The 60,948-nt window shown below is 37.4% G+C and overlaps 1 protein-coding gene across 2 annotated transcripts; it reads left to right on the top strand.

The window, feature by feature from the left end:
- The first annotated feature begins 34,699 nt into the window (after positions 1–34,699).
- Positions 34,700–40,155, top strand: TMEM17 (transmembrane protein 17). 2 transcript variants are annotated; one of them, XM_026712868.2, is made up of 4 exons: positions 34,700–35,355; positions 35,981–36,084; positions 36,387–36,500; positions 38,828–40,155. In XM_026712868.2, exons 1-4 carry the CDS (start codon positions 35,247–35,249, stop codon positions 39,179–39,181), a joined length of 681 nt encoding a protein of 226 aa, XP_026568653.1. In that variant the 5' UTR covers positions 34,700–35,246; the 3' UTR covers positions 39,182–40,155. The 2 variants fall into 2 exon arrangements, with proteins under 2 accessions (XP_026568653.1, XP_087775456.1); XM_087919330.1 differs by lacking the exon at positions 36,387–36,500 and having other exon boundaries at positions 34,957–35,355.
- Positions 40,156–60,948: the final 20,793 nt, after the last annotated feature.

Here is a 60,948-nt window from a genome sequence, read left to right on the forward strand (position 1 = left end):
TTTTGTCTCCAGGCTGAAATTCTGTCCCTCCCCATGACATATCATATTTTAAGTGTGGCTAGATAATACATTGTATTTGGATGGCTGTTTTGAATTCCCACAACTTATGCTATGTTTTACTGTATTCACAACAGAGTACCTATTACCTATTAATTTTCTAATAGCATTTATATGTCTTAAAATCTCTACTTCTTTAATAAACATTCTATTAAGGGACATAGATTCTTCTAGGGATTGATTACCTAGATAGTTCTGATCTATCTGGAGATCTATGCTAAATACCAACTGCTATATTACCAGCTCTCCTGCCATGAGGAATGGAGCTACTTTCAGCGCTACTTTGACCGCTTATCAATTTGACCCCCAAGCAATATCATCCTTGAATTTTCTTATATTTAGCGCCTAACTGAAAAATAGCAAAGCAACTGAAGCGGGCAATTTAATCCCCCAAAGCAACTAAAATAAAATAAAGTATAATGGCCCTTGATATGTCACCCTTATTCATCTCCACTGATAACTCTTTACAGACCCCTAAATAGTGGAGATGTTGTATAATGGTACTTATATCTAGTTATAGATATGTAGCTATAGATAAAAGAAAAATATAATCCAAGTAACTATCACGCAATCAGCATCCTAAATATGCTGAATACTTTTTTTTAAAGGACTAAATAACTTGATTTAAAAAGGAATAAGGAAGGAACAGGCTGATTTTATATAAGGTTACTCAACTGCTGTCCGGCCAGTTGCCCTACACTGTGTGACCAGTGAAATATTCCACCTCACTTCAAGATTATCTTGTCCCACTTTCATTGATATTTTGATTCAATTCCCCATGAGTTATGAAGGAAATTAGTAGCTTGCACAACATTGTTATGCAATTGATAATGATGCTCCATGAGAATTATTCATGCATGTGAAATGCAAGGTTAATAACAACTTGACATTCTCACTCCAAAGGGGTTAAGAGGGCTACAGTCTGGCTTCTCTAATGTTTGTTTCAACAGCATTACTCTGGCAGTTGCAAAGTGTGAATTCCACTCTTCAATTCTGGCCCATAACACAGTTTCCATTCTCTTATATGTTAATGTCCACCATAATATTATGGGTAATCCAAATAGGACTTTGATGAAGAACTCAAGTGCTAGCAAGATGCAATAATGATAGAAAAATGAAAATAAATTATTCAACATTGAATAATATATAACTGGAAAATTCATGGCAAGCAAATAGAGCAGATCAAAATCTTTTAAATATCTCTATCTATCTATCTATCTATCTATCTATCTATCTATCTATCTATCTATCTATCTATCTATCTATCTATTTCTATCTATCTACCTACCTACCTTTATATGTTTTTTACCTCCCAGAAACACCAAGCCTGAAAAGTCACAACATGAGCAAAAGGGGAAAAAAGTCACCAATTCAGTAATCAGATTGGCAGCTTAAGAGCAATAACTATTTCCCTGCAGCAATCCAATTATTTAAAGTTGAAGTATTAACTCTTCTTCTATATTGAGCACACTTTTGTACTTATAAGGATCTAATTCTTTTGGAAGCAATCCACTCTAAATTTATGAGAATCATGCTCCATGTTTCCCAATCAGTAGCAAATGTATTTATTTGACTAGAACTTAATTACTTGTTTGTTGAAGCATGTGTGACTTTCCATGCATGAATCAATGGATGAAGTAATTGTTTGAGGAAGTCCTTGGTGCAGCTCATCTTGCTTGATAGATACCCTTTTTTTCTGAAAGAAGTGCATGACCTCTTACTGTTCATTGACCATGAACTTTCAACTCACACTTTACTTATACTGGGCACATATAAAGTTGTGGCAGAGATTAAGCAGACAGGACTTGATTTGACATCTATGGAGATTCTCAGTCATTCAGGTCATGGTTGTCCCAAAGGTACTGAAGAAACTTCTTGGATGAGAAGCAAAATATCTTCAAAGAAAAACAAGAAAGTCCAGTTGCTTCTTGAAAAAGCACCTTTGGGATGACTTGATTTGATCAACAAAAGGAAGGTGTGTGTGTGTGTGTGTGTGTGTGTGTGTGTGTAATATTTCCTTTTCTTGAGTATATATAAATTATTTAGAAAAGTATAAAAGGTAGAAAAGTATAAAAGGGTTACTTTTATTTATATATCTCACAGCTTCAGAATTCTAAGTAATCCTTTTATACTTTTCTAAACAATTTATTAATAATTTTGATAAGAAAAGAGTGAGCAAATAAGCTAAGGACAAAAGAAAAAAGAAATAGAAAAATCTAATTGGTATAGAAATGTAAAATAGACAAAGGAATTACCAAGATTGTACACTTAGTGCTCAATATATTGTTGATTAGAAATTATCCATAATCATGATCATAATCACAATCATAATAATAATACACATTAAATTGCATTTAAGTACATTAAATTATTTTAACAATATAAGAAGTTATCTGAGTTAAGTGCCAAAATCTCCATTATATCTTGTCTATTATTAGTATGTCACAAAGTGAGTCAGATGCTCAGACTGGATTTGGTATTTTTATCTACCTATCAAATCCTTCCCAAAGACCTGCATTAGGCAAATCCCGATGTCTGATGGTGGTAAAGATGTTGTTGCAGGATGTATGCTGTTCCAAATCAAGCTGCCTTTTGCAATTGATTGATGATGAATTTGTCAGTGGCAATGGTGTTCAAGTGATGCTCCAGTTGTTTTGAGATCCATATTTTTTGTTTTTTGTTTTGTGGTTTTAAAGGTGTCCTCCCCTCTTTCTCTTGTAGAAGCCTCATCTTTGGAGGAAGGGAAATCACCTTCCTCCCAGTCAAATAGGATATAGGATTTAATGGTGGAGGTTGCAAAGAGGAAAGGGGAAGAAGGAGACATACATACTATGTCCTTGTTCCGGAATAAATCCTTCAGTTTCAACTATCTAGATGGAGATGGCTGCTGCTTTAGAATGTTCAGAATGCTTGGAATGTTCTCTTAAGGACATCTTAGGCTTGTTGTTCTCTTTCATCTTTTTCTTTGAGTTCTTTTTTGTTCCTATCTTGGAGCCATTGCTGCCTTGCATTATCGGCAGTTGTCCGGTGCTGTTAAGACTCCAGGTTCTAAAATATTGACTAACTTTAATTCTAAAGATCCAAAGTTACCAAAACCTAATTCAGGAGATTACATTGAGATTACTAAATAATTTTAAATCAAAATGTTAAATGGGCTGTTTTAGCTCTAAATAAAAGAAAGGCTTATATTCTGTCCTTTGATTCAATTGTCTACAAATTCTTCCATAAAAAGTTTCTTTTATTGGATTATATTAGGTATCCTCAAGGTAACTCACAGTTATGTCGAGATGCATCTAATGTCCAATTCTTTGCATAGTTGAAATCATAGTGTAAATCTTTCCCCTATTTCACCCCATAGTAGTAGAGCCAAAGGAGGGACGCTAACACGATGCTAGGGTCTGAGCAAGAGTGAAGAAACCTCCCCCAGCCCACCAAGGGTCAATTCAGTGACCAATCAGGATTACAGATGTGACCACATGACATGGACCACATTTCCCAGGATGCCTTAACTCCATTTACTATGATGCATTCCCTTAAGGGGACAGATCCCAATTCCTAACTAACTATGCCAATTCCCATTAACTATAACTGGCTGGGCAGCACAGCTTATATAAAAAATTAATAGTTCACTGAGATGCTGTCTTTTGGAGGCCATGTTGCTCTGCCCCCTGTCTCTTTCAACTTTCCTGCTGTTAACCATTGCCAGATCTTATTATTATCTTTTCCCCTATTTTTTTTTTAATGTAGTGGCCATGTAATGCTTTCTCTTCCCATGCCTCTTTCCTTTTCTTCATTTGCTTTTAAAGATCAGTTTGGTCATTTCAGTACTAAATAGGCCTTCTTGGTATACTAGCTTCAGTGCATCTTCTTCATTGTCCTTCAGATATTCTTCCAATGCCTTTTTTTTTTCCTTTAACCATCTGATGCATTTGCAAATTCCATGCCCACATATTTCTCTTGGTAAGTAGACTCTGTTAACATATGATTCATTGTCATTATTTTTCTGGTCTTCCTATTCAGGGTTTCTAGTTCTTCTTTAGTCAAGTCCACTATTCCAGTTGTGTATCTAATGACTGGAATTGCCCAGGTGGAATTGCCTTGATGGTATTTCTTCCACTTTGTTTGGATTGTAGGATCTTCTTCATTCTCGTAATGTATTTATTTCCAACCTTTTTCTTGGACTTCAGTATGTTTGATGTTGTCCAGCTTGAAGGATGCTGGAGGACAATTTGTAATAATTGGTGTCATCCAGATTCTTGATGTTATTTCCATGGGGCATCTTGGTTCCTTCAGTTTCCACTATTTTTCCCCATTTCGTGGTGAATGTGGCACATTTGTTCAGTCCAGATACTATTGAAATATCTTGGTTGTATATATGGACGTGTTAATCAGCAACTCTATTTCAGATAGTGATTTTCCCTTCAGCTTCAAATTGTCCACGTAAAGGAGATAGGATAGCCTGGCAGATGTTTTTGATGTTTGATAGCCACAGCCTGAGTTATCCAGTATTGTTGACAGAAGAATCAGTGCATTGACAACAGTAGTAATGATAGTGATTCTCCTTGGAAAATTTATCTCTTTATATTAACTAACTTCTCCTAATCTATCAACACTGACCAGCAAATGTGTTTTCTATTGTGCCATCAAACTTTGCACGAAGTTTCTGGTGTTACTACTGACTCCTGTTATTTCTAGGCATGTAGCAGGGAGTCAAATGCCTTCTTGTAATCAATCCATAGTACATTGTTATTTTTATGGTTCATTGAACAGTCAGCCTAATGTTCAGACTATATTTGGTATTTTTCTCCATCAATCAAGTTCTTCTCAAGGACCTAGAATAGACAAATATGGATGTTTGGTGGTGTTATAGATGCCATTGCAGAATGTAAGCTGTTCCAAATAAATTATTATGATTAATAGTAGTAGTAGAAGATCTACAACTTTTTGTTTTGTTTTGTTTCTGGTTTCAATTCTTTAGTTCGTTCTTTTTTTCCTTGAAGAACATACTTGAAATGTCTACATCTGCCTTGCTGCATGGTGCATAATATATATGGAAGCCATTCTTCCTTAAATTGGTTTAGACTTATGTTGTGAAAATATGCTGTTAACTTTGACATTGCTGCATACTCTCCAAATTTAAGTTCCTGCTCTGATATCTCTAATAACTTAATGTATTGCTTTTCTAGTGCTGTGCTTCATTTATCCTTGTTGCCATAAACGCATGTCTGAATAAATTGTAATATTTTTTGGTTCACATTTCTTGGAATTATGCCAAAAAAGTGGTTACATTTCAAATTTCATTTCTAAAATTCTTTGACTAGTGCGATGCATTTCTTTCCCTTACTTTTGAGAGTAAATTGTATAAATTTGTTCCATCAGTCTTTCCATTCTTGTGTTCTAATTAGAAAACAGATCCCTCAATTCTCCATCTTCACTCCTTATCACCACATCTGAATACTGCAAAGCCTTGTTGATTTTGTGAATCAACCATACATACATACTTTTGGTTCTATGCCAGTGTTAGCAGCCAATACTTGAGGTGATGAGGAGACAGAAGACATTTGCATTACATTTTCATCTGACCTGATGGCATTCAAGTGGTGATCCAGATGTTTTGGGATTGTGCCCAATGCATCTATTGCTATTGATACTATCTTTGTTATCTTTAGGCATATTCATTCTGTGTCTATTTGCAGGTCTCTGAATTTGTGTTTTGTTTTCTTCTCCAGTTCCTTCTCTTATATTCTGTTTTCCCCAGCTACTGCCACCTCTATTATCCAGACTTTTTTATCTTTCTTATTGACAATTGTTATGTCCACCATGTTATGTGGTAGGTGTCTGTTTGAATTCTAAAGTCAGAGCACTTTAGCTTCTTCATTTTTTATTACTTTCTATGTTTATGGTCCCACAGATTCTTGCTTGCAGCCCTTCCAATGCACTATTGTTGTTACTTTGTCATGCTGATGTTCAGAAGTCAGTCTGTGCAATCTTCTTAGAGCAGCTAATCAGGTGGATCACTCTCTTCAGTTTCTTTACAGAGGCGGCTCTTGCTATCTGTTGCTGTCATCTCAATTCTGGTTTTTTATGAATGTGTTCTTAAGGCTTGATCTTGTGCAGCCAGAATTAACCCCTCTGTCTCTTTCTTCAACTTTCTGCTTTACCGGTTACTTTTTTAATGTACTGGCCATCTAATACTTTATCACCCCATGCCTCTTTTCTGTTATTCATCATTATTATGGTTTTTCTCTGTTCTATTTTCAAAGCACTCCTAGGAGGCTCCTATTTAAAGAAAACCAACTCCATCTAACTCCTGAAATTTATGGGAGCTAAGATAGTCCTGACAATCTTATTTCCCCACTTTCACTGTGACTACATCTGGCCCCTTTTTGCTATTTTTTCTTGCTATTTTTATAACTATTACAATTGTCACTTTTTATTCAAAGATCATCAGCAAAACTGACTTATTTTAATTTAAGTCTGTGAAGCAGACTTAAGTGATGCATTTATATTATCGTAGTATTCATTAGGCTGTGCATCACTGGCTAATTTTCTCATCAGATCATTTGGCCTACAATTGGAAAGAGATGAGATAAATCATCCAACCAGCACCACAATCTTGATTATACAATAAAAATTATAACAATGATTATATTCCAGGATTTACGGCTTTTAAAGGTTAAGTTCTCTTAAGATAAAAATTTCTGGCAACTCAAAATATGTTGCAATATACTTATAAATCCTGTCCATAAATCACTTGATTAACCCATTTAAAATTAAGCCAGCAGGTAGATGAGAATTAATCAGATGACAGTATGAGTAGTTTGGCTTCCAATATTTTAACATGGTTGTGAGAGAAAAAAATTGAATACATCCATTATATTGAATCCAATATGATTTTACAGCTATGCAGACAGACATTATTTACCCTTAAGGAACAAAAATAAAATAAATTGCAATTCTGACATATTTATTAAATAACTAATATAGTTATAATTGCACAGTTCAGCAGAATTGTTCTAAAATTGATGATCTAAGTACCTGATAAGAACAATTCATGAGCATCATGAAAAAATAATTTTTAAAGCAGTCTAATTTAGTGGGCAGAAATAGAACTGAGTATTCATCTTTCATCATTGTTGCCCAAATCAGAATGACAGATAGTCTTCGACTAATCGATAGTCTTCGAAATTGTCCATTATGGTCGTAAGTTGTGGCAGTCATTGAGTAAGGAATTGCCTTGCTTCATGATCACCAGGGATTGAATTGTTTCATGATCACAATCCCTGCTCTCCTATGGTCATTAAGTGGGTCATTAATGCCCCTGTGTGGGGCATTAAATGAAGCACAGGCTGCCTAGAGGTGTAGGCACTGGGAGGCCTAGTGTGGACTTAGGCCCACACTACAGCACCTCTCCAGTTCTCATGTGGTCTCTCAGGGCCTCCCACACCCCACGAGGCATCCTGTGCTCTACTTCCCATGCCGCTGGGTCCCCACAGGTCTTGTGCCAGTTTCCCATCCTGCTAAGTGTCCATGGGCCTCGGGACTGCTTCCCACCCCACTGAGCTCCACACCTTCCTCCCCACTCTCAAAAATGGTTCAGTCCACTTATCAGGCACCATTTGGGGAATGGTCACAATGACGTTGATTGCTCCCAAATGGTGCCTGTTCTAAGATGGCATCACCTGGCTTCTCTACTGCTTAGGGAGGCAGAAAAGCAAATCAGCCAGCTCTTCTTCCTAAGCATGATCTCCATGTGGTGCCATCCTGGAAGCAGGCACCATTTTGGAGCAGTCACAACTCATTGCAGCCGCTCCCCAAATGGCACCCATTTCCAGGATGGTGTTTGCAACCCCCATGCAGGAAGGCCACATGGAAGATCAGCTGCTTCCCAAAGGAAATCTATGAAAAGCAAAATGAACAAGTTGTGATGGGGGGGGTGGGCAGGAAGATGTAGGACCCAGCAGGCTGGGCAGCAAGCTCAAGGCCTGCAGAGACCTTGCTGGCTGGGTTGTGGGGAAGATAGAGGAACACTGCCAAGAACCAAATTTTGTTCATGCAACTACAGGAGTGCTTCAGGGATCATAAGTCCATTCAGTGCTATTGTAATTTCAGACAATTGCTGAACAAACAGTCATAAATCGAGGACTACCTGTATTCAAAGTTTCTGGGCTCATCACACTCTTCTTCCTCTGACTGTTACATACTGTGAGAAGTACAGATTCTGCAAGAACAATAAGTTAGCCAAATTCAATATTTTTAAAATTGCATATAAACATTGTCTAGCATAAAATACCATGTTCTCAACTTAAATAGACCAAGTAGTCCTGTTCAGAAGTCTTGAATTTTAACTGCCATAATCTTAAGGAGCAAATCTGATGGTTGGATTATTGGATTATGTGGGTTAAAATCATAATTATACCTTCTGGTAGTCTGCAGGTTACATGTCTACTGCTGTTTTTACTTGATTTCATTTTATATAATTCTAATATTTTAACAGCAATACACTCAGATTTTGGTTCTGACTGAGTGGTAAGAAAAATGTATTTTCCCACTTATTAACCAAATGGTTCTTACATAAAACACATTGTTTTAAAAATCTGGTTCACTGATGAGTTGAAAACATTTCCTGTTTTCTTAGAAAATAGTTACAGTGTTGAAAAAAAAATTGAGAGCTGCTCTATAGCAGGGAATTTTATGGTGAATAGAACGCTCACTTGTGTTTTTAAGGTCAGTTCTGCTTGGTTTTGAGGACCTAGCAATTTTAATTCCTAACCCAGATACAAAAATTAAAGTCAGCTAGAATTCATATTGTCTAACGCACATTGCTCTTTCTCCACGCAGTGTATATAAAGATCATGTATCATTAGTTATGTATCGAACCAATATATACTAATGGAGTATAATAGTATACATACACAGCTGGGGATTGCTTTAAACCAAAAGCATATGTAAAGCATTCCTTTGCCGATTATGTTTGTTTCAAATAGTAATATGTTCCTGTCTTTTTAAAGTTCATCAGAAAGTTTAATTATCTACCATGGGCGGCCCCCATGCTGAGTTTCTTATTTCAGTCTCTTTGTTTTCAGAATCTAATAAAAATGAACTTTAATTTCAGGGGGGAAATCTGAAATGAAAGTATACCTCTTCATGGATAATAATTTAGGAATATTAAAATTCAGGAAAAGAAGGAGGCTATGTCCATTTTGTATATTCAGTGCCTCTGCACTCATGACTGCAAGCATATGGAATATTCTTGGAAAGTTTCTATTTTTATTTAAACACACAAAATACTAGCCTCTTTTTCTTGAGGCTGTGAACCTTTCTATATGGAACAGAAGCTTTCAAAAGTATAGGTAGAGCTGAATAGCACATTTAAGGGACAGGGACTTAAGTTCATTATCCTTTCCCACATATACAAAACAATGCCCCCCTATTTAACCTGAAAAGTTTGTGTACATAATAGTAATGAGCTTTTCAGTTACTTTTGGGAAGGAATTTATTTCTATACTGAATAGACAGTATCTCTAGGCAAATATATAAATTCTAATGATTTGGAAGAGCCTTCTGCTTGAAAGACCTACAGCAGCTTCACTGTATTGTGTTAGTCAATGAACACAATTAATATACTCAGTGGTTGATTGTATTCTGTGTCCCAGTTTGAATGAAGTTGTTGTTCATGTGCTGGCTCATATACAGATGTTTCTGGTATAAAGACTTGAGCCACAGTTCTGAAAGGCTTATTTATCAACAGATCAGTACTGGAATGAGATCAGTTTTGACAGAGTTTCAAGATATTTCTTATCTGCCTGTCCATGTACTAATTCTAGTGGAAGGCAGAGTTTAATGTACGTTTTATTAATAGGTTATAGTCAATACTATTTCAGTATTCTCAAATTTCTATTCTCAAATTTCTATTCTCAAATTATTATTTCACATTCTCAAATTTAGCCTGAGGTCCCTAGCTCTCTGCAGTAAGTTTGAGACATAGCAGGAGGAGAAAGAATTGGTACCATAAGTTACAACCTAACACCCCTCCTTGAAGAAGAAATATTTTGTTCCTTAGAATAGAAAATTCAAAGCAATTGTATTGGAAGTTGTAGTTCATATATTAATGAAACTGTGGCCTATTTGGAGCAACAGTGAAAGCCAAGTTCTCCATTCTGATATAGTTGGAGCTGTGGCTGAAAAAACATGAGACAGGATTTTACTCTATGCTGTCTTATGGAATTATCTCTTCAAAGAACCACAGACACAGCTCTAATCAGCTGCTGCTTCAACACCATACTTTCCTATACATTAAATTGCCTTCCTAGGGACAAGTATTTTGACATGCTGCTAAATATATTTGGTCCTGTTGAAAATAAACATCTAAGGACTGGTAGTAGCAAGGAGCTGCCCTATCATTAGCTAACGCAAGTTGGCTGTCTTACATAGAGATCACTATGGCCAAGAGTTGGCACAAAGAATTGTGTATGTAAGGCAAAACTTTCCCTGGGTTTCTAGGATTTGTTCTCCTCAAATGAAGTGGAGTGTCTTCCCTATCGTCAGTATCAGGAACAACATTCCTTTACAGTAGTCCTCAAGTTACAACAGTTCATTTAGTGACTGTTAGAAGTTATAACGGCACTGAAAAAGTGACTTATGACCATGTTTCAAACTTACAAACTTACTGATGGTCATGTCATCAAAATTTGGGCACCTGGTAATTGACTCATATTTATGACCGTTGCAGTGTCCCAGGATCATGTGAACACCTTTTGCAACCTTCTGATAAGCGAAGTCAATGGGGAAGCCAGATTCACTTAACAACCGGGTTAGTAATTTATCAATTGCAGTGATTCATTTAGCAACTGTGGCAAGAAAGGTCATAAAATGGGGCAAAGTTTACTTATCAACTGTCTCACTTAGCAACATTTTCTCCATGCAGTGGTCATAGGTTGAGGATTATCTGTATTGTTTTATTTTTATTTTATTTATTTATTTATTTATTTTTCAATTGCTTACAAGATAATAGGTATAAGTAAAAACATAGTTATGAATACATGGATACATATACAAAAAATAAAAGAAACAATAGGACAGGGATGTTAGACACGTTGGTGCGCTTATGCATGCCCCCTACAGACCTCTTAGGAAAGGGGTGAGGTCAATAGTAGACAGTCTAAGGTTAAAGTTTTTGGGGTTTGGGGAAGAAATCACAGAGTCAGATAGAGTATTCCAGACATTGACTACTCTGTTGCTGAAGTCGTATTTTCTGCAGTCAAGTTTGGTGTGGTTAACCTTGAGTTTGTATCTATTGTGTGCTCTTGTATTGTTATGGTTGAAGCTGAAGTATTCATTGACAGGAAGGACATTGCAGTGTATGATTTTATATATTAAACTTAGATTGGACCAAAGAAGGCGGCGTAGTTCTAGGTTTTCTAGGTGTAGAATTTCGCGTCTGGTGGCATAAGGTATTCTGCAACGAGTAGAGGGGTGGAGAACTCTTCTTGTGAAATATTTCTGGACTTTCTCAACTGTGTTAATATCAGATACGTAATGTGGGTTCCAGACTGATGGTCTGGTATTCAAGTATTGGTCTAGCAAATGTTTATCTTCATTTATCTTCTGCAAAGGTAATTTGGGAGGTAAGATAGTTGCCCTCAAAGCTAACAAAATAAAAATAACTTGGAACAAGTTTTGCTGACAATGTTGTCTACGTACAAAAGGTTGCCTTTAAAATTATTGGGAAAATATTTTATTGCTCTGTGAGTATGAAAAGCAGTTCTAAATTTGATATATAAATAAATAAATTTATTTCACCAGGTGTTTTTTTTCTGAGCATTCTGTTCATTCTGATTAGAATGGGATAAATTGTCACAATTAATTTTTCTCTTTGCAACATGGCATACAATAATATTTTTCTATCCCAATGTGTATTACACTGAACCAAGTCAGGGGTATATGGCGATTAATCCAACTGGGGTCAAATGACCCATCTAGGTAAGCCTAAAAGTTTAATTAGAGAGCTGCAAAGAAAACAGGGTCTCATTGGGATTAAAGAATGGATCAATCATAACAGCCATAATGTTGTCTGGAGTATTAGAGGATCTTTACCTTTCACCAAGAAAATTTCCACCTCACAGGACCCAGAGCTGTACCGCCCTGTTTGTAGGGATAACACACACACACACACACACACACACACACACACACACGTTTCTTGGGCTGCAAAGGAGACAGCAGGAGATGTGTCCTTTCAGACTTGGGATATTTTGTTAATGGAGCCTTACAATAAAGTAGAATTAGCTCATCTGGTCATGTTTACTGTCTGGTCTACTTGGGAAGGCTGACAATATCCAGAGAAAAATAAACACAGAGCACATTTGGCCAGTAATTATAAAAACTGTCAAAATCTTTTGATATTTTAGATATTTTATTGGATGATATTTTATTTGGTTAATAACAAAAAACATGTGAGGAACACTTCTGCTTGAGAAGAAAAAAATAAACCCAATGACACTCTCCTCTAAAATTCTTGATCTCTAATTCCATAAGGTTTATGACTAATTTCTTGGGAAATTTAGTTTATGTGAAGTATATAAAAACTCCAGGCTTATTAAAGGCATAAATTTTGTAAGGGTCTTCCTACAATACATAAGAATCACTGAAACATAGTAATCTGCTTTCTGGAAATGTGTAGCTCAATCTTATGTATTAAATTTATATGTATTATGTAATTCATATGTATTATGTAATTTTCTGTCTTTTACTGTCAGTAAATCCCATAGATCAGGAGTCCTCAACCCCCAGGCTGCGACCGACTTCTGGGCTGTGGCCTATTCGAAATTGGGCCATGTGACTGGCTGGCTGTGAACACAGCTCAACTTGTATAAGTAGTGGGCTAGGGGGGAACTCGCATCCATGTGCATGCAGCCTAGTTCCCCTCCCCCCCACAGCCGGCCTGCCGAGCCACAAATGTTGGAGACCTCTACTGTAGATCAGTGGCCCCCAACTTTTTTTGTGCCACAGCCTGGTACCGGCATCACAAAATGATCCACGGCCCAGTTCCAGCATCAGCACGCATGACAAGGCAAGGCGAGCTGAGCGACCAGCCAGCCAGCCGTCCCCCACTTCTCCCTGCCACCTTCAACTCCTCCTTTGTACCTTTGTCGATGGGCTTCGCTTCGGGACAGCTTCAGGACGGTCGCTCGGCTCGCCTTGCCTTGGGTGCTGAAAGAATCCTCGTGCCTTAGTTTCGTTCGAAGCCCTCCCCCTTCGATGAAACTAAGGCACGAGGATTCCTTCAGGACCCAAACACCACTTTCCAACCGGAAAAGCTCACCCAGAAGCACTTTCTCATCAAACAAGATGGCGGTGCCCAGCAAACCGGTGGCCCGGTAGGAAATGTTCCACGGACCGGTACCAGTCCACGGACCGGTGGTTGGGGACCCCTGCTGTAGATGATGCAGTCTTAGTTATGGACATTCCCTGCTTATAGTTGTGGGAGCTGACTACCATGGGTTGAAGTGTAGAGATTAGAAATATCCCTATCTTAGTGTGTTAACTAAGATACTAAATTGCTTGATCACTTTAGTAAACACCTTGAACTGTTTCATTCAATAATTAGCTTCAACATTTGATTGCAGTCAGGTCTGAAGTATGAGAAAGTTTACATATCAAAGTTTTAGTTAATTCAGCGTTCTTTTCCCTCCTTGTCAACCAGGTGTCCTTGGTATACTCAGAAGTCATAAGATCAAATGCATTACCTGGGTTCTTCTGTAACTGGTGTTGAGAGGCCTACTATTTCCTCCACTCATAAAGCTATATCTATTATATTTGCTAATCATTGCTACCTTTTCCCCTGCCCATTAAGTTGTGATAGTCATAATAGGGATCATCAGGTGGCCAACCTGATTTTATGACATTTTATGTGGTGGTCATTAAGTGACTCATTGGTCATTAACTGAACTCCATTGTCATTAAGTGAATTACACAGCTGTTAAGCAAACCCATTGTTCATTAAGGGAAATTTTTGCTGAAACAAATGCTGCTTTTAGGTAAAAATCACAGCCACACGATCACGGGACACTGCAAACAGCCATAAATGTAGGCTAGTTACTAAGTGCCCAGAATGTCACATGACCATGAGACCTATCAGAACTCATAAGTACTTGGGGGAAGTCTGTTGTAACTTTGAACAGTTGCTTAGCAACCAGTTATCAGTCGAGGACTGCATCTATGTTTGCTTTACCAGCAAGAAAAATAATTTTTTAAAATGAGCTAGGTCTAGGAGAATATTGTGAGCAACTGGGCACGTACATTTTCCTGCTAGTATGCCTAATTCTCCTGAGGCCCGCTGGCTTCTCAGACAAAGCATTTGCTAACAGAAATTCAATTTTCTGAGTTTTTTCTTGAAGTTGGAAACTGCAGGGAAACTCGGGAGTTGAATTGTTCTTTCTCCTAGCACAACAATCTTGTTGAGAAAGACAAGGAAACAAATGCCTTCGCAACAATTCAATTAATTTAACTTTGTTTTGTTTTGTTTTATATAAACTAATCCTGTGGTAACCACAATGGATCACAATTCATTGTTTCAGTTTGTTTACTTTCAAACTGCAATACACTGTGAGGATTATATAAGATTCTTATTCAAAACTATATGACATAGAAATATGTAAACACTTCCTGGTCTCATTTATTTTAAAACCTTTCCCATATATGAACATTTGGCTTTCTGTAATAAAGCTTCAGCCTAAAACAATTCTTTGGCCCTTTAACAGATTATTCTTCATTGTTCAGTTCAAGACATTTTTAAAAAAGGTATGTCTGTATATGACATGTATGTATGAGTATACATATAGTTATGTATGAAATTAATTTCTCCAAACTCTCCTATTTTCTCATCATATCAGTAACTACTGTATTGATATGCAGTGCTATTCTGGCTCCATTTAGCCACCCACAATCTTATAAGGAACTCTGAATTAAACAAATGAACCAAATAATTGGCCAGACATAGCCTTAGTAGCATTTGATTCTGTATGGACTTAATCAATAAGACAGGCTTCCTCCTAAGTAAGCATGCATAGCGTTGTAGTCTTTATAACAGAGCATGCCCAGGGAACCTCTAACCTGAATGTTGAATATGAACCATAGGGGACTCTTGGTTGCTTGTTGCCAGTCTCACTCACTCTAAATCCCTGTACTGTCTCCCTCTTCTTGTTTAGATACTATACCATTCCCAGCCTCCCTGCTCAGGCATATTCTGATGACATATAACTAGTAATAGTATATAATAACCATTCAAGATAGCTGAAACAATTGCATCAGTTTAATGCCTCATATTGGATATAAATAAAAGGGAATGCCCCCACATGAATTGCTTTGCCTCATTCAAATGAGTTTTATGCAATGCATTCTGTTTAATTTATGCACCCTGTGTGAGAGAATTCCTGTTTTAACACCAGCTTCAATTCTCCCAGTGCCTTTGTATGTAAAAGATTCAATTGGCTTCTTTCTGCATAGCTTACAAACCTGCAATAAATTTTAAATTATTTATTCCATGATTCCCAATATGGAGACCACTGATGGTCTTTAAAGGCATTGGTCTGTGTTCTCAGATAAACAGCCAGCTTCTGCGATAGATTCAAAGTATTTACTGCAGTTCATCTGAAGATAACATAAATTTTCATCTCACCATAACATAAAGTCAATTGGACTGAAATGGACAGATACAGAAATTGAATATAAATAAATAATGTTATTAGCATAAAAAAGTAGGTAAAAAGAAATATATTTTTCTCAAAAAAACCCAAAAACCCAAATCTGGAAAGATCTCAAATTCAGCAAAGATATAGCCATTTTCCACTTGAAAAATTGTGACCATCCAAAGACTATAATGTTAGTCAGAGTTTGGAAAGTAGAATTTTATCTGCCATAAAAAATTGATCAAACCTCAGCATCTTTTTATAGACCCAAGCACCAGCTTCTCTAATTTGCTGAGTAATACTTTTTTCTCCCCAAATAGACTGTTTGACTTGCTTTACTCATCCTTTCATAATTTGTCATGTACTGTTGGGTCCAGGACCTTCCCAAACCAACTGTTCCTTATAAACACAACTATCAAGAAAAATAACAAAAAACAGATAACAAAAAAAAAAAAACCAGCAATGGATCATGCCCAGTATTTCCTAGTCGAACCACAGACATCTACAATGATCTAATACATATCGATTTTACAGAAGACAATGTTGAAAAAGCACTATGCAATCTAAAACCATCTCTATCTATTGGACCGGACAGAATATGTGCCTATTTCTTAAAAAAGCTATCCATTGCCATAGCCGAACCTCTAAGCATAATCTTTGAAAAATACTTCAGGACCAGCTCCTTGCCAAAACTATGGTCATAAGCCACAGTCATCCCCATCTTCAAAAAGGGAGACCCCAGCCTAGTTGAAAATTACAGACCAATCTCCTTATGCTGCGTCACCTGTAAAGTCATGGAATCAATTATTAACCAATCCATTATCCTCTACTTAGAGACAAACAGCCTACTCTCCAATAAACAATTTGGTTTCAGAAAAAAAACTATCCTGTAATCTGCAACTCTTACACTGCAAAAACATATGGACTCCACAACTCGATCAGGGCAAAGCAATCGACGCAAACTACATAGACTTCTGTAAAGCCTTTGATTTAGTGGTACATGACAAACTATTCCTAAAACTAAAACCTTATGGTATCTCTAGACACCTGCATAACTGGATAGAAGCATTCGTGCCAAACAGACAACAAATGGTTTTTCTGCCTTCTGCACAGAGGTGGATTTGAAGCTGTATAGGTGCAGATAGATAACTCAACAAGATGTCCATAACAAATTACATTTATTGGTTCATCAGGTATCCTCATAACTCACATTTGTGATGAAGTTCTTCTTTAATGACCAATCCTTTGTATATCTGCCTTGCAGTAAAAGAGGGTTATCTCCTAACCCACCTTGTAGCGATAGAAAGAAGCTGCCATGAGTTAGAGTTCAGGCAAAAGTGAGGAAAACCTCCCCCAACCCTTCAAGGGTCAATTTAGTGACCAATCAGGATTACAGATGTGGCCACGTGACATGAACTACATTTCCCAGGATACCTTTAACTACATTTACCATGATGCATTCCCTTAAGGGGACAGCTCATAATTCCTAAGTAACTATCCAATTCCCATAGACTGGCTGGGACAGCACAATGGTCAAAATTGGGAGCGTCTTATCAAATTCTGTACCTGTCAACAGTGGTGTCCCCCAAGGCAGTGTTCTAGGACCAACTCTCTTCACACTCTACATAAATGACCTCTGTGATCATATTAAGAGTAACTGCGTTCTCTTCGCTGATGATGCACCACAGACAATACTGCTATCCTTCAAAAAGACATCGACTATGTATCAGAATGGTCAAACATGGTCAACTTCAAATCTCAACAAATAAATGCTCTGTCTTACATATTGGCAAAAAAAAATCACAAAATAAAATACAAGCTGAATAGTCAAGATCTTGTTGATGATCCAAACTCTGTCAAGGACCTTGGAGTGCTCATCTCTAATGATCTAAGTGTAAGAGCCCACTGAAACTACATAGCCAAAAAGGTATTAAGAGTTGTTAACTAATCCTACGTAGCTTTTTCTCTGGTAATATCACACTACTAACTAGAGCATACAAAACATTTGCTAGACCAATACTTGAATACAACTCATCAGTCTGGAACCTACATTACGTATCTGATATTATCACAGTTGAGAAAGTTCAGAAATATTTCACAAGAAGAGATCTCCACCCCTCTACTCATTGCAGAATACCTTATGCCACCAGACTTGAAATTCTAGACCTAGAAAATCTAGAACTACTCCACCTTCAGTCCGATCTAAGTATAGTATATAAAATCATACATTGCAATGACCTACCTGTCAATGAATACTTCAGCTTCAACCATAACAATACAAGAGCACACAATAGATACAAACTCAAGGTAAACCACACCAAACTTGATTGCAGGAAATACGACTTCAGCAATAGAGTGGTCAATGTCTGGAATACACTACCTGACTCTATGGTTTCTTCCCCTAACCCCAAAAACTTTAACCTTAGACTGTCTACTATTGACCTCACCCCTTTCCTAAGAGGTCTGTAGGGGGCATGCATAAGCACACCAACATGCCTGCTGTCCCTGTCCTATTGTTTCTTTTTATTTTTCTTATATGTATCCATTTCATGTATTCATAACTATGTTTATACTTATAACTATTACCTTATATGCGATTGACAAATCAAATAAATAAAAATAAATAAATAAATAAATATTTTTCCTTATTTTACTTGTATATTTACAACTGTATTTTAACTATTAAATTTATTTTTACTGCTACTTGACCAGCAGACCTTTAATTGATAGCGCCTCAGAGGAAGACACTTACATTGAAGAATTAGACTGATCTGCTTTACATCCAATTATTTAGAAGGTCATTTCTAAATTGCTTGTTCTTAAACATAATCCTTTAAGTCTTTGGAAAGGCGGGCACAATATATTCATATGCTTCTCCCTAACCTATTACCACAATGTTGAAGTAATGTAGTAATGCTGAAGAATAGTAAGTCATTAATTTTCAGATGATTCAAATTTCGACACTTAGAGTGAAGTTTGAAAAACTGAATCAATGAATGGGGAAATGTGAGCTGTTCGTGTAACCATCGTTCATCATTACTGGCTTCTCCCTCTGACCCATATTCCTGGGAAATAGTTGCCATTGAGGATTTTGTTTTTTTCCACAAGTTCTGCTCTTGCTAAACAAAGGAGGAATCTAAAATAACTCACAGTTTAGAAGAATGCTATGATTTATGACATTGAAAACTGCTAGCCTAGAATGGAGACATTACCTGTATGAACAATGCCTCCTGGGTGCTGTATCCTAACTGGAAATTAAATTGTAAAGGGTTTACTCTAGTTTTTTTTCCCCAAGGTCCATTAAACCTACAAGTCCATCACTTTATCAACAAACTTCCCTAAAGCAGGAAGGATGAAAATCAGATGAAAATTGTCCACAATTGGATGCCACAGTGGTATATTCAGAAGAAGATGAGCCACTGCTTCCTTCAAGGCAGGTGACACTGTCCCCTCCTACAAAAAAAGTATTAATCATTGCTTAGATTTGACATGTCCCTTCTCAGAAGTTACTAGGAGGGGTCTGGATCTGAAGCCCAGTTGGAAGAGCTCACAGACCAATAGGCTTAAACTCCTCTCAGATAATTAAACGAGACCATGTCCCAGTCGGTGCCATGGGACCTGCACAACCAGAGTCCAACTCTACAAATCTAAGCAAATTTATCCAACAGATGCCGAGAATAATTTTTACAATGACACTGCAGAACTCTTGACAAAGGAAGACAAATCCCAAACCATCTAATTATTTAAATAAAATCCATATAAAACAATTTAAAACATATTCTTTCTACCATATTTCTCTCCATCTCTCTCTCTCTCTCTCTCTCTCTCTCTCTCTCTCTCTCTCTCTCTGTGTGTGTGTGTGTGTGTGTGTGTGTGTGTGTGTTTGTGTGTATTCACCAATGTTTTCTTCACTCATTCTTGGCAGTGGAATTGGGAGCCAATTCAATAGACCTAAAGCAACTCTCAGTCAACACTGCTGAGTCTACAATTTCTCTGCTTTGCAACAGACTGATTACAATCTGGTCCCTGGATGCATCTCTTACTTGAGGGGGCATCACAAGCTCCCCCCCCCGTTCTTTATTTATTTGATTCTTAGCACCATATGAGAGAATAAACTACAACCTCTCATCACTTGGAGATCTTCTCTCTTGTCAAAGAGGCAAGACAGAGGGGCTACAGTTGGTTGCAGAACATAATAAACCCTCTGTCTCACGTAGATGTTTATCTGGTGAATCAGCATCTTGATACAATGGTCTGATAGCACAGGGTGCAGAAGCTACTAGCTGACAATATGTTTTGCTTCTGGCTCCAACACAGCCAGTGACAAGAAAAATGCTGGCACTGACTAATGGATTTGATGCATGCCATGTTTTGCTAGATAAATCCTGGCAAACACAACTGTGTTCCTGGTGTCACCTCCCCTTTGCTGACATGAGTTGGGCAGTCCATAGGGACAGCATGTAGACAAATGCCTTAACTTAAATTGCCCAATGATGGCCTTTGCAACGTAGTATAGTAATATACCGTAGTTTTCCATTTAAGAATAGAATATACAAGGGTAAGTTGTACAATTATTGCAGGGAGAATTGATACAAAATGGCCATATTTTGTATGACTGTGTACTTCTTTTTGATGCTAGTACCTTTGCAATTATTAGTTGATGATATAATAAATCATATTTTACCATTTAAGATTCTTTTACAACAAATCCATCTTTTACAATAGATCCATCGCAAATTCCTCTCCAAGTCCATTAATCTTCAAATTCATTCAATTTACAAATCAGAAAATTCAAATCAGTGACATAATAAGTTGTTAAAAAGAAAGAAGGAAAAATGAATCATAGAAAATATAGGATGTGCAACCAAATGCAAAATCTGTACTGCGGATGATCCCTACTTAAAGGTTCTAACCAGAGAGCCAACATCTGCAATTCTCTATCCCTAATCTGTTTAACCAGTGCATCTGTGTGTCCAGTCAACTTTGGTTTTAATGAAGGATTCAGAAGAACATTAGAATTAATCCTTTTTACCCTCCAATCTCTTTGTCGACAAATGATTAGTACTATTGCATTTTTAGGCCAATCAGGAGTTGTAATTTGTACTTCTCAGCTATTCTTAGCATTTTCTGCACATTATGTATGCATGTGTGTGTGTGTGTGTGTGTGTGTGTGTGTGTGTGTAAATAAAATTGTGTGCTATGTTAATATCATGCAAAGAAATTGCAAAATAGCAGCCTCCAGAGGGGAGGGCAATGGAAAGATGGGAGAAATTGCCATAATTGCTCCAGTGGCAAATGGAGCCTTTGAAAAGAACAGTAAGTTTGTCCTCTTCCCTTGTTCACCTTCTTTGTAAATTGCCCACAATATGAACTGGTTCAAAGAAGTTAGAATTGTTTTAGATGAACATGAATGTCTACTTTTATGATCCTTAAGAATTTAAAATAAACAGCAAAACACAAGAGAAAGTTTTCGGAAAACATTGGAGTATTGGATTATGACTATTATGACCTTGAAACTATTTTTAAGGAATAGTTGCCTGCTTGTGGGAAAGAAAAATGGTTTTTGATATTATAAACTTGATAAGACAAGTAATTTACAATGGCATTCAGAACTATCTTTGGGGAGCTCCACCAGGACTGCAATCAGACTTTGAATCAATAATGTCAGCTATCGTGATTTTTTGGAAACAGTCTGTTCCCAGAAAAAGATGCTGCAGAACAAGATATTACAACAAAATTTACCTGAGAAAAATATGAACCAGATTTTAAATAAGAACTTGTCATCAGTTATAAAGAGAGAACTGGATGAGGCTTTAAAAATTAAGAAGGAAATAAAAATGTAACCCCAGAGAGCAATGAAATAATTCTTTTTTATTAGATGCAAAAAAAAGCTCATTTAAAGTACTGAAGAAATGTATAACAAGAATCAACAATTATCTAAATGAATTATAGAAAGATTTTTTCTGTTATAGGAAAAAAAAGGAATACGAAGTCGACCTATTTGACCAAGAATAAAATAGGGCATATTGTTATTTTGGGTGGCATATTTTGGACTTGCTGACATCTTGCCTGGTAAATTGTAGTATATTAGATTTCCTTACACTTAATACAGAAAGGTATTTAGATATTTTCCCTTATAGTTACTGTATGTCTCACTTTTCAAATAGACAGCAATTTTTATACTCTATAATGTATGTTTTTGCATTTGCGGAGATAGAAGACTTGGCTCACATCCTATTTGATTGTTGCCTATATAAGAGTACAGGTACCTTGGTCTATATACAAAATGAATGACCCATTGGGATCCCCATATCAAAACAACTTACCTTATGTGTGGGCAGAATCTGAAAATAACATTTAACACAGCACAGCAAAATGGTTCGGTTGAAATCAGCATATGTGGGACTGATTGAGGTAGACTGTAGGGGTGATACCAGGGGTGGGACTCTACTAGTTCGCACCTATTCTCTAGAACCGGTTGTTAACATTCTAAGCAGTTCGGAGAACAGGTTGTTAGAAGAAATTACTGGCCTAATCCTGTAAGGAAGGCAGGGAGGAAACATTCTGGTGTTGCTTACAGAAACTGCCTCTCCGTTAACCCTTATTGCATTATTGGAAGGACTAGACTTCCTGTCTCAGCAACATCTCTGGAGTTTTTTCCCCCTCCTTTGCTGGTACTTTGCTTGTGTGGAGTGACCATTCAAAGTTACAATGGCACTGAAAAAAGTGACTTATGACAGTTTTTCACACTTACGACTGTTGCAGCATCTCCACAGTCATGAGAGGCCAGGAGAGGAGATGCGTGCCTCGATGTGAGTGATATTAAATTGGCCAAGCCCAGCCAATAACATGAACACCAAGCCACGCCAACCACCTAAACCATGGCCACAGAACCGGTTGTTAAAAAAATGTGAATCTCACCCCTGGGTTATACCGAAATATATTTTTATCATATTTTATTTACCCATATATTAAATTATTGTATTTTATCCAATTCCATTTAAACAGTTTTTATCAGATTTTAGTAATCATTGTGTCTGGAACTCTGCACTTTGATATGGCGCAAGGGCTAATCAGTAAAATAAGCTAACTACTGTATGTCTCCTAACTTTATAGTAGTTAAACTAGCTTTGTATATGACTTTTTAAAAAATGAATGTGTCTTTTTAAAGGAGAAATTGTATCTCACATTAAATTCAAATCTTTTACTTGTAGTAGAATACTGGGATTGCTTTACATTGCTGAAATGTGTATTTGTTGTTTAGAGCTGAAATATAGAATTTGTATTTGAATGATATAAGATGCACACACAAAAAAACTTTTAATAACATTAAAAAAATAAAGCTTGATCAGTCTTTTAATTACACTATTACATAGCTAATTCAAAAATAGAAAGTAAACATATATCAGATTAATTTTGAGATGTTGTTTTTCCATATTGAAATATAATGATTCTATAGTGATAGTTTCACATTTTTGATATATAATTCAGTAGTGTATTCACATTGTTAAATCATATTATCTTTGGAATATCATATAAAGAATCACAGATATTAAACCTAAATGGGAAAATAGTGGTGTATGCTCTTAACATATATCTAACCCCTCAACCTACTTTATACTTCTAGCATATGAATACTTTATTTATTTTTATTTATTTGAGTTGTCAATTGCTTACAAGATAATAAGTGTTTCTCCAACAATACGACCTCCCCCAATAGGAAGACCCAGCATGTTTTCTAGGCATAAAATGAAATTAAGCCCCTCCCCCCAAATTTAGGCCTATTTTAAAACATGCAAAATGGGGGGAAGGGCGGGGGCACTTGCCATTAGGAGCACCACGCGGGCAGCAATTCCTCGCCACCAGCTGCTCCTAATGGGTGATCATGGCAGAGCGTGGAGAACTCCCTACTCCTGCCAAGCACCTTTGCATCAGACCCAAGACCTTCAGTGCCCGCCGCTATTGATCTCCCTTCTGACCATGCCACCGCTGCGTTCGGAGCTGGCACTTCCATGTTTGGAGCACCACTGCTGTTTGGAGCTGCCGCTGCCGTTTAGAGCTGCTGCTTCTGCATTTGGAGCTGCCGCTGCGTTTGGAGCTGCTGCTTCCACGTTTGGAGTGCTGCCGCTGTTTGGAGCACTTCCACTGTTTGGAGTTGCCATTTCCGCATTTGGAGCTGCCGCCGCATTTGGAGCTGCCGCTTCCGCGTTTGGAGCACTGCCGCTGTTTGGAGCACCATCACCATTTGGAGCGCTTCCGCCACTCCAAACATGGCGGCAGTTCCAAACCTGGAAGTGGCAGCTCCAAACATCACAACGGTGCTCCAAACGGCGGCAGCACTCCAAATGGCAGCGGCACTCCAAACACGAAAGCGGCAGCTCCAAACGTGGCAGTGGCGCTCCAAATGGTGGCACTCCAAATGGCAGCGGCATTCCAAACATGGAAGCAGCAGCTCCAAACATGACGGCGGTGCTCCAAATTGCGGCAGCACTCCAAATGGCAGCGGCACTCCAAACACGGAAGCAGCAGCTCCAAACATGGTGGCAGAATGGGCAGAAGGGAAAGCAACAGCGGCGGATGCCAAAGGTCTTGAGTCTGCAGCAAAGGTGTTTGGTGGGAGTAGGGAGCTCTGTGCGCTTTGCCATGATCACCCGTTAGGAGTGGCTGGTGGTGAGGCTGCCCACAGGGCACTCTAGATGAGGATGCAAGGGGGGGAATTAAGTCACCCCAGAAAAGATGGCCTAGCCGTTTTTTCAGGGCTCAAAAAAATATAATAATATTATTTTATGAGAAACACGGTAGGTATAAGTATATACATAGTTATGAATACATGAAATGGGTACCATTTGTTGTCTGTTTGACAGGAATGCTTCTTTCCAGTTATGCAGTTGTCCAGAGATACCACAAGATTTTAGTTTTAGGAGTAGTTTGTCGTGTACCACTGAATCAAAGGCTTTACAGACATCTATGTAGATTGCGTCTATTGCTTTGCCCTGATCGAGTTGTGTAGTCCATATGTTTTTGCAGTGTAAGAGTTGCAGATTACAGGATAGCTTTTTCCTGAAACCAAATTGTTTATTGGAGAGTAGGTTGTTTGTCTCTAAGTGGAGGATAATGGATTGATTAATAATTGATTCCATGACTTTACAGGTGACGCAGCATAAGGAGATTGGTCTGTAATTTTCAACTAGGCTGGGGTCTCCCTTTTTGAAGATGGGGATGACTGTGGCTTGTGACCATAGGTTAGGCAAGGAGCTGGTCCTGAAAGATTTTTCAAAGATACTGATTGCCAATTCTTTTAAACATTCTCTTTGGTGTCCAAAATATAAAAAGAACTGAATTAAATCTCTTTTTAAGAGTGACCACTTGTTTTTATGTTAATAATGTGATCATAAAAAGTGCCATCTTGGAAGATAAAAAGATTGCAAACAAACTGCATAGTATACTTGTGTTTGCAATGCACAAGCTTCTCAAGATATTCCAATTCGATTTTTAGCATGAAAATACAGTTAGTATTTTTTTCACTTTGTACAACCAGATGCTATTTGAAATGCAGTCATAAAATGAAATGGAAAAACTCAAGTCATAAGTGGTATGAAACAACAGAACAGTACAACAGTGGATTTTTTGAGAACAAACAGAACAGCTCCACTCTGAATACAAATACATTATTCATTTCCAAAGTGGACAGAGAACATTGCTCTATTGTTAATAGAGTTCGAAGCACTGAATTCCAAAAAATTCCAAGAAATTTTAGAAGAATCTTAACATTATCACAAAGATGAACAATTGACCAAAACCATTAGAGAATATATTACTCTCTAGAGAGTTTAGGCCCAAAGCTATTAGAATTGGCTTTATTGATATGCTGATGATGACATTCCAATGTTTACTGGTTGAAATGGGCAACTAAGGAAGAGCTAGTTGTTTGGTAAATGGAGAGCAAAAAATTGAAAGGGAGAACTATCCAGATGAGTTGCAGATACAATCTGTGTTATCTTTATCTGATCAAGCAAGCAATTTAGAAATACTTCATGATATAAATTTGTTGGTTGAAAAACAGGTTGGAGGAATAGCAACACGGCTTTTTAAAAAAATCTTCATTTAGCAGAAAGATTTGTTTTCCTGTCTACCTTTTCTTTTCCTACCTTGCTCTGTAGATCCACGCTCTTTATCTTCTGGCTGCTTATTGTAATGTATTGTAACATACTATAGAGCTATCCTTAAGGACAATTCAGAACCTTCAGCAGATACAAAATGCAGCTGTTCAGCCCTGTCTGGCTACAGGGAAGAGTGTCCATATTCTGCCCCCCCATTTATCATGCCAGTTCTGGATTCAATTCCAGAAAATACTTTTAGCCTTCCAAACAACACAAAGTCTGGAAGGTAAGCAACTAAAAAAATGTTTTGTAACACTTGTGAGTCCATTCCACCACTCCTACCAAGTTAAGGAACACTGCTTGTTTGTCATTGCTGCAAGTGAATTTCTTTTGCATCTTTATTAGGTTCTCAAAAAGGTGATATATCCTTTTCAATCAGTATGTGGATGAATTGTTCCCATCTGCTATTTTGAAATACCATTTATTTTGACTGAATTGTTGTGTTATTTTAGAGGAGTCTTAGTATAGGCTTATTCTAAGATGATGATTAACAACTACTTGAAGCTGCCAGGACAAAGTGTGCAGAAATGGGTCAAACAAGCACACGGATCTAAAGATTACTGAAGATTTCTGCAAGGCAGTGCAAATGTCATTGGGCTCATGCTGTTTTTAAATCTGCTTCTTTTTATTTGTTCTCACAATGTTTGATAAATGATGGTGTCTTTAATTTATGCAGTAAGCCTGAGGAATAAAACATCACTTGGTGCCTCTTGCCTTTCATGATAAGACAGGGCAGTAGAAGCATCTTCTACATCAAGCTTCTCTTGTTCTATTCTTGAACTTCTATGAAATGGGCTTGAGGCGGATGATCTTCCCTCTCACCTAACACCAAGTTCTCTGCTCTTCTCAGAGAAGCCTAGGGGATGGAAAATCTTAGGTTCTTAATCTGGGTCAGGCATCCTGAAGGCATATCCGAAACACCTCTGAACTTCCCACTTGCATCGTGAAACTAGAAATAACATTCTGCAAGGCTATCCTCAGAAAAATATGATGGTTGTTTCTGGCTAGCATAGTCTTATCTTCCTGGTCCTTCCCACCATTGAGTAATTTGAAGCCTTCAGATTCCTTCTTTTACAAAAAATATAAACTAAAATGCTTTGTTGAAAAGAGTAGCAAGTTTATGCTTAGTAATATGACATTCTATAATTCAAGGGTCTTCAAACTTGGCAAGTTTAAGACTTGTGGACTTCACATGGCTGGAGAAAGAATTCTGGGAGTTGAAGTCCACAAGTCTTAAAGCTGTCAAGTTTGAAGGCCCCTGCTATAATTCAACAACTTTTGCCAACTCAGTAATTTGCCTCTACAAATGCACCGATTTTCCCAACCATTTATTTGCCTACCAGAACATTGTTTTTAGATTGCTTCTGAGAGGAAGAAATTGCAAAATATTGTGGTTGGTTGGTTGTTTCCCGAGAGCTAGCAGAGGCAGTGGTGGAAATTGTAGAAATAATATAAGGCAGCTCCAAGATGAGCAAGTCAATAGGAAGAAGTAACTGGAATTTGTAACAGTTCAAGATGGAGACCTCTCACAATGGGTAACTTTGAAATGAAGATTGCTTTTCACTTTATACAGTAATTATATGGATATCTAAATAGAAAATATATTTTCTTGCTCCATAATAATGATTGCCTGTTGGAATTGCTTATTTTTTTAAACAAAATAACAAGAGCAAGGAATTCTATACCTTGATTCAAATTCTATGTTTTTGATTCTGAAAAACCTTGCCAAGAAAACTGCAGGGACTTGTCCAGGCACTCTCTGAGAAGCGGACATGATTGAACAGAATTTTAAAAAAATTACATATGCAGATTTCTCAGCGTGATAAGATATATGTATATTTTTCTATCTGAAGGCAAAACGTAAAGCAAATATAAACTGACTGCGGGATCTTTGGTGCTTGGGTTTTTTTCTTCCAAATGTTTCATTCCCAAACTAGGTGGCATTATCAAATATGAAGTGACTTTTTCTAGCTCTTATCCTATTTAGAAGCAAAGCAAATCCCATGGAGTTTAATAGCTTTTACTACTAAGTAAGTGTGGAAGGACAATAATTTTAAGAAGACAAACATCTGGCTATGTTACATGAATTGCATATATAGGGGGATAAGAGGGCTTATAATATATTTTAGATACCTATGTTCAACAAATGATTTTATTAGTTACTATCATGCAAAAGTATGTAAATGATGTTTCCTGTTTCTGAAATAATTAATGCCCAAAGTGGGAATCATGCATTCCACCCAAGTGAACATTTTAAGTGGAAAAATCATTTGATTTTGTTGAGGATTGTCACACTTTGGTTTTTAGTCAGAAAAGTTCAACAATTGCTTGTTTGCAATCTTGTAAGACAAAGCTTTTAAAATATATATATTCCAGCTGGAAATCTGAAATTATTTCAGATTCACCAAAGATGAGAATACAAACCCAGTAATTTACATGCACATGAAGTGGCCCTGATAGCCATCATCAGCAAACAGCTCTGCATTTTTATCTTGGAAAAAGACCAAATACATTGCCTGCCTCCCACAAGGACTCTAGGCTCATTTGAAAGCAATTTTAGAGATGTGCTCTATTCAAATGATGAAGCTTATTTGCTTCTGGCTAACTACAATGTATTTGAAACAATTAAGTTCTGTATACTATTCTTTTTTAATGTGGATCTTGTGGACAATTTATTTCCCATCCGTAGAGATGCTTGTCTTTCTGCCTACACAAATGTTTCAGTCCAAACTCTCAGCTCCCTATCAGCTAAAGTTCTGTAGTTCCCCATCATGGAGAGTACTCAGATTATTTTACACATGACCAGAAAGCTCTACAAAACATGAAGAAGGAATGTGGATGTAAGTCATGTGTACATTTGCTGTTTGCTTGAATTGAGAAGAGAGGGTATTTATTACTCTAGGACCCACAATAAATAAGGAAACAATTTAATGAAGTGTTTTAAGGCCGGCAGAAATGAAGATTATGTTCAGTTTATTTTTTCAATATATGAGAGTGCAAAGTATGATGATCTCCAAAGTCCTAAAAGAGCAGGTTGTGCAAATCTGTTTCAAAACAGGAAAAATATTTCGATGAAAACTCAACGAGTCAATGCTTTTTCGTTCATGCTTAAGGAAAAAATTAAATGGCACATTTGAGAATATTACCCAGACCAGAATAATTTCAAACTGATGAAATTGGAAGATCAATGTAGTAATTCACTAGTATAGGGGTATGTTTGTTAATATGGGATGAAACAAGGTTCTTTAATTGGTTTTTCATTTTCAGTTCCAGCATCCAGAGTTATTTTAGAAATAGAAAACCAGTTTTCCTGGGCTAGAAATAATGCTTCATTTATGTATATGAAGAAGAAACTTCACATATTTAGGGTGGGAATTAACTTTTTTCTCCACAACGAAATCCATTCCCAGAAATGGTCATCTTGTGGTTGCTACAAATAGGGATTGGTTTACATAGGCAATATACCCAACAGTGTATTCATTACTTCATTTTCAGAACACCTGATGCAATCTCTTTTCCTCCTGCTACTTTCTATGATTTTGTGAGGCTTCTTTTGCACATTGCAATTTTCATAAGCTGCATAGTACAATATGTGTCAGATTTAATATCTACCAGTTTTTCCTGCAGGAAGCTGTTGTGTGTGTGAATTATTACACTACTGCTAGGAAAACGCCTAGCAATAATTGCAGCCTATAATAGTAGTATTAATCTACTTATCAAATTTATTTGGCTGCCTATGTCATGTAAAAGGGATTATTCACAGTGTTCAAATGGGACTATAAAAATAGTTAATATATAGAAACAATTATTATTAAAATATTTTAAAATCATCTTTTAAAGAAATACAAAGCCTAAGAGAAAATGGAAATATTAGTAAAATTATTTATATTTTTCATTAATTGCCAAAAATATTTGAATTTAAAATAAATTGTTTTCTTGAAACCTTCAACAAATTGTAGAAGGAAGTAATCTGTCACTGAGAATTCCTTTAAAAACACAACTTTAAAGCCCTAACATTTCCCGGTAGTTTCTTATTCAAGTGCTATCCAGGGCTAATCCTGCTTAGTCATTTTTTTTAGATCAACCAAATTGCCTGGATATTGCAAAACACATTTGCCAATTCTCCAAGGTTATAAAATCTTGCCTTATTATTGTGTTATGAATATTTTAAAAACTTTTGAAATAATTGTTGGTTATATTCCTATGGAACAGGAATTGGTATTGGGAGACACTTAAACCTCACCTCTGCCAATATGTCATGGAATGACTGACAGTATGAAAATTAGACAGGATAAAAAGTACATCCTATTAGCTATTGAGAACAGACTTCCTAACATTCCTGGGCTGTAGATTTTTTAGGATGAAACTTAAATAATTAATTTGGTCTCTGGTAACTCTTCTGGTCTAAACTGAATCCAATTTGTGATACCTAAAGGTATGAACTAGTCACTCTGAGAGATATATCCTAACAATTGTCTCATGAATCTTTGTCCAACATATCTTTCAACTTCTAGCAGGAGATTGAGAATCCTTAATTCACAAATGTCCTTTTGAGGGAACACAAGACATCTAAATTCAGAGTGAATCCCTAGAATTTTACTTGTGACACTGTAATACTTAAATTAATAAGCTTTATATAAGCTTTAAATTAATGTTTTGGTATTGGCACTCAATAAATTGAGTTAAGGAAAAGCAATACAGTTACTAACATTCTGGTAAATAATATATTTTGTATAACCCCGTACACTATATGCATTAAATCAGAGTATATGTGGAAGAATTCCTTCAGATCATTTTAGTAAAATATATTATCATTTCTGAGCCAGACAAAATATGCAGCGGCTGTTAAAATGTGAGTGATTTAAGTACGATTGTCTAACAAAGTGCTCTTCAAAGTATGCTGTTGTCATGAAAATTTGTTGGCCTGGAATGCCTTTTCCCTCCTAATGTTCAATAGTGATGGAGTGCTTTGAAGATTATGCTATCATGAAATCCTGTTTAATGTTGCTCTGGCAGAAGGAGGATAAATTGATTCACCATCTTTTAAAAAACACACACAAATAACTATGATCATTGTTATTTCCTTTTTGTTGCCCTGATAACTAAAAAACAGTACAATCAAAAGTCCATGACTCATGTACTTGAATATCTCTACAGAAAGAAAAAAATTAATATGTAGAGAACCACTGATTCAAATGTAATGATTTTTCTCCTTGTAAGAAGTAGCACTCACATTCATTCATATTTATATTACAGCAATTTATAAGCCATTCAGTTCTGAAAATGTTCTAAGTAGCCTTCTCTGTAGCAAGATGTTACATTAATATTAAGGATCATTATATTTTTGTATTGATTCAGAAGGTCCTCTTTGTTTGGCTTAGACTGAAAATAAAAGACTTTGTTTTCATAAACTGTTAACTTAGAGATGTGTAATATTACAGCTTACAAAAATGTACCAGGTAATCCTTGTTTAGTGAATGCTTCATTTAGCAACAGTTCACAATTAGGACAATGATGAAAAAGTAACTTTACGTCTTATCCTACATTTCTGACCTATATACATCTGTAAAATGAAGGAAAGCTGAAGTTAGATCATTAGCAGAGTTACATTTCACTTAGCAACCGCTTTGCTTAATGTTTGAGTTGCCAGTACCAACCATGGTGCTAAAAATGGACTACCTGTATAATTTACTCACATAAACTACATGCTTCGATGAATTAACTCCAGAACCTGCCACTCCAAAGCAGATTACAGCACTAGCCATTGGTTATGAATCCCTTTTAGATTCAGAAAACTACTGTAAACAGAATTATCAGATGCCCAATGGTAATGCTGATTCTCTTCTAAACAAAAAATGAAATTATATTGTGGTAGAGTCTGGTGAAACATTAAACCATTGGGTTTGCCTATTTTTAAATAGATGCCTGTGTTTCTAGATTGGCAAATGTAAGAACTACAGAAAGATTTGTATATGATTTAGTTACAATGCATCTAACATTTGTAGCCCTGTGCTGCTGCCAAACATCCCCAAGACCTAAATCTGGGAGAACAGCCAGTGACCAACTTATATAATTGAACAATTGCATTAAAAAAAACTAATATTCTTGTGTTATAAAAATAAAAAATATGTCTTTGTTCTATTTGCAGAATGTATACATGACAAAAATAATGACAATTCAAGGGATTTGTGCCCTCCCTATCTTAAAGCCATAAGTGCAGCAGATATGGAAAATTTCATTTTATTGGCCTGTAACCCTAACATTCAAAAATAAAGTACTGACAATAGAAACTTACAATTAAATTTGAGAGTAAAGCTTATTCATCTAAAATTATAGAAATGTATTGGACTCCCCAAAGAATGTACTGGAAATATATTTTTTGTTGCGGAAAATTGGAGGGATTACTGATGATGTGGCTCTTTGTTATCTTTTTGGAAAAGTATTTCAATATACTGTATACAGGCAGATTGGGAAATCCCTCAACAATAAGTTTAATATGATATTGAATTTTGTACTAAATCTGTATAATCTGATTATGTTTTATGGTTAAATTAAGCACATCATGCACAAGGGGTAGCAAAATGAATTTTGCTGAAAGACTGGGAAAATGCTATTATTCCAGACTAAAGGAGTGATTTTTGGAAATTTGTAATTTATCAGTTTTGGAAATGGCAATATTTTCTACTGGTGAAAAAATAAACCAGTATTTTAAAATTGATTTTATATTTTATAATAGATAACAGAGTGGTATCATTAAGCAATTTTCCTTTTTTACCCAATTATAATATATATTGTAACACTATAGGCTTAATATATTCGTTAGATCTTTAGTTTCAGTCTAACTCTAATCCCTTTGTATTTAATTTGATACATTTTGTTAGGATTTTTTGAGGGGGGTGTCTTTTAATTCTTTAATTTTCAATGTTTTAAATTCTTATTTCTTTATTCTTTACATTTCTGAACTGCCCATCACTGTCAAAGATTTCTTAGATTGATTAGCTTGATTTTGCTACCATTACAATCTGTATTTTGGTAGCCTGTTTATATTTTGTAAATTTCTAAAATAAAGAATAAAATTTTAAAAGGTCAGTGTATTATAAAAACCAGAAGCTTTCTTATCTATATAAATATTGACAGCTGCATTTAATTTTTTTTTAAACTTCCCCTTGGCATATTTGATGTTCACATTGCTAAATAGGAACCCAAAGAATGCAAACTGCCAAATTAGAAAGTATTTAAATAAATATTCTGTTTGCATAGGGGTTGGAAAGTAAAGAGTAAAAAAATAAAAATAAAAGTAAACAACCCTGAAACAATTCCTGCCTCTCCTGGATAGCTTTTGTGAATTCTATAGCAGAGGTAATTGGCTCTGCAATGTCCTTGCCTTGCAAAGCCTGCTTTACTTTGCATATGATTTTAAGCATTATTGATGCTTTTGTTTATATTTTAATATGTGGTGGAAGAAATATCCTTCTGGGTTCAGTTCCAAGTGAGGAAGAAAGACACTGGAAACATGGTGACTGCTTGGAAAGATGCTTTAATGGTGGACAGGACCACATGGCTTGGAGCTCCAAAGTGAAAAGGATGATCACATACTTCAAGATGTTGGGTGAAGGAAAAGAAAAAGGAACAAGTTGCTGAGAGATCCTTGGTTTTGTCCCTCTGTTGGGATTTGAATTTGAGCTTGTATTCTGATTGGTTGTCAGACTCCCATGGGGCCATGCAGGGGCAACTCTGTAGGCTGTCCTGAGTCCCAAGTTTGGTTGAGCCTTGCTGGATGATGATGAAATGAAATGGCTTTGGGCAATTCTGATTATAGCTTTACCTGGAGTAGAGTTTTGTTATGTAAAATAGACTGGCCCAGGCCAGAGTAATGGTCCATTAGCAAAGGTGGGGGGCTGAGTTTCTGCCTCTGAGTTTCTACTTTTCTTTTTAGGGGAAATATCCTGTCTTTTTAGTATATCCTAAAATATTTATTTTCCTAGGAGAGGGGTGGGTTTTAACTTCCAACATATATATTTAGTTAATTGGGGGACGTTCAAAGATTTTAGCAAAGCAAAGCAAAGCAAATAATATTCACAATAATATAGTTTAAAGCTATCAAGGGCTACTAATTATGGCTACATATTATTTCCAGTATCAAAGTGGCAGAGCTATGTAGACTTGCTAATTATTATTATTATTGAGTTTTAGCAAGCTGCTAGGTCTTCTATGTTATAGACAGAATGTAGATTAACACCACCAACGGCATGAATACGGACAACTTAAAAAGAATGCTGCTTCTATTCCTTTCTTACAAATGCACTAGCTGGCAATATACCAAACCATTAGGCTTAATTGCACACACAGGAGCTGCACCCACGCTTGGAAAATTCATTCCGTTTATCCCTTAAGTCCAAAGGGAGCAAAGTACTGTCTCCATCTGATATGCCACTGAGTGGTTATCATTCAGAGTTGTGCTTTTAACAGTATTTTGTATCTAGTCAAACTTTCCGGAAGAAGGCAAAGTGGTAAATCGTTTCTATTTCATTGCCAAGAAAAACAGACGGGCAATCCACGAAGTCGCCAGAATCCAGCTCAACTCAAAAGGGGATTTGTTTAGTACGGGAATGGCTGAAGGGTGTGTTCCTAAGTCGGCAAGATGCTCACTTGGTTTTAAAATTATTGATGGGCAATTCCGACGGAATTCACTATGAATTGCTTTAAGATGCTTGAGCCAATGCAAACGTTTAAGAAACACAACTGCCCTGCTACGACTCAGGCCTCAAATGCGACTTTGATTGCAATTCCTCTAATGCAGTCCCTTAGTAGCAAAGGTTCAGTTGACTTTTAACTGCAAACGGCGCCGTTTCCAATGCCTTGTTTACGAGCTCCTCCTCTCTCTGGCTTCACTAAGGAGAACTGTAGCTTCTCCTTAACGTTTCACACAACCGCCTTGTCGCTGAGCATCTTTACACTGACGCTTATCCTTCATAACGTTTCGCTGCAAATGAAGCGAAACGAGCGAACTGCTTGCCAGACTTCGATTTCCTCCTTCCGTTCCCGCTCCCGATTTTCTTTGCAAGCAAAAACTAAGGAGGTAGTCGCCTCACCTACGTAACCGACCAGACGGAACCTTCCTTTCTTTTTCTGCAAAAAGAACCCCAAACCCTAAGGCAGCCCCGAATGGAACGCCGAGGGGTGACCCTCCCCTCTTGCCCGGTGTCGGGCAGAACGTCGGAACCGGAAACTATGACCGCGCGGCAATTCCCCCCCCCCGCGAGACGGGGCTTCCGTCAAGAACTTCTGCCGGACCCCGTTGCCTTAGCAACGGCTCTCGAGCGGCCCTTTGTATTGCTCCATGTCGTTGCCGGAGCCGGTGAGAAGGCGGCTGAATTCGTTCAGCCGAACTGTTTTTACGGACAACAACCGCACGGGACCCGAAAACAGAGGCGACGCCAACCACATCGGTGAGGGCGTGTGTCCCCCCCCCCCCATGCGGCGTTGTGCCAGCTACAAAGATGGCGGTGTTGGCACTGTGGCCATTCCTGCGGTGGCCGCTGTGAAGCCGCTGCCAGACTTCCTGGTACAAACTGGATCGCGAAACAGGGAAACGTTCCGGAGCGTCTGGGTTCTGGGGGAACCTTTTAAATCGAGGGTAGTCCTTGTTTTAAATTACACCACCTTCCAAAACCAAAAGTATGTAAACTATTCAAACGCGACTTTCGTTTTCTTAACATGACACTATTGCCAAAAAGACCAGCTGCAGTCGCGGTGCCCTCAGCACACAAAGCAAAAAATAACCTCTGTACTGCAGCCCAAGATGTGAACCGTATCTAGATAGTGGCCGTATTTAGGCTAGAGGATCATACATCATATCGAAAATTATTACCAGAATCCCTCAACTCTAAAGGCTGACTAACACATGTTCAGAAAAATGCCAGTATGACATATGGAATGGTAGTCCTTAGGAGCCACTGTTTCAGCTCAGACATATAGATGTGTTTTAGGTCATGAAAGAATAAGGGATCCTGCCAGCAGAATACGCTGTACCTCACAGGTTTCTCATGACTGTTTTCTTCTCTGTCTCTTCAGATAATGAAATAGTCTCCAGTTTGCCCTTACAGATGTCCCTGTATTTCAACTTCTGGTTCTTCCCTTTTTGGTGGGCAAGCAGTATTGCCATGTTGCAGCAGAAGGTAAGATCTAAAAGGCAATAAGATGCACTTCAGTTTTGAGATTTGTTATTCTTGTAAGGATGTTTGGTTATTGATTTTTACCATATCCCTGTAATAATGCAAAAAAAAAAAAAAAGCTTTCCACTGATCTTATTCTGAGAGGTACATTTGATGCTGATGGATTGAGAAATAGATGTGCTAAGTTTATAGAGAATACGTAGAAAATTTTCTCAGTGAGATATGATTTACAAAAAGACAACTTCACACATAAAATTAATTTGTCCAAGTGGAGTATTTATTTTCCATTCTCTTCTCAATTCTAGTATTCAGTCTTACCAGATTACTACAAATTCATCCTTGTGACAAGCATTATATTAACGTCTTTAATTGAGGTTATACGGCTATACCTTGGATACATGGGAAATTTGCAGGAGAAGGTAGGTGTCCTTCACATACTTAAGAGCCAGCTTTCTAAACAAATGGATATAGTTCTTTGAAAAAACATTATTTATGATATATAGTTTGAATCTGAATTCAGGACTGTCTTTGAGTCTTAATTTGTTCTTTATTTAGCCAGGTGCAGAATCATGGGCAGTTAGGTGTGTTCCTAGGACAGCAAATGTTATTTCTCTACAGTGTGCTGCATTGGTTGCCACTTTGCTTCTGGGTCCTAATTGAAGATGAGGTTTTAACCTTTAAACACCTTCATGGCAGGGGCCTGCGTTATCTAAGGGACCATCTCTCCCCAATTACATCAGCCTGCCCCATTAGATCTCACACAAAAGGTATGCTGCAAGTACCATAGGATACTGACTTACATCTTGCGGGTTCCAGGAGACATGCCGTCCCAGGAGTCATGCCTTCTCTGATGTGGCATCCTTATAAGACCCTCTGTCTTATGAAACATCCTTCCTCCTGAAATTAGATTGGCCCCATCCCTTCTGATTTTCTGTAAGAAACTTTAGACTTGTTTATACTGCCAGGCCTGGAGCTCCAAGGGAACTGGAGTTCTATCCCAATGGTTCAATTGCTGAGGAGTTATTTTTATCCTTCCTTCACCCAAGATTAGTATTTTTGTTTTTATGTTATTTATTGCTTTGACTTTCAGGTTTTTATCTATTTTATATTGCTTTTTTATTTATTGTTGTATGCTGCCACAGTCTCCTTTGGGGAAGATGGAGAACTGCATGAATTTGATAATTAATAAATAAATAAATAATATATATATATATATATATATAATTTTGATACCTTTAAAATATTTATTAAATGTATGTATCATCTGACTTCCGACAATGTGAATTCTATGATCAGGAGATTTCTTCATCTCTTCTTGATCCTTTTTTAAAACATTGAAAGCATACTGATTTCCTTAAGAAAAGCAATATCAAACATAAAAAGATGTATATTCCCTATGTCTATTTCATATTTTTTCTGTTGCAATAGACTCAAAGTTTGACAAGTTCTGTTGGGTCTTTCAATATATGGGTTTACTGTTGTTCAAAATTTCACAACTGTGGTGGGGCTTATTTAAATACGATCAAAGTCCTCTGAATTCCTGAAACACACAAGAGTTAATGATATACCAAAACACTATTTGTAATGTTTAAAAGTGTAATGTTTAAAAATTAACATGGAACTAAACTGAAAATTATCAAAAGTATGTGGGGGGGAGGGTTATCTATCAACATTGGGCAGGCAAAGACCACAGCTGGTGTTTGAGTGGCATTCTGGGAATCATGGAATTTGATTTAATTTACATTTAACAGTAAAATTAACTTTCATATATAAAGATTCCTCTATTTAATAATATTAATAATATTTTCTTTTTTAGACACATTAAAAATCACAACTTTTTAATAACTTTGGGGTTACTGTCAGACTTCCCAAGGACTATATAACAATGCTGGACTTGTAGTTTTGGAACATAGATTAAGATGGAGGGCTACACTGAACACACTGTGATTTAGTTCTGATCAGACATTTGTAAGAATGCACTGTTGATCTTCTTTTAGTTAAGCATTCTGCCTACAGTTTCAATAGCAATTTAAAATAGTGCTGTGCTGCATAAGGTTTAATTAAAGTCTTAATTTTAATTATGCTGTCCATATGAAGAAAGTATTTTCTAGTAAATGAAAATAATTATGCTAGGTTTTACAAGTTACATAGAATGTAATCAAGTGTGTTGGATTCAATTCTGACCTTTATGTGTAAGACTGATGTTGAACTATTATTTCTGCCTCTTTTCTTTGTCCTGGCTTTTGCTAAATTCTGCATCTTCCTAGCTCCCAAGATTCTACATAATCAGAGCCTGTTATTTGAAACCAGAGCCCCTGAAATGGAGCAAGGCCTTAAAGAACGTGATTGATAGCTAAGATGCTACTCTTGAAATGAAATAAACAAGCATCTTGTATCTTTTGTGAACCTTCTCTTGTTCACTCTCACTCCTTGGTTTTTTCTGTCATTGAAACAATATAGAGAATATTAGTTGGCTTTGGTATCTACCTGAAAAGTCTAAAAATTATGCTTCATTTCACTGACAGAATTGTCTTCAAAGTCATAACCACAACAATTGAAAAGGAGCTTTTTCTGCAGAGGAAAAAATACAAAACCGGACTCTTGTACTATAACTCTGAATTTGTATCCTTCTGTGTTTATATCTTGGATACTGGTAAAGTTCAGTTTTCTGTACCACTCTTCTCTTTGAATTATATTGACAGAATGATATAATATTTTGATTCCTTTTTTCTTCATATCTTTATAGGTTCCTGAACTAGCTGGGTTTTGGCTCCTGAGTCTCCTTCTGCAAGCGCCCCTAATTCTTTTCCAACTTTTAAATGAAGGGCTAAGGATTCAACCTTTGGAACGAGCAGTCAACATCATTTTTGTAGTATTTCTTGTCTTCCAAGTCATTACTGCATTCCTTGCTCTCAAAAGAATGGTGAACCAACTTGCAACTCATTTCCATCTTCATGAGTTTGACCGCTTAGATGCTCATCTTCCCTCCGATAACTTAGCTTGCCAGGCAAGGAGACTGGAAGCTGCAGGGATTATGGGACAACAAGTGGGAGAACTTCATTCAACAAGTGGTGTTTGGAAATCTGCAGTGAGAGCCTGATGGTAAGCAGAGCAACCCCCCCAGTGAAGGTCCTCTGCTTTTTGCCTTAATTATGTGAGTTTTAGAGGATTTGATTTAGAAAGTCACCTAGTTCTGGGTAGCGCAAACTTAAGTGGAGCGCTATCCACAAGGTATTCGCTGTGGACTGATTCAGAGGCAGTGGGAAGTTTTAAGAAAAAAATTGTCACTGGGCCCATCTTTTGCAAAGTGTGATTCTTGAGGGGATTAGTCATCCACTCATTTCTGCTTATATTATCTATTATGGAATCTGTATTGTAATGACCTTCAGCTGTTGTTTTTTCAACATGTCCAGAAATGTTTCAGTGGAGAAAAAAAACATTGTTTGAATCAGCATTCAGATTCCACAATCCTTTATGGACACCTGAAAAGTGAGGATTTCTATAACCTTAGAAATATGTTAGAAATATGAAACCTTTTGTGACCTTAAAATAATTTAAATAGGACTAATTAAACCAAAAATATGACATTTAAAGCAAAAATATGATTTTACAATTTTTCTGAAAGTAGCACCCACTTTTTAAAAATAGTGCACACGCAAACACACACACACACACATCTCCCTGAGTGGGGGAGGGAATAAGAAAAGCACGCAAATCCTCACTTTCTTTGCTGGCTCAAACTTGCTAGCTTATCAGGAGACTTGTCAATGACTAAAATATGATGTTTGTTACAAAATTTAGCAGAAATACGTTAATAACATTTTAACAAGTCAAAATATGATTTTTCAGGAATAAAAAGCATCTACTTGTAATTCTCACCAGATTACTCTAAAATTTAAAACATGTTTTATTTATAAACTCAAACAAAGGTTCCAGAAAAAATCTTGACATGTTATAGAAATCCTCGCCCTAGTGGTTAAAGTTTTTTTTAAACAAAATTGTTTTTATTTTGAGATACGTATTTAAAAGATTCTATGGTACTCTTTTATAAACAATAAACTTTTAAAAACATTATTTTAGTATATTCTAGTTTTAACATTTTAAAAAACAAAATAGCACTTTTCACTGAGATGCTACAAAAATTGCAACCAAATATCTCCCCATGTTTATTTTCCAGAAAAGGGGAAAGCATCATCCCTTCTGTATAACTTAAAATAGACTAGTTTTAAGTAATGTATATAAAGTGAAGCCAAGATCTATTCATATACTGTACAGTGTGTTATGATCTATATACAACGAATAATAGCTCAATTATTTTCTAATAGAATGCTAAATATTTTTAAAAATGCTTTGCAAAATGGACATAACTACTTAAAAAGTTAAAAATATTCACATTCTACTTTGTTACAAAAATTAGAATGCTGGGAGAAGCAGATGAAGTAGAATGCCCAAAATTTGACCCTATGGAAATATGTGGCTAAGCAAGCAAGCAAGCTAGCTAAGATAAGGATGTTAACTTTGAAATCAGACAAGAACCGGATGACAGCAACCAGAGATAAAAAAGTTAGCTGCCATGCAGCAAGTCATGTTTGACTCACTAACCTAATTGCCAACAAAAGGACAGCTGAGGTGACATATGATGAAATGCTGGCAAAGGATAAAAGGCAGAGCTGTAGGGGTTTCTGTGAGAAAATCTTTATTTGGGCACGTTGCCATCAATGTATGCCAAGCACTCCTGTCTTCCACAACCCCATTCATCACCTAGCCAGTTCTGTGATAGCAACTGAGTATATGCCTGAATCCATGTGTGGGTGTGGGCGTATGTGTGCATGTATGTGTAATGCTTAAGAAATTGTAATAAAGCTTTTATAGGTTAAGAGAGACTGTGCACTCTCTAGAGCACTTCATCACTGCATAAGTTCCTGAACCATAACTCTGTTGAAAATGTGTGAGTGTATCTATTAATTAATGCCTCCCTTACTGACCAAATCTATGAACCACCAAGCCTTGACTGCCTTTATCTATTCTCCGGACTAGGTAGAACCTAAAGAAGGCTGAAGGTGAATGTATCTCAGTGATATGGAAGTAAAAGTGAATGGATGAACTGTAATACCCTTTACAAAGCTCATGTTGCTCCAGCGTTTGTCTTCTCAATGTTCTCATTGCACGTACACCACTTCTGCTGGGGCAACCAGCAAAGTGAAGTAACCATGCATGCATATACATGCAGCAACAATGGGAACATTTTGAAGTAGGCACATGAGATTTACAAATGATCTGGCTGCTCTAAGTCTTCAAAATGAATACGTTGTTTACACAGATGCATATTGTAAAACTATTGTTTCAGATCTCTTGTTCAGCCTTATTGTAGAACTTTAGTAATTTCTTACACTGAGGACAGAAAGAGATGTCTCAAATTCAAAGTAACAGTTCAAGTTCTAAAACTTGTTCAAGTGAAGACAGATAATATATCAAGTAGAATATCTTGGTGTATTACTTTATTCAGTATATATAAAAGATGTTGCTATTTTTGAAAATACAATGTACTGTATAACCATATTTTTTTAGTCAAAATTGTGGATTTAGATTGCATAAAAATCCAGTTGACATCTAGAGATTATTCAGAGTGATTCTGTTGAAGAATTAACACACATGGAAAAGTATATATCCATTTATTAAACCTCCAACAAGTAAAATGAGCAAAACAGTAGTTCAAGAATTTACCAAATCAGAAGTCAAAGTTTTATATGCCAAAGGACACAACAAGAGCTAATGAGAATGGGCAGGTATGATAGATACCAGGAATTTTTTACTGGATAATCTGCTGGTTGTTTAAAAAGTGCAGTTATAGTTGTAATTGTTGTTATAAAATTTTATACCACCAAATCAAAACTCTTCAGTTGACAATAGTAAAACATATATCATTCAAAAATCAAATTCCAATAAAATACATTTTTCCATAAAAACAGTGAACAAAAAAAGCCACCAAAAGAGAAATGGAAACCTATACCATCAATAGAGTCCAAAGACCTGTTAAAACAGGAACATTTTTACTGGTTTCTGGAAAACTAGCCAAGTAAACTGCAAGGAAAATGTTATTCTACCTTGTCAGGTCCATCACAAGCCCCGTCCCCAAGATCTTTCTTATATAGGGATCTAAACATCCCCTCTTAGGATAACCACATAGGAATGCAGATTCTAGTAGACTTTTGTTTCAGTGTGTCAAAAACTTGAAAAATGCCTAACTTGACTCTACTGGTGCGTGTGCATGTGTACACACACACACACACACACACACGCACGCACACATCAAAAGAGAAACAATTTTCTATCTTCTCTCCTTCCAATCTAAGTCGCCCTGAATAGTAGCACTCAGTGGCAGCACTGAAGCTGGGTTTGAAGTAGATGACTAGGCCTGAACTATAAGCTGGGCCTCAACTTCAACGCTGTCACCAGTGTTGCTGCTCAAAAGGCTATCTCCGTTTCCCAAAGGATTGCTCCCATAATCCAGCATCAATTGCATGCCAGGTGCCCAGAGCTGCTCCAGGTTGCACAAGGCTTCAGAGAATGCTCTAAAGGCTCAGAGAAAACTCTGCAAAAGTATGCTCCGTCTCATTCTTGCTCACACTCTATAAGCTTCCCAAAATCATGCTTTCGATAAAGGTATGCTGCATCATTAGTCTAGATTCTGCATCATTACTCTAGATATACTCCATCATTACTCTAGATTCTAAATTTAGTCTTGGAATTAAGTTCATTAAGTCTGGGAAGCAAAGTCTGCCATCTAAGCATTGTTTTAAGTTAATTTACAAACTCAGTAAAGCAAAGCTGGCACCTATTTTGAATTAGCAGTTTTCCCAAGGAACATTTACATAATGAGAATCCACTGATTTTATGCAATCAGCATACCTATGATATATTTGCATTGCATTGCCATATTTCAGCTTCCCGAGAGTGTTGTATTTCAAACATTACTACATTTCATGCAAGGATGCCAACAATGCTCTTTCAGTTCTTCTATTATCTTAAATAGATAATGTTGTGGTTAGTTCTTTTCCCCCTAGGGAATTTATTCATTTTGTTCTACACTGTTCTTATGAGATTCAAGTCAGTTTAACTCAGGAGATTAACATGGGGGAATGGGGGTGGAGGGGGGGGGGGTGAGATTAGCATTATGGAAGAAAAGTTTCAGAAGATAGTGATTCATTCAGTATGACCAATTTAGAGGTTCATTTTCTAGTCTGCCTTATCAATAATGGCAATCTTCTAGGGGCATAGCCTTTTATTGGAAAATGGTGATTTTCTCTCTTGTTGATGAGAAAAATGCAACGCTAACTGTCAAGATGTGATACTAACCTCTGGTCATGTCTTTGTGTTTCTGACCAGAAACCTGAATGAAAGACCGTGAAGGAAAGCATCAAGCCTCTTAAAGGAGGCAAAAATACACACTAGTAACTTGTGAAGGCAAAATGGACAAAATTAAAACGGGTGGGGGAGGGAGGCCAAGAATGAGTGATAAGGAGCCATAAAAAGGATTAGACAGGCTGGTAGCAACTAGCAATTGCCAAATGCAACACAATCGAAACCAGCCATTCAGATGGGACAGCCCAAGGATATAAAGGACAGAAATGAAGGAAAGCCCCGGATTACTCTGTTCTTCGATATTGAATTTTCCATCCAGATGCATCAGGCATGAAATATGATAGTGATAAGCCAAGATTGAAAACAGACCCAGGGAAAAAAAAGAAGAAAAAGGAAGGAGGGGGAAGGAAAGGAAAGGGGCAAGAGAAGGAGAAATTTGTAAAGGGGTTCTGTGAAATTTGCTGGAAGAATAATTTAATAGTTATTGGAAGTCATCACTCAAAATAAATCAATACAGTAATTGTAAAGTGAAATATTCAAACAAGGCTGTCCCACTGAATTCATCAAGATTCCCTTCAGAGTAAATCGTGTCTAGGATTGTGTTTTTAGTAAGAACCAAATAGAATTGACCTGCTCTATTATCTCTTTATAAATAGTGGGGGAAATAACTTTAAAGTATAATTAATAACCAATACCCAAGGCACTGACCTGGTTCATACTGCCAAACCATGGTTCGTTTGCACATGGCTTATTGATGGAAAAAAATAGGCAGACTTCATACCTGAAAAAAAACTCCATTACTGGAGGCTTTTAAGAAGAGACACTGGACAGCCAGTGTCTGGAATGGTGTAGTGTCTCCTGCTTGAGCGGTGGGTTCGACTAGAAGACCTCCAAGGTCCCTTCCCAACTCTGTTACTCTGCTATACAATACACTGAGCAATAAAGTAGGGGTAGGCAATCATTCTGAGTGAAGGGTACTTTTAGAATTTTGAGAGCCCATTGATAAATCGACTTCTATGTTACACTTGCCTGTTCAAAAAAGACTGCCATGCTGGACCTGGGCAGTCACACAGTAAAACATTTACAAGAGAGAGTGAGCTAGTTCCTGGGATGTTCTCTATTATCCTAGATGGTCTTTGTGACCTCCAATGTCATTGCTGAAAGTAAGTACGATGCTAGAGACTTGGACTTTGCTTTGTAATATGCAACTTCCTACTAGTGGTGGGTAAAGGTTCCTTAATATTTTGCACAAATGTTTCCCCGATTTAATTTTTTTCAACTGAAGGAGTTATGATGCCACAAAGGTCCCTTGCTGAGTGGGATCACATAAGAGCTATTGAATAGAGCAGAGTAGAGTAGCGTAGCGTAGCTTATCATAGCATAGCATAGCATAGCATAGCATAGCATAGCATAGCATAGCATAGCATAGCATAGCATAGCATAGAATAGAATAGAATTCTTTTATTGGCCAAGTGTGATTGGACACACAAGGAATTTGTCTTCGGTGTACAAGCTCTCAATGTACATAAAGATATAAATGATAAATCATGATCATAGTCGCCATAATATATTCATCATGAATCATAAAATATAACACTTAATGATAGTCATGGGATACTAAATAAGCAATCAACATAAATCATACTAGGAAATAAAATAAAATAATATAAATTGTAAAGATACAAGCAACAAAGTTATAGCCATAAGTAGAAAAAGGAGATAGACAATAGGAAGGATAAGAAGAATAGTAATACAGTCTTAGTAAAATAGTTTGACAGTGTTGTGGGAATTAGTTGTTTAGCAGAGTGATGGCATGGGGGAAAAACTGTCTTTGTGTCTAGTTCAGTGGTGGCAAACCTTTTCGGCACCAAGTGCCAAAACAGGAGCGTGTGCGCACGCCAAAAAGCAGAAGAGCACCTTTTTGGCACATGCACGGGAGCACTGGACACCAGAAGCTTAGCTTCCTGGTGTGTGCATGCGTGCCAGCCATCTGGTCTTCCAGTTTCTAACATGCATGCGTGCGCAAAGACCAGCTGGCCAGCACGTGCATGCACGCTAAGGAGCTGCTCTTCTGGTTTCCGGCACTCCCATATGCGCAAAGACAAACTGGCCAGCATGCACGCGTGTGCCACAACCTGGAAGAACAATGGGTAAGGGCTGCCATACTTGGAGAGATGGCTCTGCATACCATTTCTGACACAGGTAGCATAGGTTCACCATCACAGGTCTAGTTGTTCTGGTGTACAATGTCCTATAACGTCGTTTTGAGGGTAGAAGTTGAAACAATTTATGTCCAGGATGTGAGGGGACTATAGATATTTTCACAGCCTTCTTTTTGACTCATGCACTATATAGTATACTGTTAAACTAAATCAGACAAATCACATTCTCATTTAGTGCAATGTTTGAATAAACACAGCCTTTAAAAGCATAGGATGGAATGACCTTGCTGAAAAAAATCAAGCCTGGTTTGTTCAGAATCTAGGAGAGTCCACTGAGGACCTTCATGAATATTGCTTTGAGTTTCATACTAGATTAAAAAATAAAAACAATTTATGTTCATATTTGTGGCAGAGACTTTGCAGCCAGTGTGAACTAAACATTCAGGTGGGGAACTTATGCTGCTGCAATAATCCCCCTCCCCCCAAAAAAGACATGGATAACTGGTCTCTGAAAACTAATAAGGAACATAATGAATTATAATTATTAGGGGAATTATGCACCCAAGGATTTCTTTGTATAGAGACTACTTGAGTTAGGAGTCAACAGCAGGCAACAAGGTAAGTGACTGAAGAAATTGTGATTGATTCTTTATGAATACACACATGTATTAAAAATTAATCTGTGACTCTAGTAGGTATGTAGGCTGTTTTTATTTTATTTTAACATATGATTGTGGTGCTGTTATGCTGAGGCTGTTTTTCATTACTGATACTGGTGGCTATTGTTGGTTAATATAAGGCTGGTAGTGGACTTGAGATCCCTAGTTGAATCTAGGGCATAGTTTAACAAAGAAAAATACAAGAATGGGAAGACTTCTTAAGAAATCACACCTTGAATCAATCAGTATAAATGTCACTTGTTCTTCCTGTATGACCTCAGTAGCCTCAGTTATGAAGTCAGTAGTGACTTCATAATTTTATAAATGCAATGATCCTATTATTTATATCCTAGATTTAACATTAAATAACTTACCAAAAAACCTCAGCTAATCGATTTATCATGAATGGACAATGCGTACATGGGTCACTTAATTGGCAGATATGGTAGAGCAACTATTTAGGTAAGAGGATCTAATTTGCATAAAATAGTGTAAGCATGTGTGGCATAAAACTCGGCTTTGATTGTACTTGTAGGATATTTTGCCAAAACTGCCCAGAGAATGCTGCAAATGGCATGGATACCACAAAGACTAGTTACCTAGATTATTCTTATCTTATTAAAAACCATGGTATGAAAGGTAGACATCCATCCCATCTGTTGTTGATGATGGAAAATATATATAGAGGGAGGAGGCAGGAAGGAGGAGGAGGAGGAGGAGGGGAAGAGGAGGAGGAGGGGTGGGGAGGAGCAGGAATATAGCCCAATCTGGTGGAACAGGCTCATGAACATAAGCATGGAAATGCAGGCAGAAATTTATTTATGAATGCAAGAGCTAAATGAATTCTTGTTACTTTGATTGATATGGATGTGAATAAAACAAGAACTCAGAGGTTGCAAGTTATGCTCCTGGAAGGTAAGGGTAATAAAAGAACAAAACCAAGGATGACTTTTGAGAAAAATTATGCAATATTCTTTATAATCATGATTTAGGGTAATGCTGCACAAGTAACTGGAGAAATGTGATTTGGATTTTTTTATCCATTTTTTGTTCATTTAAATGTCCAATGCTTAGTATTTTAATATTAATGTTCTATGTTTTATAATGCTTCATGATATTGTATTGTAAGCTGCCCGGAGTCATTTGACATTGATAGCATATACAGTTAATAAATAAAAAAAATAAAAAAAATGAAACCATCTCTCTCTAAGCAATTGGGAGGCTTAAAATAGGTGTGAGTGGACTCTCTAAGTCTGGGTCTGACTCCAAAAGCCAAACTATAACCTAGTAATTATTAATATAGTTAACACTGACTAGATGAAGAATTAAAATACAGCATGAACTGATTAATTCTTTAATCAGGCTGATTAAACAATCCACAATCCAGGAGGAAGTCTTCCAGAGAAAGCTTAAAATGTGCTATAAAACGTGCTATAAAACACTAACACTTTAAACTGGGATGATGCACCAATGAGTTACCAGTGTAACTTGCATGCAGTCGGGACAAATAACGTTGTCTTCCTCTTACATTTCTGCCTGCTCTATGTGTAGAATGCTGTAGTAGTCTTTTTAAAAGGTTATAAGCATTTGAATCCTCAGATCTGCTTTCCACAGACAGCATCTCACAGACTAACCAGCCAGAGGATATAAAAGGTGCTCATGTCCATAGATTTCCTTGGCATAGTGGGGTTATCTGGGACTCACTTTATCTATTCTTGGTTCTTTGGGAGAAACCAACTTCACGTCTGTTGGCCGGCCAGTCAGCAAGGTTTAGGGAATGTACTGTCTGGTTTGCACACCGATGGCTACATTACCTTGGATAACAGGTAGCATTGTTCAATATTTCTGAATGGCACAAAACTGAGAAAAGATACATTGAGATTTAGAATTCCATCATTTACAATTCCATGCTTCCAAAAAGAGATTCAGTGGCTCTCTCCTACTTCCCCATAAACTTAATCTGCTTTTCTGGCAAATTTCCCAAGAACAAAGAAACAGGGCAAAAGATTTTGGTATTTTCTGGTTGGTTAGTAATCCAAATGGAATACACGTCCGAGTCAGCATGAACTTTTATTGCAACTGCTTTGTTTGGATAGTGATCATATCTATTTGCTCCTCATCCTTACCTACTTTTGGAACACAATGGTACATGTTGTGAACTGCATGGAAACAGCTCTGAGCAGTTGAGGCATGATCTGAATGTTTCTGCTTAAGGCAGTATGATCCAGTCATGCATAAATATTACCCAGGTTATGTGGGGCAACAAAAGAGCTGTCAGTCATGCAGATACAGGGTTGGGCATCTCCACTCATGACAAATAACTTTCTTAAAGAACTAAGGAGTCTTTTTAAAAAAAGTATAACACACTTAGTAAGTGTTCTGGGCTCCCCCAGCTGCATGCCATAGCAGAAAATATCATTGCCAGAAGAATGTGGAATGAAAAGGGATTTAGGGAGCTGTTTTAAAAATGCAGTTTCTGAAGATATGGAATCACTATCATGCTTATTGAGAAAAGCAAATGCCAATGGTAACATCTTCAGTTGAAATCTAACTGGCATTCAAAGAGAAAGAATTGATGAGTGACTGGGCCCTTTTTTATGTTGAAGAGACAAGGACATTTTTAGTGCTGTTCCCATGCAAGGAAATGTTGAGGCTGAATTGAGTGTGGCTTAATTTACACTCAGGTTGTGACTGCGTATCTCAGACAATGGGCAATTCTGGACTGTCCAAGCTGTTTCTCTCTCAATTCACCTCTAGCCATTTCTGAAGAGTGTGTTGTGTATTGACTATAGGACTAGGATGATGTTCAATCTGAACTATAAAACAAGATCTTACTGGCCATTTTTCCTGCATCCTGCTCTTCTCATCCGTGCAAAGAATGTAAACCTTGTTGGCTAGCTCCTTGTGGACTGGTTGACTACAGTAATGTCTAAAATCTCCTTTGGGGACTGGCTATGTTCCACCAGAATTCGTGTTTTTCCCTTTTCTTTCTGAGATAGTTGCACATATGGATGTCTTCATCAACCCTTCTCACATACCTACTTTGACACTAATGCAAACTCTTTTTTTCTGTCGTGGTTCCACTACTGTTTTGTTACTACAAAAACCAAAGCAAAAGGGCAGGTCATTATTTTGCTCTTTTGTTCCTCACTAGATCCGTGGAAACTTTATAGAAAGGAAAAATTAATAGTTCAGCTTCACAGAAATAAAGCAGCAATGTTTTTATGCTGCAGCTTAAAGATGTAAGAAAAATCAAGAGAGTTTTGTAGTAGTATGGGCAGGGGAAGGAAGGGGAGAGGTCCAGGGAGCATTCTAAGGTTTTATTCATTGTGTTAACAAACCATTGCTAGATCAACCACAAGATTGTATTAAAAAATAGCAATTGCCAATCAGCAAGGAAGAGGGTAGCTCGGCAGCCCAGGATGGGGTGTTTTGCTCCAGTGATTGGAGAAGAGGGAGTTTCCCAGGCCCTGCAATTAAGAACTACTAGAATTAAATAAAATGCTTTTGATTGGACGATCTTTTGAAGTAAAGCTGGAAAACACAGGTAATAGGTTCATTCCCCAAAAGCTGAGGTTGGGAGAAAGACAATATTATCTGTTTCTGCCTTCAGGGAGCAGTGAATGGGCCATACCAATGATCAGCCAGGCAGAAAATGTGGTTTTGCCCAATGTAAAATTTAACTGGGCAAAAGATGGCATTAAAACCCATCATCAGTACCAACTCCCATTCAAGTCAATGGAAAGGTCCCCATTATTTCTTTACTATCTCTACCTGCTCATCCAGGTTCATCTGAGAGTAGATTTCTGATTCAGGATCTAAAAGCAACATAGTGAGATAATTATATAAACCCCAGTAGAGAAACACTAATTGCACCAATATAGCACTGAAGCTATATACGTTGATATATGCAACAACATAACTTTGTTGGGATGGAGTCACAGTGTTGTAAGATTACATGGTTCAATAAGGGAGCTTTCATCTCTCACATGCACACCGCAATATAGTTAAATACCCAATATAGCTAAATCAGGGAGTGTTACTTCTCCTTGCCTCAGAAATACACATTGCAGCCTCTCCAAAGGATTGGAGGAGTCAAAATTCAATGTATCTGAAGCACTTCAAATTGGGAAGGATTCTCCTATTGGCTTCAACTCATCTAACCGATGAAATAGTAACTAAAGAATGTCTTGATGAAGTAACTGATAAATTCCTGGATAAGAACTTGTGAGACTTTTTATCAGTGAATGGATTTTCTTTTCCAGGAGATAACGTTCAGATTTTGACCTCACAGGTCAAAGAGAAGAATAGGCAGGACAGCAAGGCACAGGAGAAATTTTGAAGTAATAATATCCTTTCTCAAAGATGACGGCTCTGTGGCTGCAGGATTTCAACGCTGCATTAAGGCAAAATATGATATACTTTATTACTGTGGTTGGTAATTTATGACTTAGCACAATTTGTCACCCTAGTCAATCATGAATTATTAATCCAACAAATCTGGTTAAAACCAGGTGGCTTATTGCAACAGGTAGATTCAGGTACATCTTCCTTTTATTGGTATAATTTTGCTTGCAATTTTCTCTCCAGTTGACAGAAATAGGGCTGTGCTTTGTCATTGCAATGCCGCCAAAGGGGGGTAAAAAGATTTTAAATCAATCACTCAACAATATTATTGTCAATATAATTGCCTGCAAAATCCGACTGTTGGATTGATTATGTAATTTAATTTGGCACTGGAATTTATCACTAAGTTTAAGTTACCACTTTGCCAGAAACAATTCAACTATAGCAGGGATGTCAAACTCATGTTGTCACAGCAGTGTCATGTGACATATTGTGACTTTTTCTCCCTTCACTAAACCGGGTGTGGGTGTGGCCAGCACATGATGCATCCGGCCCGCAGGCTACAAGTTGGATAGCCCTGAACTATAGGATATTCAGTAGAAGTTACAATGGGATTTCACTTGAGTTATGACATCACTGTGCAAAATAACAAGATTATATAATTTGCATCGTTTGCATCATTCGGACAATGATGTTATGACATCCATGACATCACTTAGGTCTTCCCAGCAGATGCAGCACGTTAATTCTGAGAATTGATAGAGGCTCTGGACTTTTGCTTACCAAAGCTGAAGAGGATGGCAACTTTTTCCAAACTGGTTATCTCATTAATTTCAAAATTTCAAAGTTGCACACAGAAAACAACTTAAAAAGGACAGTATGTTGTTCCTGAGTTTCAAAAGTAAGGCCACTGATATCTGGCAGGAAGATCTGCTTTGGAAAATATAATAAAGTGTATGCCAAGAGGAAAATATTTTTAAGAATTTATGTAAGCAACATCAGCTCTCCTTGTTCCAAACTAAAATCAAGGCTGGGTCAGCGGAAAGTCTTTTTTGAACACAGTGAAAAGAAAAACACTCTTTTCCTTTCCTATTTTAACTACTTGAATAATGAGAATGTTCCCTGTTCTCTGTTTTAGAACAGTTTGATAACAAGAGTATATAAAACAGAAGAGAAATGCCAGCGTTTCAGGAGAAATTTAACAGAACATATGGATACATTGGGAAGAGGTTAAGTATGGAATTTAATAGTTTTTTAAAAAAAGAATTATACAGTTAGACATTGCCGTTAATACAGTTTTCTCTACTGATCAACAACATAGATCCTCATGTGAATCTTTTCCCAAACAAAACAAAACCAAACAATCTGAAAAAAGGTACTTAAATGTTGCAAATGAAATAATTCTTACAAAGTAAGAAGTAAAATGAAATGGATTTTTCCCTGATTTGTATGCTCCGGTCAGATGCAGTATCTGTACTTTGGGAATCCAAACCAGAAAAGCAGGTTAGAAATTGTTATAATTAAACACAATAAAACTAGTGGAGTCTCAAGTGATATTTGATCCAGTCCTACATTATCAGTTCTCATTTTTTGTTTACAATAATATCTGAATTGCTGGGTTTTGTTTTTTAAACATGCAGATGTAGACTGGCCAGTTCTGCACTAACCTGGTACGACAGGAACTGGTGTAAACTTCCAGCCAAAGATATATTTTTTTTCTCAATTCCTCCCACTTGAGACCCCTTTTTTCTTGCTGGGTTGTATGTATGTGCCCTTAAATTCTTGTGCATTTTGTTCTGCTGAAGTATCCACTAAAGTATCAGGACTGACTTATGCATATCTCTTCAGCTTAATTTGCATTGTGTAAACGTTATCACAAATCATACCTGATATTCCAGAATTTTCCTGTCTCTTCAAGCAAAATTTGATTGACTGGCACAGAGTTTGGGGGTGGCCATGGCTCATATAAACCAGAGGACATGCGTGAATCAGCCTTAGCTTTACAAACCTCTTCCTTTGCTGACCTCTTGGCACAATCACAAGGAACAGCAGAGCATAGGGAAAGTTTATTTTCTCACCAATTATATTCAAGGGTCGGGGGTGGCGGGAGAATGTTTGGCTTTCTGATTGTTCAGAAGGAGTTAGGACCTCAAAGATGCTACACAAGAGCTGCTTCCAGGTTTCTTCTGAATTCTTTCACTTGTGTTTTGAATATCATCATTTCTTATTTCTTTATTCGGTGTTCAGTGTTATGCAAATTCAGTCAGATGCTCTGTTTCCTATCTGGCAGCACTCTGTAACCTTTTAAGGTTTGGTCTGCGGAATGCCAAATGAAGTCAGTGAAGCAGGCAACATTGTTCTGGGATTATTATTTTTTTAAAAAACACACACATTAGTTTATGAGCATCTGTGGCTAATGCTACAGAGAAACCAACTAGATTGAGGAATTATACCATGATGGATGAGGTGAAGATGCCCCAGAACGGTTAAGTAGCAAGGCTGCCAATGATCAAGATGGACCAACTGGCCCATGTTAAAAACATGCTTGATGCAACTGGGGATGTTCTCCTCCCAGCAAGCAAAACTGGTACCTTAGGGAGTTACTAATCAGTACACAATTCAATGAATCAGATGCAAATCTCCACCCATGCTCAATGTCCTTGAGTCGGGTTTTTATTTCTTAGGCTATTCTACCTGCCATGACTGCCATGACATTGTAGAAGACCATTGCATTTCAAGGCAGATAGCAACATCTTTTAATTTCTCCTTCATATTAAGAAAAGGTCTAGAGTTCACTGAGTTACGATAATGTATAAATCTCTTTCTTTCTTTCTTTCTTTCTTTCTTTCTTTCTTTCTTTCTTTCTTTCTTTCTTTCTTTCTTTCTTTCTTTCTTTCTTTCTTTCTTTCTTTCTTTCTTTCTTTCTTTCTTTCTTTCTTGACCTGGGGCGTGGCCCAAAGGCAACACAGTCAGGTAATCAATAAGAGTCCCTTTATTATCTCCAACTTTGCCCCCAATGTCCAGGTTACCTTTTGGCTGGAGAAAAACTCTCCCAGGGACAGCCTTTGACTGTAGAAAATTAAATCCAAAACAGGGTAAACACAAACTGTAACTTAAAGTCCAAACAAGCCAAACTAAAGTAATTAGTTTGACAGGGCAGGAGCAAGAATTTCAGACTTGAAAGTACAACAAAACTCACACAGTTGGGAAGACGCCAGGAACACGACAATACAAGATAAAGTCACGTTTGCTCCCAACAGCTTGCTGCACACAGCTTGTCTTTTTTTATAAACTGTTCCTAAGCTGCTGCTAACGAAGGGAATCAGGGCCCTTTCCTCACCCGTAAGCCAGCAACCCATGTTGGTCTCTTCTCCATTCCTCCCTGCGTGCCCGAAGATGAAGAGGGGGTGGGCCTGAGTCTTCCTCTGAATTCCCTCTCCCTTACTTTACCTCTCCCTGCTCTGCCCAGCCAGACTTTGCCCTTCCCCAGTTTCCTCCACAGCCAATGGAGCTACAGTCCCACTCTCTGTCAGCTGTTTGGCTTCCTCCTCGGAGTCCGACTCCGACAAAGGCATGACACTTTCTTTCTTTCTTTCTTTCTTTCTTTCTTTCTTTCTTTCTTTCTTTCTTTCTTTCTTTCTTTCTTTCTTTCTTTCTTTTTCTTTTCATCACTCCTGTTGACAGATAATGATAAGAAAGAAACACAGAAACACAACACAGTAGTATATTAGGGAGGACCCCAAGACTATTTAAGGTGGGGTACCTGCTTATCTGTACAGTTACTGAGGGCTTTGTCTACATTCCAGGTGCACTCAGTTTGCACGATGACCAGGTATACCATCTTGCTAAGGTCAGGTCATGCAATCATGTAAACAAGGCCATGAGGTTTTATTACCAGGCATAAACAATCAGCCTCTTGGCACAAGACTGGTGCAAGATAGGGATAAAAGACCCTGACATTGTCTCTTGAATTTGGAGCTTTGTAATAGCCAGGAAATAGGGGACACAGTGGCTCAGTGGCTAAGACACTGAGCTTGTCGATCAGAAAGGTCAGCAGTTTGGCGGTTTGAATCCCTAGCACTGTGTAACAGAGTGAGCTCCCGATACTTGTCCCAGCTTCTGCCAATCTAGCAGTTTGAAAGCATGTAAAAATGCAAGTAGAAAAATAGGGACCACTTTGGTGGGAAGGTAACAGTGTTCTGTGCACCTTCGGCATTTAGTCATGCCAGCCTCATGACCACAGAGATGTCTTCCAACAGCGCTGGCTCTTCGGCTTTGTAACAGAGATGAGCACTGCCCCCTAGAGCCGGAAACAACTAGCATGTATATGCAAGGGGAACCTTTACCTTTAATAAGCCAGGTGCAGTGTACATTGGCTATCTTGGGGTCTCTCCACTATCATTCCACTGGGACTCTTGATAGCAAAACAGATATCTGTTATCATCTCGCTTACTATGGAATATTTGTGTATTTCTGTTTAAACCTGCCTGTTAATGTTAACAAAAATACTTATTCATGTGTTTATTGCCTTTGGGTCCTAAAAAAGAATCTTTTTTTAGCTTGGAAATACAGCTAATACGAAATGATTGCTCCCATGAATTTCTTTAGAAATGAAAAAAGATTTCCTCAAATCAGGCTTGACTCCTGGCAACCACACAGGTATGTCTATGTTATATTCTTGTCAGCAATGCAGAAGCATTTCGCTGTTCCCTACTGCTGGGATTAATTTTTAACTTCCATGTTTAGCCAGCAGTCCTGAAACTTTTTTTGAAGGTTTTCCATCAAAGCATATATGATCCTATTTAGCTTTTCAAACCCAAGGTGCTATATATGGGGCTTTGCCAAAACACGCACTACAGCTTCCTATTGTTGAGAAATCCAGTCCCTCTTCAAATTACTCCATCCTTTCCTATTCCTTCCCTTCACTGACAGCTGGCATCTTTTCCAGCATGCTCTGTTTTCATTGGACTGTTTGCTTTTTTAACATTAAAAAGGAAACTTTGAAGAATATTCTTGTACATGTCTCCTGATTCTATTGATATCCTATGCATAACAATCCACTTATGGTAAATTAGTATCTTGTTTAACTCTGAGAATGAGGCTGAAGGACATCGTTTTCAACTATGCCTACTAACTGGAGGCAACTGAGTTCTGTCAAAAGTTTCTTGTTTTGTTAACATGTATTTAATAGTGACAGTTTCTACTCATAGTCAGTATTAGCCAAGTCAGGATAAACCAAGATTAGCTTGTTTGACCAGCCAAGGTTAGTTTGGTGATACAACTCTTTGGATGAATAGTATGATAAAAAATGTATTTTTAAATTAAAGTTATTTTCTCCTTTCTTTTTGAGGGGAAAATTGGCATTTTATTATAGCTTTAAACTAAGAGACAAAAGTAAGTTTCATTATATCAATGGAAGAAGTTATATTAATGGAAGAAGTTATTCTTTGTAAACATTTGTGTTTTCCTTTAGTTTTCTTTATACTTTTTCACACTTTCTTCTTTATTTTATTTTTCCTCTTTATTATTTCTCTAGATTGTTAGTTTATGTTGGGTTTTTGTTCTATAAGATGTAATAAAACATTGGAGAAAAAATGTAAATAAAAACTTTATTTTTGTAATAATGTAAATTAATAGTTCAAGAAGAATCTATTTCTTTAAAGATAATTATAAAACAGATGAGGGGGAGGAGGCAACCTATCTGTACTTTAATGCATTTAATGCTTTTCAATATTTCCATGAGCTTTTAAAGTTTTCTATGTGTATACCATTTAAATTAAAGTTCAGATAGTGAGAACTGGAAGTCCCTGAACTGAACCTCATCTATTTGCCTTTCTAAATCATTATTTTCTTAAGAGACATTTAAAGTGCTGTGAGTTGCGTGCCAAAAATGCTGGCTCGAAGAAGACCATTGCTGTTCCTGAATCAAAGGATCTGTAGAGACAAATGCTACTATATGATCAGTTTGACAATGCTGCCACCCCTTGTCCAAACAATGCTACAAGTGCAGGTGGTTCATTTTTTTAGTATATGATTACTTTTTAGCAGTGGCTTGCCCAACCCTTTCCATTCCAAGATGAAAAAGTCTAAAGTATCCAAGCAGAGAATGGTAGAAAAGCTCAGTTGGGAAAATGGCACGGTTTTTTGAAAGATTTAGAAAGATTTAGCTGCATATGTTGCCTTAAAGAAATAGTATCTGATTAGCCTTGCAAAGGGTGCCTACTTCCCAGATAGTATCTTTATTTTCAGAAGGGATGGGTGCATTTTTCTTCAGAGCTCCTTTTGCCTCCTTGATTACTATTTCTTCAAATCATTTATCTGACTCAAAGTGACTTTGATGCTTTCCTGGCAGAGGACAATGGCAAGCTGACACTTAAGGCAGCGGTCAGAAAAATGAGGATAAATCACAAGTGGTTTGAGTTTTCATAATTCCCATGTGAATTTGTGAATTTGTATGTCAGGAAAACGATCTGAATGAATTTAACCAGTGATGCCAAACCTTTTCAGTTTGACATTTCAATTTTTTTAAAAAAAATGCCTAACTTGACTCTGTTGGTATATCACACACACACACACACACACACACACACACAGGAACAAGAGAGAAACAATTCTCTATCCCCCACCCCACCTATCAAGACCAGAGGTCTCCAACCTTGGCAACTTTATGATTTGTGGACTTCAACTCCCAGAATTCCTCAGCCAGCACATGCTGGCTGAGAAATTCTGGGAGTTGAAGTCCACAAGTCATAAAGTTGCCAAGGTTGGAGACCCCTGATCTAGACTGTCTGGTATAATGGCACTTGGCAGCGTCAAGCTGGACATAAAGCAGGGGCCCAAACCTCCACTTCACCCCTAGTGCCACTAATGTCACTCAGAAAGGCCACCTCGCACAATTTCCACCAAGGTGCATGAGCTTTTGGGAATGGCAGGATTGCCCCCACGGCCCAGTGCTCCCCAGGATCTTCTGTGCACCACTTACCTTCAGGAAGTGTTTTCTTTCTGTCGACAGGCCCCTGTAGCTGTTCCAGTTCAGCCTGGAAGCTTTTTTGCTAGAAGTAGCTTCAACGAATGCTCTTCCTCTGCAGTCTCTGAAAACCACACAGAAGCATGCTGAATTCTCATGTGGTTTTTGGAGGCTCCAGAAGCTGTGCAAGAGCATAGCCCCTCACACACAACTTTCAGAGGGTATGTGAGGGTATGCTTTCAGGAATAGTTGTTGTCGAGTATTGGTGAATGCTGGTGTGTCACCCAAAATGTCATGGCATACCACTTTGGACACACGATGTGTCATAGTTTGCCATCACTGGATTTAGACTAATGGTGTGATTCAAAAGGTTTGTTTTTGTTTAGCTTCCAGGCTCTGCTCCAGCTATTCAGTTCTCACCCAAGCGATTCAGAATCCTCCCCCAGCAGTACTTGTTGGACATGAAATCTGTAATTAAGCACTTACCCTTATGACTGAAATTCAGAGACACTTCTGCAAGCATCACATAATAATAGTTGCCTTCAAAAGTAGCAACCCGAAAGTAATTTGTGGCATAATAATTAAAGGCTAATCACTCGGGATTCTGCATTCTCTGACAGTTTATAATCAGTGCTATTTACCCAAGAAATATTTCTGGAATACATTTTTCCACTACAAGGAAACAGTATCTTAAAGAAAGGCCAATGTTCTACTGATGATTATTATTCCACTCTGATCCTCTGCATGCCAATTTATTCAGATACCCCATGAGCAGAATAGAAGAGACTATTAAATAAGCTGTTGTGGTTCAGCCTATATCTTTGCTGGTTTACTGAGAAGAAAGCTTCTCTGGACTCAATGGGGCTTTCTCTCCAGAAATGGTTCCTGGGTTTCAAGTTTAACACTGAACCTGCTTTGGGGTTAGTCCTGTTTAACTCATCACTTGCCATCCTATAATTTACCGTTCGAAGGAGACACTATTCTGGCCAAAATTGAGGAAAACAAGCAACACAAAATATATAAATAAATAGAAGATGCGTTTCCAAAATTTGTATTTTTCCAAGTCCCACATAAGTGGCAAATACAAGAAGCTAGAATCACATGGATTTAGAAAGGGATCTATTTGGGGTAAAAGCATCACCCTCAAAACTGTCAAAGTAAATTTACAGGCAGACTTCTAACAGGCCAAATAAGACATTTCCTTCCTACAGCTCCCATAGTCGAATTTGACTTCTCAGGAATTCCCACTGAACTCCTTCTCTGCCTGCTTCTAACAGTCTCTCACAGTCCTAGAGGAGCTGAGTTCTTGTCCAAAGCCCCACAAAGCAGTGGTGGTATTCTACCGGTTTGCCCCAGTTCAGTCAAACCCGTAGTAAAAAAAAAAAAGCCTCCAAAGATCAGCTGAGAGGAGAAAGAAGAGAAAAGCGCAGGATCGGCCCTCCAACCTGCTCCTGCACTTTTCTCTTCTTTATCCTTTCAGCTGATTGGTGCTGCTGGCCTCAGTTGGTGTGCGGAAAGCTGCACAGGGGCGTTAGGTACACGTGCATGTGTGCGCGATCACCAAACCAGTAGTGGAACAGGTAGGATCCCACTGCTGCTCCAAAGACTGCCCTTTTCTCACACATCTCATTTCCTATGTGAACTTCTGGCCGATGCCCTTTCAAAATTGTAGGGCTAAAATCCAATTTACTGTGATTCAGTTTGAGATGCAACATCCAAGCTCCCCATCTTCTGCTATGCTGCCTCACCATGGTAAGGTATCTCTGGGAGTTCCTGGCAGGGATGAGTGAAAGCTATTGATATGGACTCCCAACACCCAAATCATGAAGATCATTCCAGCTGCCCCGCTAAAGCAAGCAGGCCATAGTAATAGCAAATATGCTGGAGTCAGATGATCATTTTAGTACAACGTAAATGCTTCACACTGTGTGGGAGAAGGCAATGGTAGACCACTTTGGTATTTTTACTAAGAAAACCCCATGGACACAAAATGTAAAGTGACTGATGATATGGTGTCAGACGATGAACCCCTCAGGTTGGATGACACTCAACATGGTACTGAGAAAGAGCTGAGGTTCCTTTGGCATATTAGATTAAAGCCTTTGGCAGATCTGCTTGCTGATGTTGCCATTCAAGAAGATAAAATCAGTAAATTCAGTAAAGGCTGACTTACAGCTAGAACATGAAATCAACTATATGTTGACATCTTAGTTGAAATGGTCTGGAATTTCATCATTTATTACCCAGGGCACGAAAACTATTGCTTTCATTGTGAGAATGACTATAGCAAAACGATAGAGTCAATGATTGAATAATATCAATTAAGCTTTCCAGACAACCCTTCAATAATATAACAGTAGTCCAAGTTTTGGCTTCAGCCACTGATGCAGAACGAGGCGCTTGACATGTTTTATGATCAAGTTCTATCTAAAACTGACAGCACATGCAAGCAAAATGTGCTGTTTGTGGTTTGAGACTGGAATACCACATCTGGAAATAATAAAGAGAAACTAATAGTTTTACTGGGTAGCTGAGACAATAGAAAGGAAGTATAATACATTAATAGAAGGCATTAAGAGTTGTTAACCGAATCCTTCGTAGCTTTTTCTCTGGTAATATCACACTACTAACTTGAGCATACAAAACATTTGCTAGACCAATACTCAAAAACAGCTCATCAGTCTGGAACCCACATTACATATCTGATATTAACACAGTTGAGAAAGTCCAAAAATATTTCACAAGAAGAGCTCTCCACTCCTCTACTCGTTGCAGAATACCTTATGCCACCAGACTCAAAATTCTAGACCTAGAAAACCTAGAACTACACCTCCTTCAGTCCGATCTAAGTATAGTATATAAAATCATACATTGCAATGTCCTACCTGTCAATGAATACTTCAGCTTCAACCATAACAATACAAGAGCACACAATAGATACAAACTCAAGGTAAACCACACCATACTTGATTGCAGGAAATACGACTTCAGCAACAGAGTGGTCAATGTCTGGAATACTCTACCTGACTGTGGTTTCTTCCCCTAACCTCAAAAACTTTAACCTTAGACTGTCTACTATTGACCTCACCCCTTCCCTAAGAGGTCTGTAGGGAGCATGCATAAGCACACCAACGTGCCTACCATCACTGTCCTATTGTTTCTTTTTATTTTTCTTATATGTATCCATTTCATGTATTCATAACTATGTTTATACTTATACCTGTTATCTTGTAAGCGATTGACAAATCAAATAAATACATAAATAAATAAAATAAAGGATTACACAGTTCAAAAAAAAAGTAGGAGAATGACTTACCAATTTTTGTCAGTTAAACTAGAGGTTCAAACTGACTTTAGAAAGGGTTAAGGA

This window comes from Pseudonaja textilis, chromosome 1 (assembly GCF_049901715.1).
Source record: "Pseudonaja textilis isolate UNSWEBS1 chromosome 1, rPseTex1.2, whole genome shotgun sequence".
NCBI lineage: Eukaryota > Metazoa > Chordata > Lepidosauria > Squamata > Elapidae > Pseudonaja > Pseudonaja textilis.

Excerpts from the sequence above, each read along its gene's own strand:
- TMEM17 (XM_026712868.2), top strand. The coding sequence starts at position 35,247 with ATGTCGTTGCCGGAGCCGGTGAGAAGGCGGCTGAATTCGTTCAGCCGA. Across the intron at positions 36,085-36,386 it reads TTGCCATGTTGCAGCAGAAG|TATTCAGTCTTACCAGATTA; the intron begins GTAAGATCTAAA and ends TCTCAATTCTAG. Across the intron at positions 36,501-38,827 it reads TGGGAAATTTGCAGGAGAAG|GTTCCTGAACTAGCTGGGTT; the intron begins GTAGGTGTCCTT and ends ATATCTTTATAG.